Source organism: Quercus lobata, chromosome 4 (genome assembly GCF_001633185.2).
Source record: "Quercus lobata isolate SW786 chromosome 4, ValleyOak3.0 Primary Assembly, whole genome shotgun sequence".
Classification (NCBI taxonomy): domain Eukaryota; kingdom Viridiplantae; phylum Streptophyta; class Magnoliopsida; order Fagales; family Fagaceae; genus Quercus; species Quercus lobata.
In genome coordinates, this window is record NC_044907.1 from 71,209,698 (window position 1) to 71,277,352 (window position 67,655).

General features: G+C 33.8%; 3 protein-coding genes across 4 annotated transcripts; 1 reads left to right on the forward strand and 2 right to left on the reverse strand.

The window, feature by feature from the left end:
* Positions 1 to 4,653: 4,653 nt before the first annotated feature.
* On the forward strand, positions 4,654 to 9,112 carry LOC115984072 (probable glutathione S-transferase parC). Its single transcript, XM_031106952.1, has 2 exons — positions 4,654 to 5,172; positions 8,540 to 9,112. The coding sequence occupies exons 1-2, from the start codon at positions 4,858 to 4,860 to the stop codon at positions 8,882 to 8,884; spliced, it is 660 nt and encodes a 219-aa protein (XP_030962812.1). The 5' UTR covers positions 4,654 to 4,857; the 3' UTR covers positions 8,885 to 9,112.
* Positions 9,113 to 25,672: 16,560 nt separating this feature from the next.
* On the reverse strand, positions 25,673 to 42,308 carry LOC115984261 (ubiquitin carboxyl-terminal hydrolase 25). Its single transcript, XM_031107225.1, has 9 exons — positions 41,701 to 42,308; positions 41,093 to 41,600; positions 40,929 to 41,004; positions 40,757 to 40,849; positions 35,531 to 35,617; positions 34,665 to 35,434; positions 32,747 to 32,896; positions 26,363 to 26,500; positions 25,673 to 26,263 (listed from the first exon to the last, which is right to left on the reverse strand). Exons 1-8 carry the CDS (start codon positions 41,879 to 41,881, stop codon positions 26,368 to 26,370), a joined length of 1,998 nt encoding a protein of 665 aa, XP_030963085.1. The 5' UTR covers positions 41,882 to 42,308; the 3' UTR covers positions 25,673 to 26,263; positions 26,363 to 26,367.
* A 6,588-nt stretch (positions 42,309 to 48,896) lies between these two features.
* On the reverse strand, positions 48,897 to 59,357 carry LOC115987597 (probable sugar phosphate/phosphate translocator At3g14410). Of its 2 annotated transcripts, none has more exons than XM_031111185.1 (8): positions 58,999 to 59,357; positions 56,451 to 56,558; positions 56,336 to 56,370; positions 51,215 to 51,327; positions 50,568 to 50,829; positions 50,191 to 50,459; positions 49,465 to 49,626; positions 48,897 to 49,190 (listed from the first exon to the last, which is right to left on the reverse strand). In XM_031111185.1, exons 1-7 carry the CDS (start codon positions 59,098 to 59,100, stop codon positions 49,481 to 49,483), a joined length of 1,035 nt encoding a protein of 344 aa, XP_030967045.1. In that variant the 5' UTR covers positions 59,101 to 59,357; the 3' UTR covers positions 48,897 to 49,190; positions 49,465 to 49,480. The 2 variants fall into 2 exon arrangements, with proteins under 2 accessions (XP_030967045.1, XP_030967044.1); XM_031111184.1 differs by having other exon boundaries at positions 49,443 to 49,626.
* Positions 59,358 to 67,655: the final 8,298 nt, after the last annotated feature.

Consider the following 67,655-nt stretch of genomic DNA (forward strand, 5'->3'; position numbering starts at 1 on the left):
GGTGTTATAAGGTGGTATAAATTAATATTGGGAGTGTTTGATTATGCAATGTATCTTTGTTTAAGTACTAATATAGACTTGAGCATTCATGAATGAGATAAAACTTTATCTAAGTAGTTTATAGACTTAGATGTTAGAACACATTATGCATGAGTTGTCTAAAGGAAAATTCTTAACTTTTTGAGAAGCAAGGGCTATGATGACACTCTTACCTATGGGGGTTGGCTCATTTTCAAGTTAAAACACTTATTGGTTAGTACTTTATTTTAGCAATTGATCCACACTACATGGTGTGACTACTTTTTTTAATGCATTATTTGAAACTAATTGTATTATATTACACTTGAAAATCTATATTTGTTTTCTACAATTTTACATTAAGAGTTGTGATTTTAATTCATTGGCACGGCTACTCTTAATGCATTATTAGACATGTTTCTTATAACATAGTTAATGTTTTTACTTTATGATTTTAATGTAGTATTGTTTTTATATTTGTGTAGATTTCTTATTGGTAGCTTTTAGGGCATTTACTTTTGGCATTACTTGAAGACATTTGAGGACATCTTCTGTTGGTTCTAATTATATTATGCTACACTTTTTGTATTGTTATAAAACATATTGTGTTATTGTATGTGTTGCAAACAATTATTGCATGGAAGGAGTTTAAATTGGATACTTGTTTTATTTTTTATTTGTGGAATGTATGAATCGTTTTTCTATAAATGTGTTGTTGAAATAAATGTGTTATTAAAATGTGAGGTTTTAATAATGTAATGACAGGTTACAGGTTAATATCAAAGCCATGAAAAAAATAAAAACAGAAAATAAGTTTTTGTGACGAATTTTTTTTTTTTTTTTTTTTTTTTTTGAGAAAGAGTTTCAACCTATGACGTCCGCTCCTGATGATAGCTCTTTATCATCAGACCAAGACACCAATCAGTTTTTGGTATAGGCAGAGATTGAACCCCAAATCTCTTATTCAACCATCAGAGATTTTACCAGTTTAGCTAACTGGAACCCACTAGTGACAAATTTTTTCGTCACCAAATATAGCAACAAAAAATTTTGTTAGTGACGAAAAATTTCGTCGCTAAATGTAGTAGAATTTTGTAAAAAATAGTTTTAGTGACGAAAATTTTCATCGCTATATGTGTTTGGATTTTGTTAAAAATAGTTTTAGTGACGAACTTTTTCATCAATATATGTACCCGAATATAGTTTTAGTGACGAAATTGTTCATCACTAAATATGATGTAATAAACTAAAGTGTTTTGGCAATGAAATATTTTCGTCGCTAAAAGTTTTTTTTTTCTAAACAAATCGGACTTTTGGTGATGAAATTTTTTGTCGCCAAGACTTTTAGCTACGGGGTTTTAGCGACGAAATGAGTTTTGTCGCTAATTAGTAGATTTCGTCACTAAAGGTCCTTAGCGACAAAAAACTGGACTTTTAGTGACGAAATACATTTTGTCATTTCTTAGGTTGAAATCGATGTTTAGAACTCCTCTTTGTTGATTATTGGCTGGAGCCTTCCTTCCTTTCGAGGTCAAACTTACGACTCACCATTTTTGCATTTTCAAGCTACAACAAAACTATTTACAAATATTATATAAATCAAGAGATGTAGGATAATTCATCCATAAGAATGATTACTAAAAAATAATATAGATGAGTGGAAGAAAAATTTTCCCTTGAATAAGAAAGTTGATTCTCCCTCCATCCTTTACTTCTTGGATGGCTTCCATAAGTTGGAACGATTTTGTCACATGATTTGGAGCATCTCCAGCAGCTCAATGAGCTAAGGATAGACACTTTTTTTTTTCCAGTTCAACTTCACAATGCTCTTCTTGCGCAGCAAAGCATCATACAATTTCTCTTGGGAACAGCAAGTTAAGGTGAGAAACACCATCTCTTTGTTGGTTGCATCTTTGGAGGAACCATTTCTCTTGTTTCAACTACTTGACTCCCTAGTGGAGTCACTAAAATGTCATGGTCGTTTTGCTACAAGGGCCAAAAATGCATGATTAGCCCAAATTTCCCCTTGGATTCTTTAGAAGTGATTATTTGTGGAGAATCAAGTCAAAAATTTCAAATGTATAATGAACAAAAGGCTAATGGTGCTTTAACAATAGAGAAATCAGAATGCCATAACCGAAATACAAGAAAATGCAAAAAAAAAGTACACAGGTCCAAAACTTTGACCCACAATTAGCGAGAAGAGAAAATTGAGAGAGGTTGTGAGGAAGACAGGGAAGGTTCCCCTATACCCATATTTACACTCCTAAACTTCAGAATTGTGAGAATGTTTGCAAGCTAAATAGGCTTTTGGTCTTAAGTTTCAGCTCTGTGGGGGAAAATGTAGTTGGTTCATTTTGAATCAGATTGGGGCCTTTTGTATTGAGTTTGAGGTGTTCTAAGTGATTAGTTTTTGGTCAATAGAAGAGACTTTGAACCCCAAGGTCTCAATCAAAGAGGTTATGGTCAGATTTGTTTTAATTGGGTAAGAGAGTTGGTTTGCTTTTTGCATAATTTGGGAAATGGACTGGCATAAATTCATGGGCTAATGTTTCTTAGACATGGTAGGCCCTTCAAGTCTGCATTTGGTTGTTGCAACAGACAAGATTAGCCACTTAGGGTAAGCTATATGTTTTAGGCCAAAAAATGGTAGAGCAAAAAAGTTAGGACGCAGTCAACCAGAGCGTAAAGGTTCTTTTAAGGTGGAAATTTTGGATACAAGACCTCTTTCATGAGCCAGAGGTGCTACTAGTGTCCCTTGTCCACTTGGTAGCTCGCATGGGCTGTAGCACGAATAGGCTGGGCTCATGCAAAAGGTCCGAAAGGAACCGACCCATACCCTCCAAACCGCACTCCTTCAATTTCCCCAAATATGTAGCATGGCCTTGGGCCTTGCTTAAAAGAATAAAACAATATAATACATGAATTGGGCATAAGGAAGTTGGGCTCTGTTGATCATTTTTGTAGAATATGTGTCGCAAAAATGGGTATCAACAATAGCAAATCCCAAAGGTAACAAAACCAATCTAATTTCATCAAAATTCTTTTATATGCACATGAGCTTTAGGAAAGTGTTGATATTGATATCAACCATATACAATTGAGTGATAACTTGGTCTATCTATTCACTAAATCATTAACAATTGCAATATTTAAAAGGATAAGATACAACATTAGCATGCATTTTTCTCAAAAACACATCACATCAGTCCATCTAAAACACTGTAAATTTACATTTTTGCTACAGTAACCGTTTACTGTAGCTTTATATCCTAATATTTAATTAATTGCCTATTTTTTGATCTCTCTCTTTCTTTCTTCTTCCTCTCTTCTTCTTTTCACCGTCTCTCTCAAATAAACTCAATCACCACCACCACAAGTCACAACTCAAGTCATCCATCACAAAACCTAATTGAAGTTGCCGCTAGAACACCGGAATTGACAACTCCATCAAGATTGTCCTCTGATGAAGTTGCCGCTTCCTCTCCAGATTTTCAAACTAAAAGAAAGCACGAGGTTGACGTGAAATTTCTCCAAAGAAGCTTCAAGATTATTTTTGGATAGCAATGCTGTGATTTTTTTTTTTTTTTTTCTTTTTGGTGGATCTATGATGTTTGGTTGGTGAGAAAGTGTGGGAAATTGAAATAGTGTTTTTTTATTTGTTTTGTGATTATTTTCTAATTGGTTGGTTGGTGAGAAAGTGTTGTTAATTTGGTTGGCAAGAAAGTGGAAGAAAGTGAAGTATTTTTTTTTTTTTTTGTGGATATTTAGTAGATTTTTTATTAATAAATAAAATTTGTTTAGTTATTTCCCATGGATATTTGTATAAATTCATTAGTTACATTTTTGGAACGTGATGGAATGTAATTAATGAACCAAAAATGGTAATGTTACATTACAATAATGTGATTCAATGAATCTAAGATTGCATTAATCTAACATTACAATGCAATGTCACTTCAGGCTAAGCAAATGCCGTCTTAAAGATTCTGTATATTATCTCAATTATCTTACTTCAATTGATATTCCTATTCTTCTCAAAAAAATAAAAAATGTCAATCCTATAATTTTATAATAAATAGAAAATTTTAATTTAACTTAGGTCATATGAGATAACTAATGTTATGTGGTACCATATTTGTCATGTCACCATGCTAAATATTCTGATGTAACTTACTATGTCACCAAAAATAATAGGTTAGGTGTAGGTTCTAGTTAGTTCATTTAGTCACATTCGGATCCTTTATTCCTGTAGGCCTGAGCCTAGCTGGTAGGGTGTCACTATGATCACGTTCGGGTGGAAAATGCCAACTCAAGTCGCCCTCTACCTACTTTTTTATTCATAAAAAAATAAAATATTTTATTGTAGAATAAGAAATTTGTGGTTCAAACTTTACCAAAGCCAAAAATCAATTGGTACATTAATATCATGATAAAGAAAATCAATTGGTACATTAGTACCATGATAAAGAGTGATTATAATGTAAGATATATTATATGCTCAAAGCTCAAAATCCTATTTTATATATAATCTTAAAGAAACGGCCTATCTCTGTCTCTTATCATCTTATGAATTATGATCTTATCAACTAGGACAAAAGAGAAGTCTTCCACTCTCTTTCCTTTTTTCCTTTTTAAATATATTTTTCCCTTTATTTAGGTGATTTTCAATAATTAATATATTGCAGGTGTTGGGGAAGGATCGTCTGACTGCCTACAACGAAACTCCACTATTATATATATATATATATATATATATATAGACACACATAATCACACCATTTGATTCATTATTCCACTTATCTATTCCCCCATTAGCTAGCTTCAGTCTTTCTGACAATGGCGCACGAGGTAGTTCTACTGGATTTCTGGCCAAGCATGTTTGGAATGAGGGTGAGGGTTGCACTGGCTGAGAAGGGTATCAAGTATGAGTACAAGGAGGAGGACTTGAGGAACAAGAGCCCTCTACTTCTGAAGATGAACCCCATTCACAAGAAGATCCCAGTTCTCATCCACAATGGCAAACCAGTATGTGAGTCTCTGGTCATCGTTCAGTACATTGACGAGGTGTGGAAAGACAAGAATCCATTTTTGCCCTCTGATCCTTACCACAAAGCTCGTTCCAGATTCTGGGCTGATTTTATTGAGCAGAAGGTCCGTTTACCTTACCTATAGTGTAGGCTATATGCAATTTCTTTCTTTTTTTTGTTCTTTTCTGTTCTTTTTCACTGAGAAAAAATTTCCCACAAATTTTATTATATATATATATATATTGATGAAATTGTTATTATATATATATATATATATATATATATATATAAAATAACAATTACCTACTATTACCTAAAATATTCATGTTAATGCTCTAATGATAAGTTTATTTATTATTACCTACTATTACCTAAAATATTCATATTAATGCTTTAATGATAAGTTTATTTATTAGAATTACCTACTATTACCTAAAATATTCATGTTAATGCTTTAATGATAAGTTTATTTATTATTACCTACTATTACCTAAAATATTCATGTTAATGCTCTAATGATAAGTTTATTTATTAGAACTGAATAGTTTATGGGTCTTGTGATGTCAAAAGACATGTGAAAGTTTCCATTGGAATTGATGAGTCCAACATATTTTTTTACCAAACTTTATCATCTTTTTTTTTTAATTCGAAACTTTATCATCTTTATTAGTATAATATTGATGCGATTTAGCTAACAATAGTATATAAATTAAAATATTTTAATAATATCAGTAAAGTTAAATAATAGGATAAATTTCAGAAAAATATGAGCTTTGAACTAATACTAATTAGATCCAAAATTTCTCAAAATTAACCAATTTAGTCCTCAAAAGACAATTTTGTCCCTAAGTACCTAATCGTTGTTAGTTTCTGTTCTCTCCCTTCTCATTGGCCTTATCTATTTTCTCTTTTTCTCTCTCACCCAGCTAATCCCCATCTATTCTCTCTGATCCCTTTCTCTCTCACTAAACTCTGGTCATCAGTGAAACCCATAATCCTCTCTCCCTCTACCTACTATTACCTAAAATATTCATGTTAATGCTCTAATGATAAGTTTATTTATTAGAACTGAATAGTTTATGGTCTTGTGATGTCAAAAGACATGTGAAAGTTTCCATTGGAATTGATGAGTCCAACATATTTTTTTACCAAACTTTATCATCTTTTTTTTTTAATTCGAAACTTTATCATCTTTATTAGTATAATATTGATGCGATTTAGCTAACAATAGTATATAGATTAAAATATTTTAATAATATCAGTAAAGTTAAATAATAGGATAAATTTCAGAAAAATATGAGCTTTGAACTAATACCAATTAGATCCAAAATTTCTCAAAATTAACCAATTTAGTCCTCAAAAGACAATTTTGTCCCTAAGTATCTAATCGCTGTTAGTTTCTGTTCTCTCCCTTCTCATTGGCCTCATCTCTTTTCTCTTTTTCTCTCTCTCACCCAGCTAATCCCCATCTATTCTCTCTGATCCTTTTCTCTCTCACTAAACTCTGGTCATCAGTGAAACCCATAATCCTCTCTCCCTCTAATTTTCCTTTTGTTGTTAGGTTTAGATGATTTGGGTGTAGGTTTGAAAATTTGGATTTTGGGTATACTATTTGTAGATATATGGATTTGCTATTTTGATTTGGGTTTTGGGGTTTGGTTGAATGGATGTCTTCAAATCTGGTGCATGTAGTTTGGATTTAAATTTTGGTGGGTGACCTTTCAGATTTGTGGTGGCCATGTGGCTCAGGTTGGAGGTGGTGGCAACCATGGGTTGTTGCTGCACAAGGTCGGAGGTTGTGGCAGCCGTGGGTTGTTACTGCACTGGGTCAGAGGTGGTGGCAGCCGTGCTTGGTTGCTGCACAATTTTTTTTTTTTTTTTTTTTTTCCTTTTGTTGCTGCACTGGGCTAGAGATGGTGGCAGCCATGGATTGTAGCTGATGTTACTGTTTTTAGGTGGTAGAAAATAGGGAAGAGAGAATGAGAGTTGATGCTAAACTATCCTTTAGTAGTGATGGTTGTTCAATGGAGTTGCTGATGCTGGTGAGGACTTATGGGTTTTGCAGGTGGCTAGGTTTGTTGAGAGAGAAAGGGACGACAGAGAAGAGATAAATGGCATTTAGCTATTTAGGGACAAAGTTGTCTTTCAGGGACTAGGATGATTAGTTCTAAGAAGTTTTGCATCTAGTTGTTATTAGTCCAAACTTCAAGATATCTAGAATTTACCATAAATAATAAAAAGTAATTTAAGTTACATTACTAATGGACGTTGTGTAAGACAAAGTTTGTATTTAAAAATATCCAAGATTATATTATAAAATAAATAATAAAAACATTTTAAATTTTTTTTTTAAATTTGAATGATTGAGTTTTAATCAAAGATATTTAGGATCCGATCTGTTTATTTTGTTGAAACTGAAAACTTTTTATTGAAAGTATTGTAAATAAATGTAAAAGTTAGCTGAAACAGTATAATGAGATCCATAAATAATACTAAAAATAAACTGAATAGTAAAATAAGTTAACAAAAATAATTTTTACCAAACGAACACTTAATCTCTTATATTTAGTAAAAAAAAGTTTGTTAAAAATCTTGTAACTCCATAATACAGTAAATTCTTTTTATGTGAATTTGAATTCAAATTTTCCTCCATTACTATTTTTTTTTTTTTTTAAATTCTTGAAATAGACTATACTAATGATTTTAATATATTTTTATTGAGTCAAATGGCAAAATTATGTCATACAGTTGTAATACATTGAGTCAAATATATAGTGCAAAATACTAGTATGATCCAAATTTATTATTAAAAAACAAATATTTGGATAAATTATTAAACAATATACAATAAATAGTGAAACTTCTTTGAATTCCTTACAACAATTTTAATTGGAGTTATATTTTTTAAACTTAGCAATATTGTTCAATTTAGAGCGGCTAAATATTGTTATTTTACTATACTTATGTTACACCACATGACATAAGCCGAAAAAGCAAAAGAAAAAAATTAAAAAAATTGGAGAGGATGTCCACTTGATATAACCACAACATATATCAGATTATTTTTATAATAGGGTTTTAACATTAAATTTTTTTTAATGATTTGAGTCCATTTTTCATTAGCAAACAAGAAAAAATATAAATAAAGGGAAGATAAAAAAAAAACTTCATAGTTGAAACCTATTCTAACAACCGAGATTAACTAATATTCTATTGATAATATTTTCCTACAAACCAATTTAGAAGAATCCCATCTAATTCACTATGTAGCGATTATACGACTATCATGTATTATTTAAACAAGTCACATAACTTATTAAAAAATTAGGCAACTAAAAATACATGTCAACAATCTTTCAACCTATACGTAGCAAATTTTTGGAAAATTCCTCCAAATTGGTTTAATTCTAGAGGTAATGACAATACAAACCATTCGTATTCTACATCCCTGTTTTACGAAAGTGCTATTACAATGTGAGTGCAAGATGCAGGTGTATGACACTGCAAGGAAGATATGGGCCACCAAAGGAGAGGAGCAAGAGGTAGCGAAGAAGGAATTCATTGAAACTTTCAAGATATTAGAGGGAGAGCTTGGTGAAAAGCCTTTCTTTGGGGGTGAAACATTTGGCTTTGTTGACATTGCTCTAATCACTTTCTACAGTTGGTTTTACACATATGAGACCTTCGGCAATTTTAGCATAGAGGCTGAGTGCCCCAAGATTATTGCATGGGCTAAGAGGTGCATGCAGAAGGAGAGTGTTGCGAATTCTCTTCCTGACCAAAAGAAGATTTATGAGTTTACTGTTTGGATGAAGAAATATTTTGGCATGGACTAGAATAGGTTTGGCCAAGTGCAATAGTGGTAGCAATATTAGCATAGTTTTGGAATTGTGTTGGTTTACAGTTTCCAGTATTTGAATTGGGGCTTGTGTCATCAATGTACGTGAACTGCTTGTTAGAGACACTTTGGTGTGACTACTACTGAACTTCAGATTAAAATGGCATGCATTGTATCACATTTATGGTAATAAAATAAGACAAGACACTTTGATGTGCCCGCTAAATGTTGGAATTTTCTAGATCATAGGTCATGTCAAAGAAATGATATTTGATAGATTTAATTAGACAAGATGTCCACGGGTTGAGTCGGATCGGGTTTAAAGCTGACCCATACTCAATCTAATTGAGTATGGGTGATTGAGAATTAGATCCGTACGACCGAAAATATGAGTCAAACCCGATGTCTAGGGTCATAGGTTGGGCGGGTCGTAATCATTGGTTTGGCGAGTTTGGGCTATAGATTAGGCAACAAAATGAATCAAACAAGTGATCAATAGAACACAAATCAGATAAATAAAATAAAAATGTGTTAGGGTTTCATTTTTTAAAGTTTGGGTTTTAATTTTTTAAGTTCGAGATTGATGAGTGATAAATCAAATCTATGATCAAACAAATTAAACCAATAACTATAAATCTTTGAGTTTTAAGTGATTTGAACAAATGATAAAGTCATATCTAAAAATAGAGAAAAAGAAATATGAAAAAGAAAGAAAATATACTGAAACTCAACTCAATTTGACCGTGGTGTAAAGAAAGTGAGGTAGCGATATGGTAATGACAGAGGCTACTGGAGAGGAGTCTGGAGACTAGAGAGAGCTTGAAAAGAGAAAAGTAAAGAGAGGAAGAGAGAGAGAGAGATTCAGATTTTCTATATTTAGTTTGAATTGATGTTTTTATTTTGTGTGCAAGTCTCATACTAATTGCAAGACAATTGTATACAACTTGCCTAGAAACTTATGAGAGAGAGAGAGAGAGAGAGAGAGATATATATATATTTTTTTTTTTTTTTCGGAAGATAGGTGGTAGATTTTCTGCCAATGAGAAGAAGACATATGAGGGGATAGAGAAATTTAAAACACATTTCAATATACTTCGGTCTAGTCAATTTATGCTGGTCCCTAATCCTTTAACCCACCACCTAAACCCTAGTTTCAATTTTCAAAGAAATAAGATTCGTATCCAACCAACTTGGCCAATTGGATCTGCCCACCGGGCTTCGATTCGATCAAATTCGACCAGTTTGGTCGGGTCTCAGGCCCACTGGACAACCCTAACCCTAGTAAATATTTGACCAACTCTTAATAGAATTTTCGAATCCTAAAAAAACCATAAAAAAATGTTGAGATTAAAAAAAAAATCCTATTTGATGAGTAATCTATGGTATACCGAGTCTTCTTGCAAAAAAAAATACATTAGTGGTTACATGACCAAAATCCTATTTTACATAACCCCATACTTTAAGGGTGTGCTTGCACTTTATCAAAAAAAATTGAAAAAAATAAAAGACTTTACTTTTGTCCTATTTTTTAGGAAGTACATGACCAAACTTTGCCCACTTAAATGAAAAAAACACAACTTATGCAACTATTATGTAAAATGCATTTTTTTTTTATCTTATTTGGGCAAAAATGTATTAGTGTTGTTGATGTGCATTTCAGTTTATATATATATATATATATATATAGTATTTTCAAGTGGATAGTGGTTGTTGTTTGTGAAAAAAGAGAAATATTTTTAAAAATTGATATTTTAATGAAATAAATTTTAGAATAAATAATCTTAATATGATGTGGGTATTTTGAAAAGTAATTAAGTAAAATTAAAAAAAAAAAGTTTTTATACTAAAATAAATAATAATTTTTGTATGAGTGGATTGATAATAGCTTAATTTTGCATATTTATATCATTATTAGAAAGTATTATCATACTTATTTTGTTGGTTTTTGAATAATGTTGAATAATTAATTTTGTATTTAATTGAATTTTAATACGTGAAATTGTTTTTTTTAAGAGAATGGAATTAAATAAGTGGATTTGTGCAAAAAAGAAGGCTAATAGACTTTATATTTACAAGGGCCATAATAAAAGTCAAAATAAGCTAACCCAATGAAATTTGAGTCCAATTGGAGCAAGGAATCAAAGGAAATTTACACCAAATCCAAGTCCAATTCGGATTAGGATTCCAGCTTGTGCAGCAATTAGTATTTTAGGCATAACTTTTGGCTTAAATGTCCAATCGAGATGATTCAAGTTGGACTGTAAATTTAACTTAAAGGGCTACAACTCTATAGTTTGCCAAAATTCAGAATTCTAACTTTAAATAAGCCAAAAAACGTCAGTTAAGTGAAGCCTGAAAACTTGGGATTTTCTCCAAACGGGAATTCAACTTTAATAGGATTCCTTGACCTATTTAAAGCCTCTTTAGGGCAAAATTCAAAGGGGAGCTACCATAGAATGTAATTTAGGTTTTCTTAAAATTTCTTTACAGCTTTTAAAATTTTATTTGTATTATGGCTTGCTAAGGTAAGAGTGAAAAGTAGGCCTGTCCACGGGTCGATTCGGGTCGGGTTTGTGCCCAACCTGAAATTGACCCAATCACTTCAGGTCTTTGATACTTGGACCCGCTGCCGACCCGCCAAAGGCAGCGGTTTGGGTGGTCAGATGTCATCAATTTCTGGTCAGGTCTCAATCGGCGTCAGAATGTGCGAATCGTCGCCAGAATTTGCAAAAATCAGTCGAATTTTGCCAAAATCTGCCTGTTTTTGTTGGATCTGACCGGATCTCGAAGAGACCTTGGTGGATCTTAACGAGATTAGGCCGGATCTTGAAGAGATCTGGGTAGATCTCAACGAGATCAAGCTAGATCTCAAAGAGATTAGGCCAGATCTCGCTGGATCTCGACAGATTGGACAAAATCAGACCGGCGAACCCTCTAATTGATGGAGAACAACAAATTCTGGTGTATTTTCAGGTCAGGTCGGTTGAAAATTGGGTTTTCATGCTCAAACCTGTCAACTGACCTGCCGGTTTTGGGTTTTGGGGGTGGAGATCCGCCATCGAGCATCGCCAGCATCGGGTCGGACAGTTCTAAGGCCGGATCGGCCAGGTTAGGCAGGTTGATCGGGTTCTGGGTCTGGTTAGACACTCCTAGGTGAAACCCAACCGTTTATTGGTATATTCTTCACAATTATTTATTGGTTTTAATGCTTATATTATTATGTTTTTGATTGATTTATTCATCTAGAAAAGTGTTTAGTTCTGTATAATTCTTTGATTTATTGTAGTGGATAAGAATGATCAAAACAATAAATGAGGGACCATTTTATTATATTAAGAGCATTTCCAATGATGTAGCCAAAACCAAAATACTCTTTACAATAAAGAGTGAAACCAAAAATCAATGCTCCAATAGTCTCTCTAAACCTTAAAAAGTTTTTTGCTAATGAACAATACATCTCCAAACCTGATGGGTTACTATTCATTAGCAATAGAATTTTTCTCATTAAAAAAATTCTAGAACTAATTATTATATTAGTTTTTTTTTCCCCTCTTTCTTCTTCATTTCTTTTTGCTCTCTCTCAAACGTCTCCAAACTCAAGGAGACACAATCAAAACAAAGAGAAAAATACAATCTTTCATATAAAATAAAACTAATCAAACTAAAACCACTTTTAGAAAAGTTTTGACACCACTTTTATAGGAAATGGAAAAAGCTGTCAAAATATTAATTGTTTTTTTTTTCTTTTTCCATGAAAACTTTATTTAAATCGATTATTAACTATTACCCTAAGGGCATTCATTAACATTTCTCTCTCTCTCTCTCTCTCTCTCTCTCTCTCTCTCTCTCTCTCTCTCTCTCTCTCTATATATATATATATATATATATAGATTTGTTCCACATATCTATTGAACCCAAACTCATTTCAAGCTCATCTATTTATTTATTTTATTTTACTTAAAAAGAAAACTTAACATTATTTAGAGAACATCAAGATTTCTATATAATTTTAAAAAAAAAAAGTTTTTTTTTTTTGAGAAAGAAAAAAAAAAAGTTATTTTATCTATTTTAACACATCATTTTACAATACACCCAACATTAGATCTTCTATTCTTTTACCACTTTATTTAAATATTCATTTTAATTCTTTCTTTTTTGTTCAAAGAGAGAGAGAGAGTGTGTATTTGAGTAATGTAATAGTGCAACCTGATAGAAGAGAGAGAAACGTATGAATAAAAAATTGCTAAAATAAAAATTGCACATTTGGCCTTACAGTGCTATTTTTAGAATTGTACAATAGCAAATGTCAAATTTATTTGGTATTTGACACATTTCATGAGGTATGGTTTTTGGTTTTTTGTGTGCCAAATGCTAAAACTTTGGCATTTGGTTTAAATAATACTAATGCTATAAGTACTTTTACGTCACATTCAAACCTTAGAGCCACCTTAGAGCCACTGTATTTAGTCCTTAGGCATGGCAAATATCGAGTAATATTAATCTATAAATATTTGTCGAACATTCTATGATTATGTCTACCATTTATATTACCATTTGTAATATTTAGACCATCTAATAATAATATGGCAAAAATGAAAAATTCACTCCCTAAGTTTCACCGGAATTTATTTTAGGTTTCTAACTTTACTTTTATTCAATTAAGTCCTCTAAGTTTGAAATCTATTCAATTTATGTCTTCCATCAGTTGTTGTTGGATAATTGCCGATAGTGAACATTTTTTTTTCTTTTTTTGGTTTTTTTAATTAAAAAATATGATAAAATGATAAAAATATTTTTCTAAAAATCCAAAACACATATAAGAAAAAATTAAAATAAAAATTGCCTTTAGCTATTACACATATTCAAGAACATTGGTTCACAATTTTCAATTCAATTCAATGGGCTCCAACATCACTGTTTTAAGGTTAGTTTGAGTCAAGCCCAACTGCTGAAGGATTAATCCAAGGCTCAAACCCCTACCCCAACACAAATACTTCAAGCTTAAACATCTTAGCCCAATCTAGCAATCTGGTTAGATCTCAATTACCCCCGCAAACAATTGAGTCAACAAACCAATATTCTAACCATTTGTTTACCTAGAGACATCCCTAGCTAGATCATCATCAAGCCCACCATTTAACTTGACACATAGCCAATTCCCTCATCCTCGCAACAGTTTGGATCCAAACCCATATCCTAGTCCACCATATAATCCATACCCATATACATGAGATATCCACTCTTAAAGTCTACCAAGCATGAACCCATGATCGAACTGCCTTATGGAAACTATAGTTACCATCCAAATCCAACTGAGGAAGACATCCATTTCATAATCCAACCTCCCAACAACAAAGACCCACAAATCATGGTTATTGCTCTCATGCTATTTCTGAAAAGCATGAGGAGGAAGTCAACCCTATTCCTTGCCAATCTCTATATGACATTGAAAAGATGCTAATAGAAAGAATGGAGAATATGGAACAAATGGTGAGAAGGCCCAAAGATTTAATAAGGATTTAGACCAACAAAGTCTATTCCTATTCTCAAATGCTCGTGTGCTCCAAACTCCAATGTTCAAAATACATTTTCTGTATAAGTTTGACAGTAGGGATTGTCAAACAACCCATTTGAAGATGTTTGTGAGAGCTCTTCAGCCACTAGGGGCCAATGAAGAGTTGCTAGGCAATATCACCATACTACTGAGTTTAATATTACTCGAAGGGCCTAGAGACTACTAAACCACATACAAAGGAGACCTTTTCAGCTTTCATTAGTAGATGGAGAGCAAAGGCTACCAAATGACTATAAGACCTAATGAAGAAGAACAAATTCTGATGATTGTAAATAATCTTCTACCCAATTATCAAGCATATATTTGCCCATTACTTTGCCTCACTCTAAAGCATTACTCGCAGTTAGCACACAAGTGGAGGATGTCATCAGCAGTGATATACTAAATAATGAAGAAGCTCTTAAATTCTAAAGGTTCCAGGAAGAAGTCTCCTGAAGTATTCAACATCAATAAATTACCACAACCATACAAGATCATTTTATCTAGTTCACCGAGGATTTCCATGAGCTTTATATGCCTCAAAGAAAGGTCTTTCAGAAACTTAAGGATTAAGACTTGAAAATGTGGATTGAATTGACCGAAGTAAATTGAATGGACAAAATGAGATATAATTGGGTTGATTTGGATCGAATGGATCAAAGTAGACTATAATGGACCGAATGGACCAAATTGGACCTAAATAGACCGAAATGCTACTTTGATATGACTCAACAAGAGCATAACAATAATAAATGTCACATTTCATCTTTTAAATATTATATATAGATAACTCTAAAAAGTCTGCCTCTCAGTTGTATGAAGTCTAGTATAACAAGCCTTTATATGCGATCCAAATAGTGTTTAGTAAAACACAACCAACTTCAAATAAAACACTCAAGAAAAATCTAATTTCCCAATCGATCAAGAGTCAATCAAGATTATAGAATCTTCTTCTATCTTATTATTTTGAGATGCTATTCTCAATCAATCGAGAGTGTATCAAGCCTTGATCAAAGGTTAGTTGAGATTAGAAAAATTGCCGTCTCTTAAGCTGAATCTTGAACACTTAATCTTGTACTTGTTATTCAACATGACAACGCAAACAGTATTCTCACATCATGGAATTTTCCACTACTAAAACCTAACATTAACTTTGGAAGATATGAGGACAAGAAATTAGGAATACATCTACGTAGAGCTTGCTAAGCAATATTGGTACAATACTATGGTTACAATATTACTCAAAGGGACCTAGAGACTACCGAACAAGATACACATGAGACATTTTTAGCTTTCATTGGTAGATGGAGGGCAGACTACCCAAATGATTGTAAGAACTAGTGAAAAAGAACAAATTCAAATGATTATAAAGAACCTTCTGCCCAGTTATCACAATCATCTATTTTCCCATTATTGCCCAAAAATTAAAATTAAAATTGAACTGGACCGCTGTGAGATTTATTATTTTACTAATGACTATCAAATGAATAATAAATCTCACGACTTCTATTTACATCAACTCTCAATCCTGAGAGAATAATGAACTTGATCATGAAATATGGGTTGCTTTGATATATCAGGAGTGGGATCTAAAGTCACGATCAAAACCTCAGTATGTTGGGCAACGACATTTAATGTTGAGGGAATATATATTCTCAAGATGGACTTCATAATCTTTTAATGGGGATATAAAATATTCTCTTAAGATAAGTTTAATGAGTTTGGTTATTCAGAGTGTTAAGTCTAACCACTTTAATAAGAAGTTACTAAAGTGTATATTTATGAAATTGGATTTCATAAATATATGATGAATAACTTAAAAGATTAAACCGGATACTCAAGAATTAAGATGTAGTGATTTCAAAGTGGTAATAAATATTCATGACTTTATATTATTACGAATATTTTAATGAAGGGGTTGAATGTATAATAAAGTCTTGGGATATAATTTATTAATAAAGCCTAGAGTGCAATTATATTTATATAGTGGTATATATTAAATATAATTAATAGTAATTTTGGGCTTGTCAAGAGTTGTTAGAAAAGCCCAAAACCCATTGGAGATAGTGTCTTATTTATCCCTTTTGGTCCCACTCCAAGCCACATACTAAAGCCCAATTGGAATGACCCAAAAGGCTAGCCCAATTAGATAATCAATTAAATATAAAGAAAGAAACATACAGAATTTAGTACATGGTTTTATGAATGTATGAATGATGTGTATGTGAGTGTAAGCCACTCTCTTATTCTCCCTTAAACACATACATATAAACTGATTGAGAGATCACACTTCTTGGGCACAAGTGAAATTGAAGTGAATATTAAAAATGTTCCCAAGTACTTCTAATCTTTAGTTTTGAATTTCACCGCACCAAGGTACACTCTCTTATTCTTAAATTCTGAAATTTACATAATACATGTTATCAATTACAAATGAAGTAGATCTGTTAATTTTCTGCTGCGTATGTTTTGTATATGATACAAACTATGTTTTTCCAACACTTTATATGCCTCAAAGAAGGTCTTTTAGAAACTTAAGGATTAAAAATTGAAAATGTTGACAGAATTGACTAAAGTGGATTGAATGGACAAAATGAGATATAATTGGGTTGATTTGGACCGAATGGATCAAAATAGACTATAGCGGATTGAATGAACCAAATTAGACCTAAATGGACCGAAATGCTACCTTGATATGGCTCAATAAGAGCATAACAACAATAAATGTCACATTTCAACTTTTAGATATTATATATAGATCTCTAAAAAGTCTACCTCTCAGTTGTATGCTCTCAGTTGTATGAAGTCTAGTATAACAAGTCTTTATATGTGACCCAAATAGTGTATAGTAAAACACAACCAACATCAAATAAAATGCTCAAGAAAAATTTAATTTTCCAATCAATCAAGATTATAGAATCTTCTTCTATCTTATTATTTTGAGATGCTATTCTCGATCAATCAAGAGTGTGTCGAGCCTCAATCAAAGGTTAGTTGAGATTATAAAAATTGCCTTCTCTTAAGCTGAATCTTGAACACTTAATCTTGTACTTGTTATTCAACATGACAACGCAAACAATATTTTCACATCATGGAATTTTCCACTACTAAAACCTAACATTAACTTTGGAAGATTTGAGGACAAGAAATTAGGAATACATCTACATAGAGCTTGCTAAGCAATATTGGTACAATACTATGGTTACAATATTACTCAAAGGGACCTAAAGACTACCGAACAAGATACACATGAGACATTTTTAGCTTTCATTGGTAGATGGAGGGCAGACTACCTAAATGAATGTAAGAACTAGTGAAAAAAAAAATTTAGATGATTATAAAGAACCTTCTGCCCAGTTATCACAATCATCTATTTTCCCATTATTGTCCAAAAATCAAATAATAATAATAATATTAATAGCAGTGGGTGGGCATGCAAGTGAAGGATTCCATCAACAGTGGTATGCTTAAAAATAAAGAATGATGATGCCGAAAAATCGTCAGTGAGCTACACGACACTCACGTGCTCGAAACAATGCCTGCACAACACAAAAAGAGAAGACCTCGCAGAGAGCACCGGTGTGGTGCCGACCAAATACCCTCCGAAGGTCAAGTTAGAACTTCTCACAACTCTAAAGTGTTAGAGAGGGTAAATTCTGCGTACCTTAGCTAGTGAGGATATTGGGGCTTTTATAGTAGTAGAGGATTGACCTCTTTTTCTTGCTATAGAAGTCTTTTCCTTATAGGAGTCTTTATGAGCGTATTTTACGGAATCCTTTCCTTGTAGGAGTTTAACACTGAGCGTGATGTGCAAGGTATTTCCTTATATACCCATGCGTGGAAGCCAAGTCAAGGTTATGTCGGGACCGTCAGCTTTGTGCATCCCCTTCAGCTTACTCTCTTCAGCTTCTAGTCTTCAGCTTACTGCCTTCAGCTTACTATCTTCAGCTTACTCTCTTCAGCCTACTCTCTTCAGCTTACTGCCTTCAGTTTACTGCCTTCAGCTTACTGCCTTCAGCTTACTGCCTTCAGCTTACGGTCTTCAGCTTACTATCTTCAGCTTACTCTCTTCAGCCTACTCTCTTCAGCTTACTGCCTTCAGCTTACTGCCTTCAGCTTCGCCTACTCCCTCGTCGAGATCGTCAGCCTCGTTAGGGTCGTCAGCTTCGCCTACTCCCTTGCCAGGGTCGTCAGCCTCGTTAAGGTCGTCAGCTTTGCCTACTCCCTCATCGGAGTCGTCGGCCTCGTTAGGGTCGTCAGTTTCGTCTACTCCCTTGTTAGGGTCGTCAACTTCGTCAGGGTCGTCAGCTTCGCCTACCCCCTCGTCGGGGTCGTCAGCTTCGCCTACTCCCTCGTCGAGGTCGTCAGCCTCGTCAGGGTCGTCAGCTTCGCCTTCCCCCTCGTTGGGGTCGTCAGCTTCGCCTACTCCCTCGTCGAGGTCATTAGCTTCGTCAGGGTCGTCAGCTTCGCCTACCCCCTCGTCGGGGTCGTCAGCTTCGCCTACTCCCTTGTCGAGGTCGTCAGCCTCGTCAGGGTCGTCAGCTTCGCCTACCCCCTCGTCGGGGTCGTCAGCTTCGCCAACTCCCTTGTCGAGGTCGTCAGCCTCGTTAGGGTCGTCAGCTTCGCCTACTCCCTCGTCGAGGTCGTCAGCCTCGTCAGGGTCGTCAGCTTCGCCTACCCCCTCGTCGGGGTCGTCAGCTTCGCCAACTCCCTCGTCGAGGTCGTCAGTTTCGCCTACTCCCTTCAGCTTAGTAGTGTCAGCTTTCCATTTATGACAAGTGAGGCCGACGGGTCTATTTTGAACGTCGCTTCATGATACTATATTCATGAATATTCACATTCACAATTTTACCCTTATCAAAGAAAATCCTAAATCCAAAAGGATGCAAACTAGTGGTTCCAATAGCAAGTTCCTTGAAGTTTCCAATATCAACAAACTACCGCCATATAAGAGCACTTATAATCTAGTTCACGGAGAAGATCCTAGTTTTCTGTGTCTCTCTCTTTAGCTTTTTGAGTATCATGTACATATTAAAGTTGTCTGAATTCATAAGTTGGGTTGGTAGGTTTGTGTTCTTTTGATGCAGGACCATGGTTTTGTATGATATATTTCCTAGTTTTGAAAAATGCCCAAGAGCTTTCCTGCTCCATGCGACTCAATTCTTGGTTTTGTACATTTTGATCTTCAGTCAATCAGTTAACTTCAAATTAACTTTTTGGCAGCCATTTAGATCTTCGTTTTGGGCATTGTTGGTACTGTTGGAATTTTACTGAAGACTTCTTTCCAATGAAATCAAGTTTGCATGATTTGAACTTCTGTGCAGATGACTTTTAGAAGCAGGCAATCTTACCACTTTCAGCCATTTGGATCGTGACCTTCTCAATTCCGATTTTGCTCAAATTAGGTGTCTATGGAAAGCTTGCAATGTTAATTTTTTTGACCTTATCTATTTTGTTTCTTTTGGCTTCCTATTTGATTAGTTACAAGCATATGGAAGTGGTACCTTAAACCATTTTCAAGAAAAAATCCCACTTTCAACTTCTTTGTGAGTTCAAGCATATATTGTGAAATTTCATAACCGACCCCTCAAATCAAAGCTTGTGCAATACTCTTCCCAACATCTTCTCATTTGCCCAAATCCAAGGACTTTTGACCCTAATTTGACCATGGTCATACTAAGGTCGAATTTATCTAACACTAGCTTAAAATGATGAAGTATTAGCTAAATTAACCACTTGTTTTTAAGATATCTTGCTAGATTTAAAGCTAATTTTGATGTATGAATAATCAAAATAAATGGAATTTCACCCTTTGCAAGATAAACTCATATTTACTTTGATCAGATGGTCTAGTGCTTAAATAAACCAGATCAAAGTTAATATTTTTTAGTACTTTGATGAAATTTTGTGATTTCATATGTATCCAATGTGAAATTTTTTGGCTAACTTGATCTCAAGAGTCTTATAATTTAATTGATGCTTCCAAATATTTCAAATAAGATGTCTAGGTTTCAAATCCTTATCAAAGTGTTTGTCCAACTTGATTTGTACCAACTTTGAGTGCCACCAAAGGTAAAACAATAATTTTTGAGGTACTAATGTTGCATTTGAATCAATAATTAAAGGAATAATTAAAGGACAAAATATATTGTCGAGTCTGTCTACTCAAAATTACATTCATTTTGACTAGCATTGGCTTTTCTCTTAAAGGTACTATTGGCCAATTGCCGCATAAGACTATTAAGGGAAAAAAAATAAAAAAAATAAAAGGATTTTATGAGGGATTATGCCCATATATGTATATGCTGATGTACTTGACTTCTCAAATTTCCCTTAAATACTGTTGACAAAATGATGCTTCACCCTGCTCTCCATCACATGTTTAATTTGATTGATAGTGAAGCAGCTGAGATAAAGCATACAATCAACGGCAATAATTATTACCACAACTAAAACTGTGTTTTCGTGTCAAATATAGACTAGGCTTGTGTAACTCTCCCCTCACTAAGACACTGTCCTTTTGTTGTCTTGAAACCCATGTCACTTGGACGCTTCTCTGTTCCTCTCGATTGAGACTCTCACTCTCTGTTTTTTTTTTCTTTTTTTTTGTCTAAATTCCGACATCAGTACTATAATCCATACCCCTTGATCAGACATGAATGTTTTCCTTCCTCGTGGTTCAAAATATGAATTTCATTGTATCTTTTCTCATCATACTTCTAGTCTCCCTTCCTCATTCAGACTTTGCCATGAGAAAACTTGAAGGTAATCTCTCTCTCTCTCTCTCTCTCTCTCTCTCTTATTGCGTCTCCTTGTATTTTTCTCTGGTTACTAACTGTGTATCATCTTTAGATGCTGAACTTAACAAAGTGAGAGAATCGGTAAGCATCAATGGTCTTTCTTTTCTTTTTTCTTTTTTTTTCTTTTTATATTCTAATTTGTTTTCTATATGATCAATGTCTCTATCTTATTCTCTTCTTCCTTTTATTTTTTTCAGTCAATATTTCTTGAAGATGATCATGTCGAAAGGAAAGTGTTGCATGAAGTGCACTCAGGAACCAATCCTATCAGTAATTCCCTTCCACAGCAAAGGTGGAAACCGAAGTTAAGAGGCAGTCCACAACTCTTACGTAGTCCATAAATCTCTCTCTCTCTTATAATTCCTTATATATAAAAAAGCTTGATAGCTGGAATTATAGGATTACAAATGATTAGTTGTTTGCCAATAAAATGCTATGTCAGTGTGATGATTATTGTACTCCCCTTTATTCTTGAATGGTCAGAATTATCCTCATCATTTTTTCCATTATAATCATTAATAACTATTTACATGCACAAAAATAGTGAATGTAATCATTTTATAGCTTTTTCTTTTCTTTTTTGAGAATCCTTTCTGGCTATACAAGTCAACAATTGACCTTGGTTGGTTTAATTTAATTTGAATTTTAGGAGATTGCAAATAGTTTTTGGTGTTCTTCGTTTGGTATGAAATTATTACAATTTGACCTTGGTTGATTTAAATATTGGTGGTTTTTCCATTATCTTTTCAGGCTATACAAGTCAATAATTGACTTCGAGGTAGCATTTGGATGGCCGAATTTCTTAGTATCTCATATTGTATCTATCTTATACATTAAAATTTTTTATTAATTTTAATTTTCTTTTTTAAAATTAAACGTTGTATAAAATTACTATAATTCAGAATATAAGAATAAGAACGACTTCATCTGGATATGTAAATAAAGTGATTAAACTCATGAAATGTCATTTATCTAGATGCATATGACTCATTTAGTATGAAAAGTGGTACTCCTTTTCTATTTATATTCAATAAATTATAAAGTGGTACTCCTTTTATCAAAAACAAAAATCATATTCAATAAAAAGCTTGGAGAAATTTTGATATAAATGATACTATAAGGATTTTTTTTTTTTTTTTTTTTTTTTGAGAAGAATATAAGGATCATTTTGTTTGTGAGATAATTGGGAAAAAAAATAATATCCTTGACAGCTTGAACCAATTACAGAAAAGGAAATAATAAAATTATAGGGATATAGACCATTCGTTGTATACCATCTAGAACACATCCCATCCAATGATCTTATCATTTCTTTTTCTTTTTTTGAGAATCATGATCTTATCATTTCAGCAAGTGTACGTTCATTCACACACATAACAATTTGCATGTTCACTCCTCACGGTAAAATGTATCACGCTTCATTTGACAATGCTTTTAATAATACTTTTTCAAAGCAACATTTTACTTTCTTCTTTTCATAACTTTAAACTATTTATCAGAAAATCTTTTCTATAATTTCTCCTATAAGCAATTACTGCAAATGCCGCGTAGCTAGAGATGATGATGGTGCAATCAATCTGGTTATAGTAGTGGAGATGATAGGCATGCATTAATCCACAGCAATTAAAAGCAAGTTGTAATAAGTAAAAGGGAAAATGAAGAATGGGTAGAAGCAGTGTTGTTGGAGAGAGAGTTGTTGATTAGGTTGGGGAAATGTTAGCAGCAATGGTCACAATATTGTTGCTAAGAAGATTGAGAATGATGAGCATAATCATTAGAGGATTGTTTGTGGTAGGCAATGGTGCTAGTAGAGATGGTAATGGTTAAGTGTAGAAGTACAAAATAGTAATGTTGCATTAGCTTAATTTTGTTTCCATTAGTTCATGATTAATGATGATTAAATAATAATCATTATTATTATTATTAGTTAAATAAATAAAAAGTTAAAATTCCACATGTTGGGTCATACTTATCAAAACTGATACATGAGAGAGTATTTAAATATTAGTTAAATAATTAATTTCACCAACTAAGAAGCATGAACACTTCAAAATCTCCAATATGTCCGTGTTAGATAAAGATCTAACACGTCAAGAACATTGTGCATGTCCTCAATGTTCTAGGAGGAAAAATATAATTTATTTAAAAAATTCTTTTGATTGTTTATATTTTTAAAGATTTTAATAGCTGTTATTTGTTTAGAAAACTTAAACATACCCCATACCACATACCACATACCTAAAAATACAAATTTATTGCTTTATCTACACCGTATCATATTCTAAACTTTTAAGAACTGTTAGATTGATATGTCTCATTTCGGCTCTATATTTCTTAGCTTACCAGAATGCAATTACATTGTTGTCCACTTGCATTTTTGTTTTGAAATAATTATCAAGCAAAAAGATTAATTCTAGCTGAGGTGGAACACATGGTACAAACCACAGAGGAATATATAAAAAATAAAATAAAATAAAATAAAACCTTGATCTTGGTGAAGCAAAAGAAGGACAAAATGAAAATGTTAAAAAGAAAGGAAGATATCTAGACTTGACTTCAGTACAGATGCACTCTTTAATTGAGCATCTTTGAAGTAAGATGACATCTCACTTATCATGCAACTATTTTAAAGAGTCCATGAAGTGTTGCCACGATATATAGAGATTGTTCTAGGTCCAATTTTACATATTAATTAATAGGAACAAGGTATAAAAAGGACCAATTATCAAAAGCATAATTGTACGATTCTGGAAATAAAAAAGAAAAAGTAAATCTCTCTTTTTATTACTGTTGGCTTTTGGAAAAGTTTATGTCATTCAAAGATGCTTTTATTTGTGTTAAAGATAGGAATAGTCAGATTTCATCCCCAAAAAAAAAAAAAAAAAAAAGATAGGAATAGTCAGAGAGAGTCAAAACTTTTTGGGGATTGGTAATGGTTTCTATCAAATGAATAATGATAGAAACCATCGAGTAATTTATGAAGCCATACCATTTGTCATACTTTAAAAGAGAGGGAGACTCGAGAGAAACTAATTCATGGCTTCAAATCATACCAGTTCATCAAGGCAAGAGGGGAAAAAATTCGCGTCGGCCAACCTTTTCATGAACGTAGAATTTAAAGCATAAATCATTGTGGTCAAGTCATACAAATAGTATAAAATAATGGGGACATCGGTCAAGTGACATGTTTAATCATGGCCTTTTCGATAATAAATATTTTTAAAAATATTATAATAAATAAGATATGTAAGTTTTTTTTTTTAATGAGAAAATTTAAATTCTAAATACCGTCATTAAAAACACAATAAAAATTGTCAATTGAGCTATGACGATAATGATAATTGGATAGTTAAAATGCCGATTGAGATACAAGATTGCTAATTTTTTTCCCCTATATTTTAGCAACGGATGAGGATTGACAATTTTACATTTTCACAAACATGTAGGAATATAAGTTAGTTCTGTCAGCTTATAAAATGACTTAATTTTTGAGATCTTTGGGTCAAATGGTGTATCACACGTGTTGCGATTTTAAATTTGATCTTAGGTCTAGTCTTTATCATCCACTTCTAGAAGCACATTGATTTAAACTGGCTTTTATAGGTCTAGCATTTACGTGCTACTTGATATCCCAAACTGAGAGCTTGGAGGTGGTATCTCATGTATTAGCTATATGCAACATCTCTTACATTGTGGGTCCCATACAATATGAAAGAGATGATGTATGTAACCAAAACAGAACATACATCGGTTCAATTTCTATGTATAGGATAAGATTATCACAAGCCAAAAGACCCAATTATAATGCCATGGATAGGATCCATAAACAACTGGATCGTGTGGTTGCCGGGTCAAGCTTCCGAAGCAAAACATGTGCATTGACATCTATAAATTGCTTCAAACGCCGTCATCTGTTTCTCAAACTCTTATCTTTGTGCATTGCATCCTTTAATGCCATACTCCTTGTACAGCTTGTTGGAGTTAGCATAAAGGCGCCCCACAAAATCTGTGGTCTGCACTAGGTAAGATGAGTTCAAACACTCAACAATATTCCGTACTAAGTATTAAATAACATACAAAAGTTAAATACAGTGTTTATATTTATATGAAAGATCATTCAGAGGTAAAACATTTAAGTGAGAATTACCTTCTGCTGATAAGAGACAAATGTCCATTTCCCCCATCTAGCAAGCATGTCAAAAACCATATCCAAGAATCTTTAAGCTCCTGCTCAACAACTGCATAGACTTAGATCTGCAACTACTAAGTCTCACTTGCAACCAGGCTTAAAAGGAACAATGACACATTTTAACCGATCACCACATAGCATAGTTGGAAAAGTATCTATGCATATCTGTATACACGTACATTATCCAGCAGTTACCCACTTACCAGACCACAAATACATGCAAAAATACAGTACACATCCATATTAAGATAGACTCTTCGTCTTTGTGATAAACAGCCTACAAATAAACTCCATCAAATTTTCAGGGAGAAAGGCAAGGTGCAAGACGGTTGTCTTTTCCCTTTTGGGGTGTGAGGGAAATCAATAGGTGGGAAACCATTTCATAGTAAATGGACAGAGTGTATATAACATATATCCATAACTAAACTATATTGCCACTTAATGGAAAAATTGTAATGCATCCATATAGAACGTAGATTAAATGCTGGAGATAGAGCCAAAAAGGATATTGTACAATACGAGTAAAATTTTTGTTTCTCTCTCTACCATAATCAACTGCACAGCCTCAAGGGACAAACAAAACTTTCGGCAAGATCTGAAATGAGAAATCAGCCCTTTCTTCCTAATTCGACTGATAGCACACCCACAGAATGTCACCATTGGCAAAGGAATGAATGAATGAAAAGATAACAACCTCCTGCTCTAGCGAGAACTTGCTCAGAGAGACTGTACAACATACCCTCTTTTGTTGTCTAGAGGATATCCCCGTCATTAATACCTCAATTAGTAATACAGATTAATACACCAAGCTCCATTTGTGGCTACGTCATAAGTCTGCAAATATTATCAAAGATATAATTATCATGCCATCAACCAAATTTTGATATATGCCTCTGAAATTTTCTAAGATAAAAGGTAAAGTTCCTTGCATACCATGTTCAGTTTATCAAGGTCCGAGAAAATGCTTTTTTTCCTTCGCAAATTGATCTCAATTGTTCAATTAAGTCCTCTTTTAATGACTCCGGTATCTGTGAAGTAAAGGTTGGTCTGGCATCCGCAATTAACAACTTCCTGTTAAACGAACATCCAGATGAGTCATGAACTTTTAACAAAGGAAAAATAACTTCAGAAAAAATAAATAAATAAAAGAGAGAGAGAGAGAACAGACAGACGATGCTGAAAGTATCTTATGCAATGGGTGTATGCAACACTCTCACATGTATCTAGCAAACCATAGAAATGGATCCTACATGCATGTGAAAGTGATGTTGAATACACCCAATACATAAAATGCCACCTGTTTAATGGGACGTAATAATCCTTATTAGCCAAATAGCATTAAAATTGTAAAAGTAATCACTTTTAAATAGCATATCTAGAACATAAACCAAACTCTCTTTTCTTGCGTTTTAAGTGGTGAAAGTGCTGATGTGAACTTCAAGAGATGTTGAGCACAAAAGGTATAAAATATATAGAGAAGAGAAAGGAAAACAACAAGAGGTAAAACCCCTCAAGCATAAGCGAACCTAACAAAAAAAAAAAACCCAAATCAAGCAAAACTGTGGCCAATGACCTGAAAGCACCTAATGATTTCTAGTACTTTAACAAAACATTTTTTGAGCCTTAAAAAAACTAAAATTCACTAAATGAAAAGAAAAATAATAAAATTCAGATGGTCCAAAAAGTCTAAGAAATCTGTCAATGTAGTTGAGCTTGAGATATTGCCCCAATCATGTAAGTGACACAGGACAAAACCAAAACAATGTAACAAGAAAATTAAAGAAAGAAAATAAAAGATAGGCAACCTAGGAGCCTGCACCAAGCAATAAAGAATAAACTTCTAACAGCCAGCACATAGGGTTGACTGGAGTAAGCATTAAACCATTGGAAAATTACACAGAAATTTTATTGATTATCAAACTTTTTATACTGGTCTCCACAGAAGTACAATACTATGATTATATAGACTACTAAAAACCAAACTCTAATTTTAGTTGACATAGGAAACCCTAGTTCTAATTGACTTGGGAAATCCCAATTATTGAAAAAAAAACCTAGACTCTCCAGGAAATTAAATAAAAAATCATAATAACCTAATAAAAATATAATTGGCCAATAAAAAAAATACAATTGACTTCCAAAATTAATAAAACCAAATTAAAGTAAATATTTATTCGCACTTCACGCATCATTCTCCCCTAGTTGGAGAAAAATCAACCTCGAGCTTTGAAATGCTGAAGGATAAAAATCCTAAGACTGGAAACATGCTTTAATACTGGAATCACCTTTGAGAGCACTAAGAATAAAAAACCCTTATGTTCGATCACATCATAAAATTCGTTTGAAACTCAAGGTTCTACCCATTAGCTTCATATTTGCAAATCCGACTTTCTTGTTATCTAATAACCCTACTTGTTCAAAGAATTAGTCCATCTCATTTAACACAAATGTTGAAAATCCAAGGTTCTTGATGACCATAGTTCACTAGAATAATAAATTTCAATAAGAATTGAAACAAAAAATGGACTTGGGCAGTAGACTTGCACTGACCCAGCTAAACCAGATGGGCCTTGTACTGTGTTAACACCAAAGGGTAGACCACAGTAGTAACTTTGTGGGCCAGGCCACATGATATGAAATAGACCTCTACTATGCAGGCCAAGATGCCTTGAATTTATCACTTACTGCCCCTTCAAATCTCCAAATCCATTTTTGAGTCTTCCACAAAACAATGCCTCCTGAAATTCGAATCACCACCCCCAAATTTTCCACTCAGTCAAACAGTATCATTTATTAATGGAAGTCAATTTAAAAAGGGTCTTTCATAGCAATTTTTGACCAGGGAAGAGGCTCGACAGCTCAACCTAGCAATGGCCAGCGTGAGCTATTCCGGCAAAGTATCCTGCAACAAGCAGAACAAAGTGGCAGTATCCAAAGTTATTAGAAATCTAGTCCTACAGGCGGCAAGAGACCATGAGACTCAGGTCATGCACGAGGTAATTGGATGGTTTATGGCGACTCAGGTCACGCAACTGTCCACCCAAAGAAGGTATCTCATGGTGGAAGTTTGACTCATCACATACTTCATGGAAATTTTGTCACCCCCATTTTACTTATCAAAAAAAAAAAATTGTCACCCCCATTTCACAAAGCCTTAAAATAATCCTTCACTTCTGACATTTGGTAAATAATAAAGATGGAATATTTTAATACATTTTTTCTATGATTTTGGCAACATGGAGGGGCAGTAAGGTGAGGGACTGCAAATCCTTTTTTCCTAAGTTCAAATCTGGGTGTCACCTAATCAAAAAAAAAAAAAAAAAGCATACCTTTCTTTTTTTTTTTTTATTGGTAATAGATATTTTCATCAAAAGAAGTACATCATGTTCACAATGATGAACAGATTGGAAATAGAAACAACTACAAACAAACCAAAAAAACAGCATACCTTCCAGAGTTGCATTTTTTGTTTGGACTGCAACTTTAGGAACGATCTTGACTATTGATAATTTACGTAAGAAGAAGGTGTTAATTCTAGATTGGTGTTATATGTGCAAAAGCACTGGAGAATCGGTAGACCATCTATTACTACATTGTCCTATTGTTTATGAGTTGTGGTCTATGGTGTTCACCTTGTTTGGTATCCACTGGGCGATGCCAAAGACTGTAGTTGAGCTCCTTGCTTGTTGGCAAGGAAATTTTGGTCATCATCGTAATGGTGTTATTTGGATGGCTGTCCCTCATTGTTTGATATGGTGCATTTGGCGGGAGAGAAACAACCGGTGTTTTGAAGATTCTCAAAGGACTATAGCTGATTTAAAACTTTTCTTCTTTAAAACTCTATCGGACTGGATGTCTATCATAGGAAGTCATTCTATTTCTTCAGTCTATGAGTTGATGGATGCTTGTAATTTATGTATTTGATTATTGGTCCCCAGCTGTATACTTCCTGTATATTTGGGTGACTCATTATTAAGTTCTTGAATAAAATTTCCTTTACTTATCAAAACAAAACAAAAAAAAAAAAAAAAAACAGCATACCTTATCATGTTTTGCTGATAAGAGAATCTAAAAAAGCCCCTAGGTCAAAAAACCAAAAGGGTAGTCTCGGCAAAGTTTAGGGCACGGCAAAGAAAAAAAAAAAGGAATTTTTTTTAGGCTGAAAATTCAAAAGAACGGTCTATTTGAAAGTTAGAGGACACAAAAAAAGAAGAGAAGAATCTGTCTAGCTGAAAGTCCAAAGAAGTTGCCTATGCAGACTTCAAGGCAAACAAGTATAGGAGAATATCGACAAAGGATAATGTGCAAGTTAATGAAAAGATAAGTGAAAAGAAGACAAGTATGACAAGGGTACTAAGACAGGAAACAATTTTAACAAATTTTTCCCCTAGCGGTAAGCAGGGAGAGTACTCTTAACTTGATATAATAAGCATATGGTAGTTCTGTTCACTACATGTTATATATCCTTGCATCTAGTTTTAATTGACTAAAACAAGAACAAAAGACATTGGGAAAAAACATATGGAAGCATGGAAACCCTTGGGAAAAAAATGAAGAAAAGATTGGATTGAGCATATGCCATGAAGAAAATGAAGGAGAAATAAGTACTAGCTGTCCCTTTTTTTTTCTTTTTTTCTTTTTTTGATAGGTAAGAAAAATTGTATTAAGAGAAGATTACTTCATTAGAAAAATGAAGTAGCCAAAAAAAAAAAAATGTACAAAAAATCTAACTTTATTATACATACGACTACCCAAAAAAACAAGCCAAATTAAATTAAATAAATATTCTAATCTAAAATTAATTCTAAAAAGGAACACACGTGACCAACACCCCTCCCCCACCCAAAAAAAAATAAAGAAGTAAATACCATCCTTATGACAAAAAGAAATTAACCAAAAAAACACTCTACTGACTAGCAAATAACAATTTTCGTGTTTTTTTTGTAGGGAACAAAGGTACAGTGAACACACCATATCTCAAACAAATATTGCAGTCATACATAACATAGAAGATTTTGCCACTAGAAAACATAATCAGTTCAAGAGTTTATTATCGGATTGCAGTATATATAGTTTTTTATAAGAATTGAGGTATATATGGTACATCAGTTGAAGCAAAATCCCTTGCTGTAAGTCTAAACTTCCAAAGTACAGAACTTCAAAGGACCATCCCATCCCATGATTCTACTGGTATTCGTATTTCTCACCTATTATTTGCTGATGATACCATTCTTTTTTGTGATGCTTCTAGAGAGTAGATCTTCTCCATTAGGCTGGTTTTGACTTGTTTTCAAGCTTTTACTGGTTTGAAGGTGAATGTGGAGAAAAGTGAAATTGTCCCTATTGGGGAGGTGAGCAACATTCAAACTTTGGCTAATATTCTTCAGTGCAGGGTGGGCAATTTGCCTATGATTTACTTGGGCATGCCACTCGATACTTTGTATAAAACAGCCTCTATTTGGAATCCGATTCTTGAGAGGTTGGAAAGGAAGCTTTCTGGCTGGAAGCGGCTTTACTTGTCAAAGGGTGGTAGACTCACTTTGTTGAAAAGTACCCTTTCAAGTCTTCCGACTTATTACCTTTCCCTTTTTACTATCCCTAAAGCTGTGGTGACTAGATTGGAATGTATTCAGAGGAACTTTTTGTGGGATTCTTCAGTTGAGTATTTCAAATATCCACTAGTGGCTTGGGAAAAGGTTTGTTTACCGCGTGAGTTAGGTGGTTTGGGAATTCGGAATTTGGCGTCTTTTAATCAAGCCCTATTAGGGAAATGGCTTTAGAGGTATGGCCATGAAATCACTCATCTATGGCGGAGGGTCATAGCCATGAAATATAGGGAGGGGAAAGGGGGTTGGTGCACTAGAGTTTGTAGAAGGGCTCATGGTTGTGGTTTATGGCAGAGTATTAGTGAAGGGTGGGAAAGTTTTGCGAAGCATTTGTCTTTTGTGGTGGGGGATGGTTCTCGTATTCTTTTTTGGCATGATAAATGGACTGGGGATGTCCCTCCTAAAATTCTTTATCCCCAATTATTTTTGTGTTCTACCAATAAAGAGGCTTATGTTTCTGAAGTGTTAAGCCCTCCAGTGGGTGATAATAACAGAGTGTGGAGTTTAAGCTTTTTTAGGGATTTCAATGATTGGGAGTTAGCGGCTTCATACTCCCTACTTCATTTCATCCAAACCCGAATTCCTAGGAGTGAGGGGTGTGACAGGCTTCGTTGGGGTCTTAATGGTAGTAGGAAGTTTGACATTCAGTCTTTTTATCATAAGATTCGAAATGCAGCTCATTCCACTTTCCCTTGGAAGGGCATTTGAAAAGTCAAGGTTCCTAAAAGGGTGGCATTTTTCATGTGGACAGCAGCTCATGGTCAGATTCTAACCTTGGATAACCTTATACTTCGTGGTCGCCCTTTGGCAAATCGTTGTTGTATGTGCTTTTGTAATGCGAAATTTGTGGATCACCTGTTACTTTTTTGTCCGATAGCTCATTCTTTGTAGACGTATATGATTCGGCTGTTTGGGATCAATTGGGTAATGTTAGGTTCAGTAGCGGAATTATTATTTTGTTGGTACCATTGGCTTGGGAAGCATAGCTCCGATATTTGGAATTTGGTTCCAGGCTGTTTAATGTGGACTATTTGGACTGAACGGAATCGGCGTTCTTTTGAGGATAAGGGGAAAAACTGTGGTTCAATTATTAGATTTATGCCATCGGACCCTCTTTGATTGGTCTCGGTGTTGGGGTCTCTCTGATTGTTTTACTCTTATGAAATTCCTTTTGTCTATTAGTCTTTCTTAGTGGCTGCTTGTGTTTTTTTTTTCTTTTTTTCTTTTTTTTTTTTTTTTTTTTGTTCACTACTGTGAACACTTTGGTATTCTCATGTTTTTCCCTTATTAATAATATTATCTTCTTACTTATCAAAAAAAAAAAAAAAACATTTTTTGCAAAAGATAGTGCATTTGAAAAGATAAAATATACAAGTTCAACAAGATCACATTGACAATCCAGAAGACTTATTTCATCGTATACGCATCATATAGAAGCAGAACCCATAAGCTTAACACCAAAATTTTTTATAAAGGTCCATAAACTGTAGTATGTACGCATAATTTAATATGCTCAGAACTTCTAAGTGTCAGAACTGTTACAACCTTGCGAAGCTTTCCTACTAATGAAATGTATTGCACTTCACAAAATAAAAAGGACCACACAGGAATTCAGATACGTTTTTACAAGTAATGCAAGTATTTGAAGTTTGACTCTAGAATAAAAGTTCCTAAATATGCATTATACGTGTAAAAGTTGTAGGATACTTACTTGAATTCACTAGTACTTGATGGACCATTTCCAGCTTCTTCACGTAACCTCTTCTTTGAACTCATGAAACTAAAAACCTTATCTGACCAACCACATGATCGCAAAACTGAAAAAGCTTCTTTCTCGAGACTAAAAGCTTCTTTCTTGAGACTAAGAGAGAATAATATTAAAAAAATTAAAAAAAAAAAAAGGGTAAATGAATTAAATAATAAAAAATAAAAATAAAAGACACTGTTAGACAACAAAAAACATTCAACAGTCAAACATGATCAACCTAACAGAAGAAAAAGAATGAAATTGAGCCTGGAATATAAAAATAAAAAAGGAAGACAACATTTTACTAAACATTGTACTATACATTTTAAAAATCAGAGGAAATTCTGGTATTGTGCGCACAAGATTTTCCAAGCAGGATTAAAGGACAGAAATAACAATTAGAGATAATCTGAAACGATAAAACAAAAGGAAAAAATGTCAATGGCCCTAACCATATGGCATCTCTGTCCCCCAAAAAAAAGAGGTGCATAGTCAGGTCATGGACCCAATTCCATGAGACGAGTATTTACCTATGCAAGTGTGAATCATCCACAAATATCACAAAATTAGATATGAAATCATCTGACCTGAAAATTTTGTCAGAACTTATCTAGGTAATTGACCTAGGAGGTCCAAACTCCAAAGATACAATTTGGACTACAACTAATTTATAAACTGGTTCATCAGTAACTTCATTCTAACTAACACTTCTTATACATTTCTTGCATTAATACGTTGACTAAATGCTCCAACATAATTCAAGTTCATAATTCTCAACCCAACTCTAAAGCTCTCAATACTTTCTACTAACGGAACTGGATGAACGATAGGTGTGAAACGTCTGACAATATAGGAACTTTGGATTAATATGGATGCAAACTGATGTGGTCCATGCAGATAAGAAAGAGTTCAAGGAAGAACAAGATTAAACACCAAAAGAATCAAAATCTGTGGTCTAGATTTGATGTGGGACTTTCTTGACACCTTTCATAGGTTATTTTAGTTATTATTGAGTCTTAGTATTCAGTTTTTAAAGTTAGAAAGTTGCAGGTTAGTTTTAATTAAGAATTACTAGAATAAGGGAAATTTAGTAATTTCAAGAAATCTGGAATGGGCTTTCCTTATCTGCATCAAAGACCCATGAGTCTTGTTTTATGTTTTGAGTCATTTTCCTTCTTTTTTATTTTTCTTTTTTTTTTTTTTTATCAGTAGGAACACACTTTATTTAAATAAAAAAAATAAAATAAAAAAAGGCCAAGGCCTAAGTACACAAGGAGAATATTAAGGACACTCAAAAAAGGAGAAAAAAGGGGGGGGGGGGGGGGAACCATAAAAAATTTATTCATGGTGATTTAGAAGCTACTAAGTCCTTTTAGTTTGTTATTAATAATCCTAGTCATTCTAGGAATAGGCTATTTAGAGTCCTAGTACTTCAAGGAAAGGATTTAACAATAGCCTATATAAAGGCTTCATTGTAGTCAATAATATTCATAGTGAAATTGATTCTAACAAAAATCCAGCAGCTTATTTTAAGCTTTGAGGGTGGATTGCCTTCTCCTACATGATTGCTTAGGAAGTCCTAGGTGTGATTGCCTAGTGTTTATTTATCTTTTTCAGTCCTATCCCATGTTTCAGAACCAAACAGCCATCAAAATTCATTCTTTTCTAACCTAAAACCCTTAACAACAATTCATATACAAAAGCCCTTCAAGAACTTATCAAGAAATCTATTGAAGTGCTGAATTCTTAAAGATCCTACTTCATAAACTAACCAAGAGAATATGAAATACATATTTAGCAAAGTAATTCTTGACCAGACTCTGATGAACAGAAGTTATTAGCAATAAGTAATTTACAAAGGAATAAGAAGGGCATAACATACACTTCTTTCAGTTCTTCAAATTTTTCCTGGAATAGAGAATCCTGTGCTAACAAAATGCAAGAGCCCTCATCCTTTGACTTTCTTTGAGACCCTGAGATCTCAGCATGCCCATTGACAGCAAAAGTTCCCAATTCATGGTGGTCAGGTCCTCTCACTGTCACCCTGCTCATTGTGCCATTAACTTCACCAACATCTGGTTTCACTAAATTAATATCTCCCCTCTGACTAATTCCATTTTCAACGGTTAAAGTGAATGCTTTGTTGTTCTTACTGTCAGCAACATCAACATTTTTGGTTTTGTTAAAACCGTTCATATTTGCCACATTTTTTTCACTTTTCTCTGTAGAATTTGAAGCTTTCACATCCCCATTTGCTTCCATTGATAGAATCTTATGAGCATCAAGTTTTCCATTACCATTTGCAAGAGGTCTTTTGGAATTAGAGTTTGATAGGTTAAATCTCATCCGTGGGCTAGAAGGTACTTTAACACCTTTAGGTATGGTTGAGACATCCTTCTGAAAAGATTGATCGAAAGATGCTTTTGGATGCACTGATTTCATTGGGAGAGCAGCCTTTGGGCTTTTAAATGCCTCACTGCCATTGCAATCACGAGACCTTATTCCATTTGAAGCAAGAGCAGTGCTGGCAGATGCCGGCCTCTGATTTGTACGAGAGAAGAAAAGAATATAAACCTTTTCCGACAAGACCTCCTGCAGCGTTGAAACTGAGACAAACGAATCATTGCAGCAGTACCACCGACCCATTGCATCCTGCACACACAGAAGAATATAGATCAGCAAAGACTTATTTAGCTGCTTTCTCATAACTTATTTAATGTTTAAGAGAGCAAAGTAGGCATATAAGACCTTTATATATGCATAATAGTGTCCAGATTCTTGCGAGTAGCCGGAATGCACAATAGTACCAAAGAGCTTATATTCTGGTCGTGGATCCTGTATTAGACCCAAAAAGAAGTAAACAATACCGTAGAGGAAACTCAGGAATGCATCACATGCATATGGAACGGAACAAGTATATACAAAAAGCAGTCTTGTAGGACTCAATTTTTCTAAGTAAATGCAATTTTATAAATTAAAATTTGCACAAAGGTACAAAGGGAACAGAAGGTGTCTATCGGTTATATAACCAAGAGTTTGCCTACAGAGATATTGAAAAAAATATGCATATGAAATCATACATATTGGAGGGTCTACTCCCATCCAATGACATTCAATAGAATCAAGACCCAACAAATTGAGATTTTAATCTCTGTAGATGGGCCTTGCCCCTCAAAAGTCTCCTAGTCCTTTCCCTCCCAATTTGCCACACCAAACACGATGGGGCTATATTCCACAAATAAAGTTTTTGGGCTCCATTGTCAACATTGAGCAGTCCTGTGGGACTATATTGCAGAGGATGCATCAGCACAAGAAACCAGAAAAATTTCTTCCAATCTATAGACAACAGTATGCAAAGCAATAACTCTGATTTTTATTATGAACTTGACAGAGTTGACTAATACAAAAAATAATAATAATAATAATTCATATAAACTACTAACTACAGAAACCAGAATAACACTATCAAAGGACATAACCACCCTACAATCCCACTTGTGTTGATCACTTAACAAGACACAATAAAGTCCAAGAATGAACTCCATTGTGCCTTCCCATACAAAATTTATATTAGGATTCAGCAATATTTGTGCAGGCCAAGCTCAAAAGGGGCAGTCAATGGATCTTGAACCCATGACCTCATAATAAATTAAGGAACTGTCAATAAAGCTATAGCTTATTGGCTGTCATGTAGCTTTTTTTTTTTTTTATGGGTCATGTAGCTGACTATTATTTAGGCTATTTGTGTCTTTTTAGCTACTTTTGATTAGGGCCAGCATTGATTTAATCATAGTGCTGGAGCTTTTTTCTTTTAAGTTTTTGTTCAGCATTATAAAAAGGATTGTAATTCTAAGATTTGAAAGGATGGAAAATTCTTTTTTTTTTTTTTTTTTGGATAAGTTTGTTATCCTTTCAAGTTATCAAGAATTAACAAGTTAAAGCTTTTTTATTTCCTTTGATCTCTCTAATTTTTCTGCTTCCTTCTCATTCAATTTCTAATTGCCCCCATTAATCTCTTTTTTTCTCTCTACCATGTCAATCAATCTAAAGATTAAATAAACCATATCTAAACATCCCTACAAGCATATCAAACCCTAAATTTTATTCCTGGTAATCTCCACCATGAAACCCTAATTGACCCTACCCCTTTCTACGCCCTAATGCCCCAATGCCCCAATATAGAGATAGAAATTGCAGGATTCAGCTGCCGTCCTGCATCACTACCTCATGAAATCCAAAAAGGTTTCATCTACTTCGTCAATTCTTAAATCAAAAATAATAGGATCTCTTTGTTTACACGTACTCTTTTTGATTGGTCCCAAGTTTGGGGTTTTACACACTGTTCATCCATTTTAGAGTTACAAGCTTCTCTTAGATTTTCCATTTGATACTTTTGTAATCTTTATGATGCATTGTGTTCATCATCATGAACATGGAGTATTATTCATTCCTCTTGGGAAGATCAAAGAAATAAACTCCTCTTCCTCGGTAAATAATTCTTGAAAGAATTCCGAACCCATTCTTTTTTAAAAAGCGCGTGCAGTACTTTTGTGTTTACAAACCAAAGTTTTAACACAAGAAAGCCGAAGTACTAATAAAACTGCATTACTTATCAAAAAATAGTGCCAAACCCTGCAGAAGCATTGTCCTAAAGATAGACCAGAGCGCACATGACCATGTATTCGTAGTATTCCCGAGCCTTCATAATTTTTTGATAAGTAATATAACTACATTGAAAAAAGAAAAAAAAATACAAAAAAACAAAGCACACAGGCAGCATGCTAAGGAACAGAAAAAAAAAAGTGAAAACTATCAAAATAAGAAAGAACAACTATCTAACAAATCTGTCAAAGAATTAAAAGTAAAAACACCTGAAGAATTTTTCCACTCTAGCAAAGTTTGAAGAAAAAACTTCATATCATGAGTTGATATCTCACATCCTTTAAAAGTACGAGCATTCCTCTCCCACCAAATACCCCACATAATACAATGAGGAATCTTACTCCAAATCACCAAGGACTTACATCTGCTACATTTATATGACCAGCTTGCTGGAAGATCCACAACATGGCATGGCCAAACCCAATGAACCCCAAATAAAGAAAATGCCATATTCCACAACTCTAGCTACATGACAATGTAACAATAAATGATCAATGGAATCCTCATCCTTCTTGCACATGCAACACCAATCCAACACAACTACTCTGCGTTTGCACATATTATCTGTAGTTAAAATATGCCCCAAAACTGCTGTCCACATGAAGAAACTAACCTTTGTTGGCACCTTTATCCTCCATAAAGGTTTCCTAGGGAAAAAAGAATGGGTGGTAGAACACAAAACCTTATAAAAAGATTTAACATCAAAAACCCCACTGGCAGAAGGTTTCCAGCATAATTGATCCACTCCATTCCCTCTCACCAAGCCAGAATAAATGAAATCCAAAAAGGTGACCACCACTCCAATTCCCAGTCTTGTACCGGACGAACAAAATTAACATTCCAATGGAAACCCTCCCCTGAGGAAGATAAAAGCTCAGCCACAGAAGATTCCTTATTACTGGCAATACCAAATAATATTCTAGCATCATGAAATCCAAAAAGCTTCCATCTACTTTATCAATTCTTAAATTCAAATATAATAGGATCTCTTTGTTTACACGTACTCTTTTTGATTGGTCACAAGTTTGGGGTTTTCACACTGTTCTTCCATTTTAGAGTTACAAGCTTCTCTTAGATTTTCCATTTGATACTTTTGTATTTTTTTTATGATGCATTGTGTTCATCATCATGAACATGAAGTATTATTCATTCCTCTTGGGAAGATCAAAGAAATAAATTCCTCTTAATCGGTAAATAATTCTTGGAAGAATTCCGAACCAATTTTTTTAAAAAGTGCATGCAGTACTTCTCTGTTTACAGGCACAAGAAAGCCAAAGTATTAATAAAACTGCATTACTTATCAAAAAATGGGGATTTGCCAAACCCTGCAGAAGCATTGTCCTAAAAATAGACCAGAGCTCAAGTGACCATGTATTCGTAGTATGCAATTCCCGAGCCTTCATATTTTATTGATAAGTAATATAACTTCATTGAAAAAGAAAACAATAACAAAAACCAAAGCACACAGGCAGTGTACTAAGGAACAGGAAAAACAGTGAAAACTATAAAAACAAAGAAAGAACAACTATCTAACAAATCTGTCAAAGAATTAAAAGTATAAACACCCAAAGCATTTTTCCACTCTAGCAAAGTTCAAAGAAAAAACAACTTCATATCATGAGTTGATCTCTCACATCCTTCAAAAGTACAAGCATTCCTCTCCCACCAAGTTCCCCACATAATACAATGAGGAATCTTACTCCAAATCACCAAGGACTTGCATCTGCTACATTTATACGACCAGCTTGCTAGAAGATCCACAACATGGTATGGAATAACCCAATGAACCCCAAATAAAGAAAATACCATATTCCACAACTCTAGCTACATGACAAAGTAGCAATAAATGATCAATGGACTCCCCATCCTTCTTGCACGTGCAACACCAATCCAATGCAACTACTCTGCGTTTCCACAAATTATCTGTAGTTAAAATATGCCCCAAAGCTGCTGTCCACATGAAGAAACTAACCTTTGTTGGCACCTTTAGCCTCCATCAAGGTTTCCAAGGGAAAAAAGAATGGGTGGAAGAACACAAAACCTTATAAAAAGATTTAACATCAAAAACCCCACTGGCAGAAGGTTTCCAGCATAATTGATCCACTCCGTTCCCTCTCACCAAGCCAGAATAAATCAAATCCAAAAAGGTGACCACCAACTCCATCCCCCAGTCTTGTACCAGACAAACAAAATTAACACTCCAATGGAAACCATCCCCTGAGGAGATAAAAGCTCAGCCACAGAAGAATCCTTTTACTGGCAATACCGAATAATTCTGGAAAGACATCTTTTAAAGGAGTCCCCCACACCAAGTATCAAACCAGAATTTGATATTGGCACCATCCCCCACCTTAAAAGCAACAAGACTATGAAAACTGTCCAATCCCTTCCGGATATTCTTCCAAAGGCAAACGCTGTAGGTCCCCTGCACACCATTAGAACACCAACCACCCCCCCCCCCCAAAAACATACTACCATATTTAGCATCCACAACTCTTCTCCATAAAGCATCTCTCTCCATAGCAAAACCTCTCTCCTTTGGCACTACTTTTGAGAAGTTCTATAGAACAATAAGATGCCACTCATGTCATGTATCCTATCGCTCACCAATTCTCATAACTAAAAGTTTAGAAGGATTAGTTACACTTCTAAAAGTCATACTAAGATATAAAAGCACACTTGCCTTATCATCATGTCCTACATTATCTTAACTAACTACGGAGCTATCAAAAGTAAATTGCTGATATATTGTCAAAAATCGTTCCCCTAAATAAATTCACCAGTAACCTTGGCTAATTTCCTTTTCGATTTCAGTTAATCTAGCAGTTATATAAAAGCCAAAGTCTCACATTTCTAGGACAAAGTAGGAGAAGCAAGGGGTAACTTATGCCAATGAGCTCCGTCTCACATGGCACTCCCCTCCTCCCATAAGAATAGGCAGAGGAAAAGATCAAAGGTTTAAAACCCACTAAATGTGTGTGCATCTTACCAATAAAACAAAGAGTAATTCATGGATGTCAATCATTTCAGCCAGATATGAAACGATGCCATAGAAATTAGGTTTATAATGGTTTTCTTTTATGAGCAATAAGCATTTATAATTATAATCAGAAAGAAAGAGTACAACTGCTCTATCGAACATCGAGGTAGACTAAGAGATTGGATTTCTAAGCATGTTTCTCTATCTTATTATTGTAACTAGTGAAGAAGCGACCGTCAAGTAAAACGAGGCATTTTCCCTACCCTACCTTTACATCTAATTATTAAGCATGTATATTTTGTATGTCCTGCATAGTTTTATTAGGTATATACCTGACTTGCTTTACACATGAAACTCGAAAGCACCAAAACTTCCTCAAATGCAATCGCCTTATCAATCTTCCCGCCGAATACACTCTCAAATCTCTGCCAACAATAACACTTAAATTAGAAACCAACGACACCAAAACTACAAACTTAAACAACAATTACAAAATAATAACACCTTGAGCTGGATTACAAGGACATTGGGCGCTTGACGTATTGACATTTGCTTCCTTGCCGCCACCAATTTCTTACAACTAAAACAACCATAATTTCCTCAATTAAAAACACGACAATAACCACTTGAATAACAAGGAATTCAACAAAATAACAACAAGAACTTACTTATCACACTTGTATTTATTGTTTCCATCCAAAACTTCGGACTGAAAGAACTTTTGAAACGCGTCTTTAAGCGAATTACTAAGCAAAACATCAAGACTAATATCCATTATCTCGTCCACCTTATTCGACTCATTACCACAAGAAAGACACTTCACCTGGCTCTGCAGCGCACCTCCAAAAATCTCCTTCACCACCGAACTACCACCACTACTGCTATTACTACAACCATTACTACTACCATTACTAACATTCTCACCTCCCTTGCAGCCATTATTGTACCGCCTTTGCTGCTGCAACTTCTTGAGCCGAAGGCAAGTGTTGTGGCAAGCATCAATCACGTAACGAAGGAACTCGTGCGCGTCCTCCTGGCGCCCGCACTTGAAGTGCTCGGCGAAAATCCTCAAACAATTCTGCAGCTTCGAAGGCGCGTCCAGCGCGAGATCCACGCTCAACGACCGCCTTATCCGTTTCTCCAGTATGCAGAACGGACACTCTCCGCCGCGCTCGCCTGCAACACGGAAAACCAAAACCAATTAGCTAAAAGAAAAAAAAAAAAAACACAGAAAATTGAATTGTGAAAAATTCGAGTGGCGATTGAATTTATGTACAGAGAGAGGAGTGTTGGAGTTTGAGGCAGAAATTGGCGAGAGGAGGAGTGTAAGTGAGGCACTGAAGAACGCTGTTGAGGTAGCAAGAATTGCCGAGGTTTTTGAGCCCTAACGGAGGACCGGTACGCCGCTTCTGACTGAGCAAACTCGGCTGCCAATTCATCTGCAATTGCAAGGCCATCAAAGACCTCGTCGTCCTCGTCTTGATTCCGATTCCGCTTCCGGTGAAGAAGCATCGGACGGCGGCGTCGTTTTGGCAACACAACTCTCCCGCTGCCAAAACCACCAACACAATCGCATCGCTCTGCTCTCTATCTATGATGATATGATATGATAATTTGGTTTTTGTTGTGAAAATAAATAAGAAGAGAAATGGGGGAAGGAGTATTGAGAGAAGTGGTGGGTGAAATAGGAAGAAAGAAAAACCCCCAAATCTCTTTTTTGTGGTGGTGTTGTTGTTGTTGTTGTTGTTGTTGTGAGAGTTTTATGAAGACTCTTCCACAGATTTGTGAGGGTTCATAATTGTTGTTTTTTCCCCTCCTCCCTCTCTCTCTCTCTCTTTCTGACACTTCTTCCCTCCTCTCACCCCTTGCCTTTTTTGGCTTTGTCAAGGCAATTTTTTTTTTTTTTACTTTATAGTCCCAATTATGTGGGGAAAATTTTATTTTGGTTTTGGACACACAAATCTACAAGTGTGGAATGTTGTCCATTGGGCTATGCCATATGTGGCCATGTATTCTTGCCTTCTATTATAATTTGTTCCCCAAACATCACAAATTCTTTTCTTTTCTTTTTTCCAAATTTGTTTTTGTAGTTTTTTAATGTATAAAGAACACTTCCTACATATAAAACATTCAAACACCCAAAATTGTTATAAAAAAAAATGCAACAACAACCAAAATTGATAGCATGGTGGATAAAATTTGAAATTTATGAGTTTATGATATGTCGTTTAAGGCCATTAAGCCGTCACTCAAGTGTTTCTAAGAATTGAAAAAAATCTATAAGTTTATTTTTAAAAGATGTTCTGATTTTTACTTGAAATTCAAAAGAAAGACGGTTATGAAAGAATCGTTTTTCCCGTTTTCTATTGTTTCAAGAATTGGTCTTTTATAACAACCTCTGAAAATGTGTTCACTACAACTTTTTGTGCTATTATATTATTTGTTTTTTTTTTTTTTTTTTGGTTAACTTCAAAATAGAAGTTTTTTTTTTCTCTTTTATATTTATTTTTTTAGATGAATTTTTTTTCTTTTTTAAGTTTGGCTTATACTTTTTTTAACTGGACACCTTCTTTTGTTTTAAATAATAATGAAAAGTGGTAGTGAATTTTAATCTCCATATTTAATTTAATTACCAGATAACGTGACGGTTTCTTATTAGAGCAAAAGGAAATTTCAATTAAAAAAGTACTCAATGTAAGCCAATTTTTTTTTTCTCTTGAAAACCAAAGCATCTTCGGACTTTTTTAAATCGTCTCAATACAACAACTAAGTTAATACTCATTCTCAAAAAAATAAATAAAAAAGCTACTTTTGATTCTAAAAACAAAAAACAAAAAAGTTAACTTAGTACTTCCATAGATATATAGCGATTCTTTTACGATACTTGTAAGATATGGTATGGTATTCACTATAATCATAATTACTCTCTCTATATATATAAGTAATGTTTTTTTTTTATGTTGACTTCTTCTAAAGTTATAACATAATTTTTTGAAAACATAAACTTTTTTAAATTATCTTTTTATATATATTGAAGAGATAGAAGTTATCATTGACATGAAGTTTATTTATGGTGATTCTGACTATATGACATTCCACAAAACATTGTCCATTAACTTGTATTTTTTGCCATACTATATACTAAAAATCACCAAAAATGTTTTCAAAAAAATACTTTTCATGTAACAAATGAATTATAGAGTGCGTTTTGGGATACCACTGAACAACCTTTGTGCATTGGTCACTCTATAAGTAAGTGTTTGTGGGGTGTAAAAGGTAAGAGCTGGAATTTAAGTCTTCAAGAGAGAGTTTCACACACATATACACTTAGATTAGGTTAGAGCATAATTTCTATCTTGTATAAAAAAAAATAAATAAAAAAAAAAATGCATTTCAGGATAGCTTATTCAATTTATTTATGGAAAATGCTAGAATCACAACTTTTACTATAACTTTTGCACCACAATTTGCCTACAATGCAAGTTATGAGTGATAGAGTAAAAATGGTGGGTCTATGTGGGTCCACAACTCCACCACTCACACACCACGTAAATAATTTGTAGCAAAAATTATAATCCTAGCATTACTCACTACTTATTTTGCAATTTACTATGTCCCATGTGGGATTTTTTTATGACACCCAAATCTTCAAGTGGACTATTGTCTATTGTGCTACTATATGTGGCCATGCATTCTTGCCTTTTATAAAGTTGTTTCAAACCGATACAAATTAATTTTCAAATGTGCTTCTCATAAAAAATTTAAAAAATTTCAAATGTCACATGGTTTTAGAAATCGGATCGGACCATAATTTGATTTGGTAAAAATCACAAAAATCAACATTTTACCTGTAAAAGCTATTGGTTTAACCGGTAAAAATTGGGAACCGAGCAAATTTTTGGTTTCTTTACTTGTCCAATTTTTAAAATCATGTACACACACATATATAGCATGGTGGATGGAACTTGGGACCTCTAGATTTACGTCCTTCAAATCTAGTAGACCCATCACCTTAATGGACTCTCAAATTTTCCTTTTAAATACTATTGAAAAAAAGTTGTAAATTTTATATTATTATAAAATAGTTCTAATTTGTACTTGGAATTCAAAAGAAGTTGAAAATGAAAGAGTTTTTTTCTTTTTACTGGATATCTCTATTAAAAACATCTGTAGGTGTCAACTAGTTGAGTTACAAGACTCTTAAATGTCATTTTAATGTTTTCTAAAAAACATTATTTCAAGAATTGGCTTCTTAAGATTGAGATCATATGCAATTACTCCATTTCCTTTACAATTTTTTTTTATACATTTTTTTACTTTTAACTTTAACTTTTTACCTCTTTTTAATATTTTTTTTTTTTATTTAATGGTTGAGATTGAAAGTTGTTTTTATAACTTTCAATCTCATCTATTTATTGCTATTGCACCTAATCTCAATTTGACTTCTCATAACAATTAGTTTGTAACCACATACATATGCATTAAATACATTTACAAATAAGCATAATCAAATGCATATTACAATTTTACCAAGTTCATATATAATGTTTGTATATTTGAAAATATAAAATAGCTATTAATATAATAAATATAAGTTTATTTGAACAAATAAAAAAATCATTTAAATTGTTATCCATGAAATTCTCAATTTTAGTTTGTCCATTAGAACTTTTTGTGCTATTATTTGATTTTTTTTTTTTTTTTAAAGTTTGAAATTGAAGTGTTTTTTTCTTCTTTTAAAACCAAAGCTTGTTGGGATATTCTAACTCGTTTTAGTACAAAAACTAAGCAAAATTAATACTTCCATATATACACACAGATTCTTTTATGATACCTCTAGTTCATAAATCTTCTTTTTCTCAAAAAAAAAAAAAAATCATAAATCATATACTATATAATAAAAGTTGGCTTAGAAGTCATGGTTGTGCCAAGTGGCTACACCAAATTGCAAAAATTTTTTTAAAAATAAATATATATATTTTTTCTTATCTTCTTCTCCTATAATTTTTAAGTTGATAAAAATATTAATTTAATTACAATCTAAACTCTTCATCTAAGCTTTTTTTTTATTTAAATTATATTATCACGTGTAAGAAAAAACAACATAGTACATGTAAAAATAAAAAATCTGCTACAATTTTCATCTAATTCTTTATTTTTATTTGAATTATATTACTATATGTAAAAAAAAACATAGTACACAATTTTTTTTTTTTTTAAAGCAACGTATTCAAACTACATATTCAACGTATTCAATCTATATGACATTTTTTTTTTTTTGAGATGATAACTTCTAATTTTTTTCATTCAATCTATATGAAAAAAAAAATTGTATAAACATACATCCTAAGTTAATTCTTCTTCTCCTATAATTTCTAGAATGATTAGAAATCTAATTTCCTCATAATTGAAAATTCTCTCTCTCTCTCTCTCTCTCTCCACCCAATTGTAGAAATTTTGTTAGATTAAAAAAAAAATAAACATATTTTTTTTTTGTTCTTATCTTCTTCTCCTATAATTTCTAAGTTATTAATTTAATTACAATCCAAATTCTTCATCTAATCAATTTCTTATTATAATTTATAAGTTGATAAATAATATCAATTTGATTACAATCCAAAATCTTCAACTAATCCTTATTTTTTAATTTAAATTATATTACTACACATAATAAATAAATAAATATATATATATATATATATAAAGCATCGTTGTACACTTTAAAAAAAACAACAAGGTAGTACATGTAAAAAAAATAGCAACTACTCTTAGTATTTAAATAAAACATTAAATTCTTTGAATTTTTTCTTGCTACTTTTTTTAAGATTTAGACTTCAGTTTTATACTTCTACAAATAAGACTAACATTAAACTTTTTGTTCATATCAATTTCTTCAATGTGGAATGTATATATATTAAATAATTCATAATGAATATGTACCATACGGTTCTTTTTCTTTATTTTTCGTTTCTTCTACCTACAACTTTCAAGTATGTATTTGTTTACTCTAAATTTTTTTTTCATTAAATTGAATAGGTTTTGTGTATTTTTTGTTTTTTGTTCAACCTAATTTGCTTATGCTTTATACAATTTATATGATTATGATTTGAGAATTAATCATTAAATATGGTTCGGCATGATTTTTTAAATTATTTTTTGTTTTATGACATGGGTTCTGATGGTGATATGTTGCTTTCATTCTCTCAATTTTGATTATAAATTTTTCATAACAATTTAATATATTTTTTTCCTGATTGAAATAGCTTTGGCTAGCTATTAGAGTTGTACACTTTGATCTATAAAAGAAGTCAATCTATCCATTTAGTAATAAAGAACAATGACAAACAAGAACAAGGATACACTAAAAATATAGTGTACAAAGAGGTATTCAAAAATCTCCCAAAAATACAAAATTCTCATTAGATGCAATTGGTAGGTTACAAAATAATAATTTTTTATTAGGTGTTATCATTTATATTTAATATTTATTATACCAAAACATTTTTTTTGTTATTATAATAATTATTTGAGAGATTATTGTTTATCAAATAAAATGTATATTCTATAAATTTATGATAAAACCGTGCAACACACGCCCTTTACTAGTATTCTCATATATTTGACCTTTTGATAACTCAACAAGCCATTTTTTTTTTATTTTTTTGAGAATCAAACAACTCAACAAGCTAATATGTGTGGGTGAAGCAATTTGGTCAAGCCAAAGCATAAACAAAAAATTGGTGTTATTAGCTTTCCAACTACACTTTCGAGGTATAGCAAAAATAGACTCGTTTTGCTCGATTTTTAAGAAATGACACTTCACCCTTAAACGATCAAAACAATGGACAATGTGCCTATTTTATTTTTTTTTCCTCTAATTATTTTGATTATTTGAGGTGCAGTGTCATTTTTTGAAAATTCAAGTATAATAAGTCTAGTTTCACTATACCTCAAGAGTGTCAATCTAATTTACCCAATATTTTATACCATATGATAACCCTATCACAATTTAGTATACAAATTTTCAATTACTAAATTTGACCATTTAGGGTTTGAACTAAAATGAAATTGTTAGGATTCCATCTAAGAGCTTTCACGTGGGCTAAGCCAAAATTTTTTATATTTTGAATTTTAACTAACAACTTTTTGCAACCCTACAACTACATTTGACTCTCTAATCTAAACTATTAATCATTTAAATATTCATTCTTCATTCATTTTATTTTATTTTATTTTATCCGACAATCACTATTGTAAGGACCCGTTTCACCCTTAACCCTACAACTATTATTTCCAACCAACTCGCTTTTGTATTTCTTTAGTTTTCCCCACTTTTCTCAATAAACAAACAAAGGCATAGGACCACCACTACCCAAATCCACAACCAAATCAAACCGTTATTATTTCCACCCAATTCCCTTTTTGTATTTTCTTTAGTTTTCCCTTGTTTCTTTAGCAAACAAACAAATGCATAACCAAATCAAACCTTTATTATTTCCACCCAATTCTCTTTTGTATTTTCTTTAGTTTTCCCTTGTTTTCTTAGCAAACAAACAAAGGCATTAGCAAACAAACAAAGGTGTAACACCGCCACAACTCAAACCACAACCAAATTTTAACCAACAGCCCAAATGAAATCCACATTGCCAAAAGAAAGCCACAAGTCAACCCACAACCTAAATGAAACCGACTAGTACATCCAAACAATATCCAGAACCAAATCAAACACACAAATAGGCTGCAAAACAAGATCTGTTCTCTGAAGATATGGCCAAGTTGTACTTTAGCCATCAACCAACCACGACTCTTCTTTATCTAGGCTTGAAATTGACTAGGTACGAAGAACTACGATACATGGCATGGCATGGCATGGGATGAGTTAGGTCTTTTCCAAAGTGCTTTGATTGTTTCACATTCTTAAATGTGAAATATTTCATAATGTCTACACTTTCACATTAAATATCCACATTTTACACATAATATGAAAGAGTATAAACATGAAGTAAAAAAGTGTGGACATGGTTGCATATGAAACAACCAAAGCCCATGGTCATGTTTTGTGATTTTACATTTGAGCCAAGCCTTTAAGTTCTGGCCAGTAGGCCACCACATATTTGATCTCCATAAAATACTCTACCGGTTATTGCACTAGTGACACTATGCCAATAAATTGCATGTGTAACGGATTGAAATAGCTACAATACGTAAGTATTGCACCTGATGTAATTATTTTTAATGGATGAGATGGATAGTTGGAAAAAACAATTTTCAATTTCAATTATTGATTAAAAAAAAGTTATGAAAAACTTTATAAGAAGTAAAAAGTAAAAAGTGAAAAACTTTTGTGAGACAAATATGGTGAATTGTACCCGGTGCAATTTTATGCCTTTATGGGATCCAATTTATATTCCTTAGGCGTAGCAATCCAAAATTATACTACATTCTTGGGCTTTGATATTGACACTAACAAGATTTAGTACAAAAAAAGAGCATTATTTTTACTATTGAAGACTAGCATTTCAGCAATATCTTTACAAAGAAATCATCAACTTACATTTTTGCAATTGCATTACAAACAAATAATGGGCTTAAATTCCAGGTATTGTTTACACAATGATCATCAATGTCACTGATTAGAAGTACCTCAATTTTGACCCTCCATTAAATGCCTCTTTATCCGATGGTACAATTATCAGATTCCACATCTTTTCACATCATTGGAAATTCTGCTCCGTACATCACAAAAAATACCCAATGTTGGAGCAGCTGCAACAGTCAATAAAACAAAGGTGGAACATCTTATACACTGATTTCTTCATCAAACAAATTCCAAATTATGCATGTGTCCCATTCACAATGTGAAATGAGCAACATATGCTAGTCAGACATAATCTTATAAATGGTGGTGGTGGGGATGGGGATTGGATTATTGGAAACAAGAAAAAGAATCGACCCTAATTTCTGATTAGAATCAACAACTATGGAGCACATCTTTTGATAAAATATAAAAGTACAAACCTTAGAAAGGAACTTGACTCACTGTTGTTACTATATTTCTACTTGCTGGAAGCTGAGGATGCAACCAATGGTTCAGATTCAGCCAGTTCGGATTCATTGATGTTGGCTATGGAATCATCGACGCTGGCTCGGGAAGCTTCTTTTTTCAACTTGTGATTATTATATGCTGCCACACCCGCAATAGCTGCATCGGAAATAATGATGATATTAGTATTAAATCTTGTATCCACCCATAGTTTGCTAGAAATTTCTTCACCCAAATTCAGTGCTCAACTACAGAGAACAGAGACCAATACATTTAAAAGAAAAATAAAATAAATAAATCAAGGATCTGCTATCTGAGTGGATTAACATCATACTATTAGGTGAATTCAAACTGTTAAGTCTAATTCTAATTTGGGTGGTGGGGAGCGGGGGGAGAGGACAAAAATATCTAGAGAAAGCAACTATAAGGGAAATTTATGAGAATAACTTTAAGAATAGCAGAGTGACCCAGAATTAAAAAACAAAAATAAAAAGTAAATAACCAAAGAGAAAAAGGAAAAAGGGGAGTGGGGTTATAAGGGTATTAATGGCAAAGTGCAGTTTGCAGAATTCGCCCTCAAGTTGGCCTAACATTTATGCAAATTAGCCTATAGATGAGCAAGTTTTTATGTTCAAGACATTCAACTCAAACTAATCATGAGCTACAGAAAACATCTAGGTTCCAAGAAAAAGTCGAAAAAAGTGAATATGATGAGATACTGACCAACGCCATAACCAAACAGATTTATTACTGTCAGCTTTGTATCCGCAAACAGAAGAGCAGATAGTAAGACAACCACCCAATCCTTAACAACTCCAGCAACACGAATGGTTAATGCACTTGTATGCGTAATTACAAGGAAAACTGATAAATTGAGGGCAAAAGTACAGAGACAGTTGAGTAATAGCACAAAGGGTGGAAAGTTCCAAGATCCATGTGCTTCCATCTTTGGCTTCTCTAGAAAGATCCACGGAATTAATAGGCAAAGAGCACTACATATAATTAATATTTTGTTCAGATAGGCATAAATCTTCCCTTTAGGAATTAGAAAGAAATTATTTCAAAAAGATGATGGATACAAGATAACAGAATCAGTATACCTGCAAGGACTAACATAATACATAACGGATATAGGGTTCAGTTTGAGACCCTTCCGCTTAACAAAGATCTCCATGAAAATAAGTCTTAAAGCTTCTCCAACAACACCACCCATTTGATAAACAACTCCAACCCAGTTGATATCTATTTCTCCATAAGAAGCCACCAGAACACCAAAACTTATAACTGACATGATTAACAGCATTCTGCAGCTCATTATTTCAAGTCCTGCAGCTACTCCAAGAACAAAAACAGCTACCGGCACTGAAAAAGTCATTTAAGAGATAGACATTATAATTTGTAATCATGATAAATAGTAATATATATAGAAGACCTAGGACTTGCTAACCAACCATCTTACTAGTCAGCACATATAAGCCATTACTAAGACTTGTTTGTTTCGTTGTTTTTTGTTCTTTTCTTTCTTCTTCTTCTTTTTTTGTTTTTTTTGGGGGGGGGGGGGGGGGGGGGGGGTGGGGGGTGTTTAAAGGCTCACTTTTTCTAGGTACAAGTATACTTTACCCGGCTTACTATACTTTAAGCAAAATAAGCCAATGAAATAGACTTTGCAGTTGTAGAGACCCATAGAATTTCTCTACAGGCTTTAGATATATAGCTGAAATGGGATACAGGGTTATTAAGGACTTACTAATTGCCTTTAACATTTGTGCAAATGCAACTGAAATATACAGGTAGGCAGTGTTCCCCAGCCAAAGAGTCATTGCAAACATTGCACCAATTGGCACAACTGATGTTGCATATCTGAAAAATTGGAACTTTGTTAGACTTATGCGGAAAATTACTGAACAAGTATCCAGGCAAGGAAGAAATTTCTGCAAAATTTAAGTAACAAGGTGAATGAAAGTAGTACACTGAAATGTTTTATAAACATTTTCATCTTAATAATATGGACAAGGTGACTCAAGAGTATATTTCAAGGAGGTCCACTGGGTACATTAGGGTTATTTCTAATACCAATATGATTACATTCTTAGATTGCAAAACATTTGGCTAATTAAACATACATTAGATAACGTGTATTACTAGTTATTTGTGAAGTAGGTTAAGCTTATGGAGTGAAGTTCCATTAGGTATATGCTGATATGCAAATTAAGGAAAATAACATACAGTGGAAATATACATAACTCAGCTGCATCACTTGAACAAAACCCAGTTGCTATGCTACCGCTGCTTCTCTTATGTGAATACTCAATTATTAACAGTGGAGAAAACAAACCCTCTTATGTGACTCAACTAGAATGCTACAACTCCTTCATTTCTATATTCTCTAGCATTTTGAAGACCTATGTATGTTGCTGCATCTTTCTCACTAATTTTGTTCCCCCAATATAAATCCCCTTTAAGTTGGGCTCTTTGTCCTTTACAATCCACTTCAACCTAGAGTCCATTTTTAACCCAGTACACTTGATTTTTAATACCTTCCTAGCAAGGATGGGCTAAGCCAAAAAAATTACTCAAGGGGCCACACCAAATAAAACAAAAAAATTTTAAGTCAACAAATAAGAACCAATATATAAAATTTATAGATCATATATGTCTTATACAACAAGATTCCAAATTATGTTACTTATTAAAAAAACAAAGAATCTTCCATATGTTATTGTTTCATGTATAGTCAACTTCACACCAAATTAATCTTTTCATTTCTCAAGATATATATTTCCCTTTAAAAATTAGCTTAACTTAACAAAATTGTGTTCAATGTTCCCCATAATCTACTTATACTTCGAAACTTGAACAATAAACTTTATAAATAACTATATAGCCAACTTATACAATTTTGTGAAGAGTAAGATAATTTTAATTTATTATCATAATTAATGTTCTTCTAATATCTCAAATCAAGGCTTTTTGACAAAGGTATATCCCAATTTGCCAATATATTTCCTGTTCTTGTTAGTGTCACTACAAGGATTGAAAAGTTGTAGCGGTGTGGCAGAGGCAAAGCCACATATACTTGCACCACTCAAACATTAATGAGATTTGGAGCTTTTTTACAATTGCACCTACTGAAAAAAATTTGTGGGTCAATTATGAGAACCTTTTGGTAAGATAAGATCCTACTGTAATTTTAAAAACATATACATATACTAAAATATAAAAAGAATTATTAAATATGCATTTTTTAGATGTAGAGTCCCAATTCCTAAAACTAAACAAAGTTAGATTTTTTTATTTTTTTTCATAAAATGATCCCAAAAGATAAAACTTATCACCAAACTTTTCTCCTTCCTCACACTGTACCATATATCAAATAGTCAATCACCAAATTTTGTCAATCTAGTTGAACAAGAGTGTGTGTGTGTGTGTGAGAGAGAGAGAGAGAGAGAGAAAATTAGAAAGAGAAGAAAGTAAAGGGAAAAGAAGGAAGAAGAAAAAATTGTGGAGGTAACTAACAAATTATTTAAACCCTAAAATTTATATTGAATTGTACTTATTTGATTGTTAGATTGTTTAGATTGAAATAATTATTTAATTGTTCAATTGTTTAAATTGAAATTGATTACACTAGGTTTTTTTTTTTTTTTTTTTTTTTCTTTTATAATGAAAATTTTGAATTAATATCATATTGGCAAGTTTAGGTAAACTACTTATCAAAAAGTTTAGTTAAATTATTTTTTTGTTCATATGAACTTCTTGTTAGCTTGTTAAATACAAGAAAATGAAAATTTATTCATAAAAGTGCTGAAATGAGATTAAATTATTATTTTGGAATAATTTGTGAATAAATTTCTTAAGACAAATCCAATAACATAACAAACACCACTTGGTCAAAAAACTTGTAATCACGGTACTAAAGTTCAAAGTAAAACTGCGTTGGAGTTGACTTGAAAACTCTTCCAGCATGCTCTGAGCTATGGACTAAAAACTTACATTGCCATCCCAATGATGGGGCTAAAGTTAGAAGCATATATCTACAAGAGTCCTTGTCAACCTCTTAACCACAACTTTTCACAAAGAAAAACTGGTATATTTTCACGTAAATTCAATAGGGAGTTGTTTATAGTATGGTATTCAACCATTGCCTTTTCTTTTTTCTTTTCTTTTTCCTCTTTGAAAATATAGAACAATATGAAATCCATGTATTTATTTAGTTCTTAGTTATAGTTTACACCCACTGGAGAAAAATCATGGCTCCACCACTGTGTAGTGGGACTTCCTATGGGTTGTTTGGGTGATGAGTTCAAATTTCATCTATTTAGTTCATCTAAAACCTATGGACCCATGCAGATGGTGGTTTAGGCATCAAGAATTTGTCAACTTTTAATCAGGCAGTATTGAGAAAGTATTTGGGCCATTATGCAGTAGAAAGAGAGGCTTTTTGGGGAGTGGCAGTTTGTGTGGAGATGGTGTTCTAATATGATTAATGGACCATATGGGGTAACCTTATTGGAATATATTAGAAAGGGTTGGGGAATGTTTTCTTGCTTTATTAGATTTGAAGTGAGTGATGGCACAAGAATTTCTTTTTGGAATATGGTGCAGTGAGCAACCTTTGAAGGTGAATTTTCCGGAATTGTTCGATAAAGCTCGTCATAAGGAGTATCTGGAGGCAGATCATACGAACTTATTTAACGGTCACTTGCAATGGGACATTAAGGTTCATGAGGACTGTGCAGGATTGTGACCTTAAAGTTGTATCTTCTTTCTTAATCTTCTCTACTCTAGTAAAGTTAAGGGGAGAACAAATTATATTGGATTCCTTCCAGAGATCGTACGTTTGAGGTTAAAACATATTAATAATGGAACTTCTTTCCCTTGGAAGAGCATATGGAAGACTGAGGCCCCTTTGAGAGTAGCATTCTTTTCTTGGATGGCAACATTAGGTAAAATCCTAACGATGGATAATTTGAGAAAGAGATGACTTGTTCTGATGGATTGGTGATTCCATGCATCTCTTACTCCTCCATTCTCAAGTGTTAAGGAACTTTGGAATGTGATTTTATACCTAATTGGAATACAGTGAGTCATGACAAGATGGGTGGTGGACACTTCATTTAGGGTGCCATACCCATGTCATACCCGTGTCATACCAGCCATTTTATGTTATAATTTTTTAGAAATTGTTTGTGTCGCCGTGTCATATCCGTAACCATGTCTGTGTCCGTGCTTCCTAAACACTATATGATTGGATAGCTTCTGCTATAACTACTTTTCTTTTTCTAACTTGTTCGGTTGTTGTCAGCAGGCTTGGGAATAGCTATTTGAACAGCAACAGGAGCTGAATTTGGAGGTTTTGGGTTGACAGGAACTTTTTTTAATGGCGGAGGAGGTTGGGCTTGGTGAAATATGTAGAAGAGGTAGAATCTGGGGTCTGGTTGTAGCATTTCAAGAACAACAAAAATGCTGGAACTAAAGATAGAAGGAATAGGAGAAACAAAGGATGAGTTTATACACTACCAAACATTAAACAAAGCAGGCTGCAAAACTCAACTAAATAGGCATGACTTTAATTCAAGAGAGTTACAAGTCTTTTGCTTTATATACAAGAAGTCCTTATAAAAACTACTCTTAGCCTTTAGATTAAGTAAGTCACAATCATATTCTCAGAAAAAGGCAGCTTTGGTCGTCATCGAAATGGTTATATTTGGTCCATCATTCCTCATTGCTTAATGTGGTGTCTTTGGAGGGAGAGAAATAGTAAATGTTTTGAAGATATTGAGAGATCTATTCCGGACCTCAAGCTACTCTTTTTTAGAACTTTAAGGGATTGGTTGTTTGCTTTGCAAAAACAATCATTCCCTTCTTTTATTGATTTCCTAGACTCTTGCATTTTTTGTATTTGATTTCTTATCCCTTCTTCACTCCCTGTGTACTAGGGTGTTCCTTTTTTTATATCGATATAATCTTATTACTTATCAAAAAATATATATATATTCTCAAAAAAAGTAAGTCATAATCATACTTATATAACTATTTATTTTTTCTGATAAGTAATATATTATACAAAAAGTGGCAGAAGGGGTGCAACCTTAGTACACGGGAGGTATACAAGAGAAACATATGGAACATTATTTTTAAGGCTTTTATTAATAACTAGTAAGGCACAAACAACTACCATGGACACTTCAACCCACACCACAAAGGTTTTCAACAGGCACAGGCCTTTTAATTGACAGATGGCCCAAAGAACTAATCTTGAGCTCCCAAATGGAATGGTTCCTGTCCAGCCATGCTACAACTGCTGCACTGGAAAATATATATCGTATGATTGTAATGATGAGATCCTATCAGTCAAAGACAATGAACTTTAGGCCTTGGTCCCTTAAGACAAATATTAACAATTTGCTAACACATGCCACAATTTAAACCTATGAGGCTATACTTCAACTTTGTTTCTTTTCCAGAAGAAAATGAGAGACCCTTAGATCTCTTAAAATCTCTTCTTTTTGCTACTTTGTTTCAGTGGGCTCCTATTTGGGGTTTTACGCAATGCATTTCCATTTCTGATTTCCTACAATATGTTCGCTTTAGTTCTTAAACTATATGTATTTGACCATGTTCAAAGTGCATGAACACGATGTTCATTTCTTTTAATAAAAGTCTTATTACCTATTGGTCCTATCCAAAAAAAAAAAAAAAAAAATTATATTCAAGTAATAGAGGCCTCAAATTAGTGATTCTTATCATCTTATCTATAATAATCACATCAAACATTGCAACTTTTTAAAGATTCTAATGAGTTGACAAGTAACAACTTTGAAGATTTAAATAAATCAGATAGGAGTGTATCCATTTCTTTACTTACATGTCTGCAGTCATTCCTTCCTCAACTTTCATAATCTATAAGAAGAACAAAATACAGTAAAAACATTAGAGAAAAGGATATGATTGTCTCTCATAATATGTAGTAAATTAAATACCTTGAGAACTTTGGTGAGCATAAAACATAAGACTGATGAGAAGACCATGTGAAGTAGAGTCAATCCAAGAGGATAAGGGAAGTTTATTTCCTTAGATGACAAAACCCACTGCATTTCACAATTTCAATAAAATTTATATGTCAGCCATGTAGAGAAACCCTAGTAGAATCTTTGTGCAATATTAAATAGCCGTAATCCTGTAACAATAATACAAATCCCAACACACACACACACTCATTAATGACCATAAAGATAGCAATGGAACAGAATACATCAGAGGAAAATTTATCACATGCTTCTGTTCATTCTTTTATGCTTAAAGTTGATTTATTATATATTTGTCCAGTCATTTTCTAATAATAAAACAAACTAATAACTTCTACACATATTAAAAGTCACCTATTGCTTGGCATTAATGTATCATATAATGCATGTACAACTAACAATCGTCCACCTAGGCTACATGACCAAAAGGCAAGCCTCTCATACTACACAACACAGGATAAGGGTGTCTCATCTTGTCAAAATAGACAAGGCTCTAAATAGATAAGGCCAAAATCTATTAAAATCAAGAGGCCTCTGTTGCTTTATCCTTGACCAGGCCAAGGGAAGGGGAAAGGAGGACGTGGGTTGTGATGTTCATCTGGGGTGTAAATGTTTTGGAGGTGAGTTCTACGGATGATTTTTTGCTTTTTCTAGCGAATATTATCCCTTTAAATGAAAATGATGATCGATTGAGGTGGACTTTGAAGAACAATGGGAATTTTGACATTCACTCGTATTATAATGTTCTACAAAGCTCCTCCTCTATCACTTTTCCTTGGAAAAGTATTTGGGGAGCAAAGGCTCGTAGTTTCCTATTTTGTTTGGATTGCAACTTGGAATAAGACACTCAATGGGGATAATATGACGAATAAGAAGTTTGATTTTGTTGATTGGTGCTGCATGTGTCAATATTGTGGGGAGACTATGGACCATTTGTTAATCCATTGTGAGAAGGCTCAACAGTTATAGTGTTTCGTCTTTCGATCTTTTGGGGTTTCTTGGGTCTTACCAAGAACGGTGTTCGATCTTATGTTAGGATGGAGGAATTGGCTGGGGAAACACTCGTCAAATATTTGGAATTTAGTACCTTTGTGTTTATTGTGGTGCATTTGGAGGGAATGTAATCGCCACACGTTTGAGGATGTGGAAAGTTCTGATGAACAGTTGCTTGCTTCTTTTAGTGGTTATTGGTTTGATTGTTCTCGGGCTTGGGGACTCACCTATTGCGACTCCATCCCATTGTTCATTAGCTCTCTTCTTTTCTGTAATTAGTTTTCTGTTTCCTGTTTTTATTTCCTCTGCGTACTTATCTACTACTTTGTGCTTTTCACCGGAATCTTTAGAAATTAGTAATCTAACTACTAATACACACCCCAAATCAAACATCTATAGCTCCTTTCCATCTCTATCTATATCTTGTGCTCCATTCTAGGGCTTTTTCCTTTCTTTTCAATCACAAGACCCTTCGAAGCTAAGAAATAAGCATCCAAAGGTCTCTTATTGTCTAAATTCGAAAACAACAAAGGTTTCAATAAGAGTGTCATCATTATAAAAGACAAGAAATGCTCTCAATTCATCAAAATCTTTATCTATCAATTCAATAATTTACGCAAAGCATAAAACATAAGACTTATGAGAAGGCCATGCAAAGTAGATTCAAATTCAAGAGGATAAGGGAACTTTATTTCCTTAGATAACAAACTCACTGCATTTCACAATTTCAATATAATTATATTTCAGCCATGTAGAGCAACCCTAGTAAAATCTCTGTGCAATAAATATGTTCAAAACCCACTTCACATTTCACAAGCCCCATTGAAGAGCTAAGAAATAAGGATCCAAAAGTCTCTAATATTGTCTAAATTCTAAAACAACAAAGGCTTCGAACACGGATTATATAAAAGTGGTGTCATTATGGAACGCAAGAAATGCTCTCAATTCCTCAACATCTTTATCTATCGATTCAACAATTTACGCAAACACATAAATCACAACACTGAACTGAACAACTTAATTCAGTCCAATAGGGAATAAACATAAATTGTGTAAGCATTTCCATTTCTTTCTCTCTAATTAACCTCATCCAATCCAAAAACACAAACAAAATTGCAGTTCCTTCAGTGACTAAAACTAGGTTAATAATCAAAATTCGATCACACAAAACTAGTAAAGAGCACTTTAAAAATAAAAACAAAAGTTGTATTATATAAGAGTGGTATCATTATGGAAGACGAGAAATGCACTCAATTCACCAACATATTTATCTATAAATCCAACAATCCACACAAAAACACATAAATCACAACGCTGAACTAAACACCTTCATTCCAATCCAATAGTGAAGAAACATAAATTTTGTAACCATAATTCCTTTTCTTTCTCTCTAATTAATGTCACCAAATCCAAAAACACAAAAACAAAATTGCAGTTCCTTTTCAGTGACAAAAACTTGGTTAATAATCAAAAGCGCAATTACGCAAAAAACAAGAAGTAAGAGTAGTACCTTGTTGAAGAAAATCTGGCCGCTGGAGAGAGCGATGTAGAGAAGAAGATAAGCGTAAGTTAAAATCTCGTCTTTGCAAAATGCTCTAAACCGATCCGCCATTGCAGAGAAAGAAGAAAAATCAACTGAAAGAAATCTCCAATTCTTTGTGGAGGTATTTCTATAATACTAATGTATTTTATATTATGTGCTAGCTATGTAGACTTGATTTTTTTTTGGGGTTGAAAAAACTAAAGTTGGTTCTGTGCTGTAACGTGAGTGAAGGGCGCGGAAGTCAGCAAATGGAGTAAGGAGTGTGGAAATGAAAGGTTTGAAGCAAAGAGAGAAAAGTACTAATTGAAATGGTACCACAAAACACGCATCAAGTTTTGGTTTTGCTTCTCAAAAATAAAAAAAGTTTCGGTTTTGTTTTGTTTTGTTTTGTTTTGTTTTTTTTTTTTTTTTTTTGAGAGTTTCAACATGTGGCGTTTCTTCTGATAATAGTTTTTTATTATCAGATCAAGACACCAATTGATTTTTGGTGTTGGTAGGGACTACATATTCCTTTTTCAAGTATCAGAAATTTTATCAGTTAAGTTAGTTGAAATCCACAAGTTTTGGTTTGGTTTGGTTTGGTTTCTGCCTTTAAACACTTTTTTTTTTTTAAGGTATTAAGGGTTGAAGTTTTTTTTTTAGTAACTCTATATATTTATATATTTATAGCTATAATAATTTTTTTTAATAATGTAAAAGATAGACAATAAAGTAGTGTTACTTAAAATAAAGGTGAGAGCTAATAAGTAATAATAACTTCATAACTTAACAATTATGAAAAAATTTTGTAAAAAAAAATTGTCAACATAATATTATTTATGTTATCTAAATAGCTTGAAAAAAAAAATACAGTAATAACAATAATAATTATAATTATAATTATAACTTCAGGACAAAATTCATAAATTCCTTACCATTTATGGATGATAGCATGTCCATTATCATAATTTTTAAGATATGTAAAATTTAAAGGGTATCCATTAGGAATTAATTTGGTCAGTGTAGCTATTAAAACATTTTAAAGAGGTGTAAAATTTAAAGGGTATCCATTAGGATTTTATTTGGTAAGTGTATCCATTAAAACTTTCAAGCACACAATATATTTTGGGAATACAATAAAGGTTTTAGTGGTGTTGATACCCATTTTTGCAAATCCATATCCAAAAACCCATGAGCAAGAAAGCCCAATGAAAAGCAAGGCCTAAAGGCCCACCAAGAAGACCAAAGAGCAAGAGAGGTCCAAAGAAAGAAATGCAAGGGAAAGCGATTTGCAGCAGAATACAAATCTGTCGCAGAATACAGTTTTGCCACAGAATACAGTTTTGCCGCAGAATACAGTTCTCTGGCAGAATGGATCCGGCAGATAAAGACAAATTGAGCCCAAGACCCTTTTAATCCCGTCAACATTATTTGGCCCACAAAGGCCCAAATCCTTTTGTATAAAAGATAGACGTGAAAACTAATATAAAAAAAGCACGGTGAAAGAAACAAGGAACAGCAGGAAGTGTTAGCAACAGAAACGCGTGAAGGAAGAGTCAAACCAAAGGAAATGACAAAACACAGCATGAAATGCGTGAAGAAATAATACAGCCACGCAGCAAAATAAAACAAAACTAATCTACTACGGCAGAAACGGCGTGGGAGACAAACACAGAAGGGCCGGGACATCACTAACCTGTACCCAGCCAATACAAGGGAGGTGGGCTCATGGTCAAAGGGATTCAGAGGGTGTGGTTTGGTGGTAGGGGGAAAAGGGGGTCTATATTTGGTTTCCTGCCATGACTTCTTTTGGAAATATATCGTGCTGGGATAATATCTTACCCAAAAGAAGTAATAAATGGTTGGGACCATCTGATGCATGCCATAGAACTAGGTAGTAAAGTAGCCTAATCCTTATTGGTTAGTCACCTAGAGGTAGAGGTATACAGCAAGAACAAACAAAATAAAATTTTGTCTTGAAATGAGTAGTGGTGCAGCAAACATGTACTGAGCAATGGCAGGGGCAACCAATGGGTGGGTAGGTAATTTTGAAGGGATGCCCACAACAAACCAAAAACAGTTGGTGAAGCCCTAAGGGTAAAAGGGAGAAATCCCACTGAATCAGTTTGCTATAAAAGGAAAAGGTAACCATGGTAGAAAAGGGAAGGAAAAACAGGGGAAGAGAGAAAAACACTGAAAGAGGGAGACCCAATAGAAGGAAGCACTTAAGGGGGGAAAACCCATGGTAAGAGAGTGGTAAGCACCCAGAGAGAGATACCCAGGAAAAGGAAAGACCAAAAAGGGGGAACAACTCACGGCAGGAGAGTAATAAGAAACTAAAAGTAAAAAAAAAGAACGGAGAGAAAGAAAAAAAGTAGTAAAACAAAGAGAGAAAATACGGCAGGAATAGGGGCATGCATCAATAGACCATATTTTCCCTCCCTCTTAGCAAACCCACTCTTTGATGTCCCCAAAAGTAATAGCTAGTAGCCATTTTGGCCTATTCTCCAAAATGCATAACTTTGATAGCAAAAGCCTATGACAAGTTTGTTCAAGTTGGGGTTTGGGTTTTTTCTTGGTTTACTTATCCTATGGGAAGATTCAATACTTGATTTTGATTGCAAATATATTTGATTTCTCTCATTATAAATTATATCTGCTGTATTTAGTCATTCTGCCGTAACACGTTTTTATCACGTTTGCTGCATCAGTTGTCCTGCTGTGGTATCTTTACTTTTTGTACTAGTTATTCTGCTGTAGCACATTTTCATTATATTTACTGTGTTAGCTATTGTACTAGCTAAACCTTTTCTGCGAAAGCTTTCTTCTTTATTTGTTATTACGTATTTTACTTTTGACACAAACTAATCGTTATCCTGCCATAAGTATATATATACATATATCTTGTTTCTCATGTTCTGCAAAATATATTTTATATGTATATGTGAATACGTATAAGTATATATACTCATATATGTATGTATATATTTGAGAATATGCTAACCCATTTAAGCTAACATTTGTTTGATGAGTATTTTCTTTGGGTTTTAGATTTGTTTATGTGTAGGAAGTAAAAAAGTATTTTCGCAGTAAAAAACGAAGAGTAGTCATTCACATTGCAAAAGGTTTTAAAACACAGCAGACAGCTTTAATGCTCAGCAGACAACTTTATTACACAGCAGAAGGCTTTACGGTAGAAAGCTTTAATGCACAGCATACAACTTCAATGCACATCAGAAAGTTTTACTACACAGTAGGAAGCTTTATTGCACAACAGAAAGTTTTGCTACATAGTAGAAAAGTCAGTTCCTTGGCAGAAACAGGAGAAAAGTTCCTTTTGCGGCAGAAACAGAAGAAAAGTTCCTTTTGCAGCAGAAACTGGAGAAAAGTTCCTTCTGTGGCAGAAACGGAGGATAAGCACTACGTTCTGCTCGCCGTAAGTGTGCTCCTAGCAAATGAGGCATAGTTTGCGCACAAGTTGGACCAAATTGAGTTGCAGTTAGACCGGTCTCAACTCCCTTACTCAGAATATTTGGGCCCAATACTGCAGGAGACAGCCTAGCCTGATACAACCAAAAAGGCCCTCTACAAGTGGTGATTGGGTATTTAGTAATAGATTATTTTAAGAAGGTTTTGATACCACTTTTTTTTTTAGAGATATAAAAAGCTATCAAAAAATCAGTTTTTCTTTTTCTTTTTTCATAAAAATTTTTTAAAAATATTTCATAAACCAATATTTTTAGGACATCCATTAACTTTTCCCTACAATAAGTATATACCCTCCTCTCACATTGTTAAGAGTGACAAAATCCAACACAATACGATACACACAACTGACTCATTCAATAAACATGTTGTGTTTGTGTCTAACTCACGTAACCAATCTAACCCATTTAAATTAATATTATTTTACCAATATACCCTTCAAAATTGTAGGGATATAAACATATTTTCTTTCCAAGTTGCATTCTCCCAAGTCACAACTGACTCATTCAATAAACATGTTGTGTTTGTGTCTAACTCACGTAAACTATCTAACCCATTTAACTTAATATTATTTTACCAATATACCCTTCAAAACTGTAGGGATATAAACTTATTTTCTTTCCAAGTTGCATTCTCCCAAGCCCTATGGCCGCCTCTCATTCTTAAACCTCAATCTCACCTTATTTTCTAAGCCATCGTCACCCTTTTGTCACTGTGGTGCCAAGCCACTGTCACCCTCTTCCTTCACTTCTCTCTATCACTCAAAGCCCTAGTTGCAATCGTCCTTTACTTTCATCTTTAAACTCTCTGCCACCATCGCGTCATCATCATTGTCTTTTAATTTTACTTTTACCTTTATTTCTTTTCCTTAAATTAATTACTCAGATCTAACATTAATTATTGTGGTTTATTTTGTTTGACATATTGTAATTGATTATTTGTGATATTAAGATATACTTTAATTTTGAATGATTATTTGTAATTGCAGTTACACTGTTAGTTTTGAATTTTATATATTTAAAAAAAAAATTATTTGTTTGGTTTTTCATAATTCAGATCAATTGAATTAATACTAAAATTTGTATTTTTTTTTTCTTTTTGATAAAATTTGATAAACAGGTTGATATGACTAACCCATTTAATAAACAAGTCATGTTAGGATTAAGGAATCCTAACCTGTTTAATAAACATGTTGAGTCAATGTCAATTCGTATAGTCGAATACTTATGAGTTGACATGATGAATTGTCACCCTTACACATAATAATTTGTGCCATTAATAATAGGGGTAATTACACTAAACCCACCTGTGATTTGGGCAAAAATCACTTTGCCTATCCGTGGTTTGAAAAGTATCACTTAACACACCTGAGGTATATTCTGTTTGTTTTCCGTAACCCACCTCTGTTAAAATCAGGGGTAATTATGTATTTTTACTCAAATTTTATGTCTCTCTCCTCCCAAAACAAAAAATAGCACAAAAATGCAAGAGAAACAAGATCAAAAAGTGGTATTGGTTTCTCTCTCAATTCACATAAATCTTGAACATGAAGAACATACCCAAAAAAATAAAACCTAGATCAACCTACACAAACCAAGATTGGCCAAGGTTATCCTCTCATCTCCATTGAGTAGACCCCTGATGGAGGCCTTGTGGGCCACCTTGTTGTCATCAAGAACAACAATGGCTACGGCCCTGATATGCCTCACTTGCAACTCTTTGTCAAGTATGTTATCCCCTACTTCTCTTCCTCTGGTTCTCTTATTTTTGAAAATGCACCTCTCAGCCGTTTGATGTTTCTTGATTTTTGTACAAGCATGAGACGCAAGATCGATTAAGGGTCCATATTACTGATGTAGAGAAGCAGAGGTGGGAGGTACCGTACAGTATATTGCCTAGGGAGCAACCACTGCCATTAAAGCAGACGATTGGGAGGTCAAGGAAGAGCCCAATAACAGTGTCTGAGTACTCAAGCTCTGAGCTCATTTTTACCTACACCTCAAGACCCATTTGGTTTCGCTGTGAAGAGAAAATCAAATGGGCAAACCCTCTTCAATTCAAGCTCAGATAAATCAAACCCATTTGGCAGTTTGGTTTAAAGACAAAAATTCAAGAACAGTTTCAAAAAAAGAACGAAGAAATTGAGAGAATCTAAAATGGTAATGTGTAGAGAGAGAAGTGGAACTAACTAGATCTGACATCTTGATGAGGCCTTCGAAGCGAGAGTCGTTCTTGATGTTGAGGTGGTGGAACTGGATGCGATCAAACCAAGGGTGAGCGCCCGCAGGCTCAAGAAGGTGCTTGATCTTGTCGCTATATACATCGAGAGCCAACACCTTGTGCGGTGTCTCCGCCATGAGCTTTTTGCAGAGGTGGGAGCCAATGAAACCACCAAATATTAATTTTCCCAAAACCCTCCCTTTTGATCTTGTTTCTCTTGCATTTTTGTACTATTTTTTGTTTTGGGAGGAGAGAGACATAAAATTTGAACAAAAATACCTATTTACCCCTGATTTTAACAGAGATAGGTTATTGAAAACAAACAGACCATACCTCAGGTGGGTTAAGTGATAATTTTCAAATCATGGGTGGGTAAAGTGATTTTTGCCCAAATTACAGGTGGTTTATGTGTAATTACCCCTTAATAATATTATATAATTTTCTTAGTATAATACATGAAAGAAAACAGGTACATTATCAAGGATTTTAATAAGTTCTCATAAAATCTCACCAAGAATTTTATATGTGTAATTATTATGATACTCATATATAGATTTTTGACCCGTTCGGTTTTTTAATGATATGGATATGCTAATGGTCATACGGTCTAGTGACATTTATTCCCCTTAAGAAAACAAAAGTGACCTTTATTCCGATTGTAGGATTTAAATATGTAATGAAATCCTCTTATTTACACTTGAAATAAAATAAAATAAAATAATTGCCTAGACAAAATAGATAATTATTCTCTGAATCGATTACATCATCATCACCTAATTCGGATTCCATTATACATTATAAAATCAATTTGCTTTTAGTGTTACATGTTTTGACGGTTGAACTGGACTTAAGATCTCCAATTATTTTAATTACTAGTTATTAACCTACACAATACAAAAGGAAGTCTATTAATAAATATTTGTACATATGTATTCATAAATAAAAAAGTTGAATCACAAGATTTATAGAAAGATGCAAATAACTGTAAAGTGGTGGGCTGTGCTAGTGGTGTTGGGCTGCTTTCTGCTGCACTAGGCCCAAGTTTTTCTGGATAAGGGAGTTGGGACCGGTCCAGCTGCAACTCAATTTGGTCTGGCTTGTGTACAAACTATGCATGGTTTGCTAGAAACGTGCTTGCGGCAGGCAGAGCTATTTCAGACAAGTTGTGGCAGACAGACATAATAATAAAAATAAAATATCTGGCTACTTAGTAAGAAATGACCAAATGATCCCCAAACATAATCACAGTAATAATAATCACTTTTACAGAAAGAAAAGAACAGAACAAAAGAGAGTAAATAGTAATATGTATGGGTTAATCAGAAGATGAAGAAATCAACTTAAATCTAGTCCGCGGGAGCAAAACCAAAGAGGAAAGAACGTTCCTTCTCAATGCAATTAATCTCTCAAGAGCAGTCCTACTGTGGAGATTAACTACCCTGAGGGAAACGGACCTGAATGGTTGATGCACAAAGGCCTCTTTTGGTTATAACAGAGAGCAGGATTTCATGAGGGAGAGAGGGAATCAATCTACCGGTACATGCCTGCCATTTTAATTCTCACTTTATTTTCTTTCTGGTTGTTTTCTTTCTTCCCCTCCCACTCGTTTCTTTTCTATTTTCTGGTCTCTCTTTTCGAATTCCTATTTCTTAGTTATGATTCCCGTTGTTACTCCGTTTTTTGTTCACGGCAAGATCCTCTTTTTATAGTGCCTGCCGTGACCAGATTTTACTATTTTAGCCCTTAACCTCCTTTGTCTGGTCTGGGTGTACTAGCCAACCACCACTGATTCGTCTGTGTGCCACCCTCCATCACTAGAAAAAGGAGGGTATTTTGTTTGTTTGTCTGTTGTGATACTCTTTCCTGCTACGGTCTGAGTTCTTTCTCTCTCTCTATCTCTCATGGCATGCACCTAGTGGTTCTAACTTAGCTTACTTCTTTTGGGTAGTAAGTCATCCCAATAGGACACTTCCCAGAAAGAATCTGAGCCGGAACCTCAAAAATAGATTTTTCCCCTCTCCCCACCACCAAACCATGCCATCTGAATCTCTAACCCTTGACCTCATCATGCCTTGTATTGGCTAGGTACAGGCTGGTGGTGCCTGGGCCTTGTGCGTGCCTTCCTTCCATATGTGTCCAAAATCTGCCTGCTGTTCATTTGTCTGCCGTGGTCTGGAGGCTTGCCTGCATAGCCTGCCGTCCGTTTTCTTTGACCTTTTATGTGAGCTGCTTTTCGATTTCCCGCTCCCCTGAGGAGCTGGGCTTTATTTGATACTGGGTTTTACATTTCTTTCGACCCATTTCTTGATTACCCTCATTTCCTGCCGTATTACTCTGTCACTCCTGCTACAATGACTCAATCTTACTAGGCCTTTTTGGGCCAGCCGTTTACTCTTTCCCCCAGCGGTTTGGTATGACCATTGGTTTTCTTACTTATGGGCTCCTGTGTCCTTTTGGGCATCCTTGGCCCACTTGCTTTCTTTAGGCTTCCTTGACCCTTTTACTAACTCTGCATTCCCATGGGCTTTTACTAACTTCATTGGGCTTCTCTGGCCCCATTACCTTATTCTTATCCTGGGGGTTCATGGGCCTGTCATTAACCCTTTACTTTCTTTGTTTGCATTACTTTAGCCTGTGGTGGCTCTTTCTCACTTTTCTACATCATATACTGCCCATGGGTATGCTATTTCTCTTTTCGGGCTTCTTTAAGCCCACTTGCCTCTTCAAGGCCCATTTGTTTATTTCATGGGTCTGTGATCCATTATTCCTACCGCTTGGACCTAATGGTTTTGCCATCTGTTTGCCAATTCTTTGCTACCCTTGTTGTTGGGCTTTCTTCTTCCTACTTGGATTCTCACAAATGACCCTCAACATTTAGCCCCCTGAACATATGAAGCATTCTTGCGGTTCATATGTGAATAAAAGACATTTCTGTCCTT

Excerpts from the sequence above, each read along its gene's own strand:
- LOC115984072 (XM_031106952.1), top strand. The coding sequence starts at position 4,858 with ATGGCGCACGAGGTAGTTCTACTGGATTTCTGGCCAAGCATGTTTGGA. Across the intron at positions 5,173-8,539 it reads CTGATTTTATTGAGCAGAAG|GTGTATGACACTGCAAGGAA; the intron begins GTCCGTTTACCT and ends TGCAAGATGCAG.
- LOC115984261 (XM_031107225.1), bottom strand. The coding sequence starts at position 41,881 with ATGGCCTTGCAATTGCAGATGAATTGGCAGCCGAGTTTGCTCAGTCAG. Across the intron at positions 41,601-41,700 it reads ACTCCAACACTCCTCTCTCT|GCGAGCGCGGCGGAGAGTGT; the intron begins GTACATAAATTC and ends TCCGTGTTGCAG. Across the intron at positions 40,850-40,928 it reads TCCTTGTAATCCAGCTCAAG|AGATTTGAGAGTGTATTCGG; the intron begins GTGTTATTATTT and ends TATTGTTGGCAG.
- LOC115987597 (XM_031111185.1), bottom strand. The coding sequence starts at position 59,100 with ATGGCGGATCGGTTTAGAGCATTTTGCAAAGACGAGATTTTAACTTAC. Across the intron at positions 50,460-50,567 it reads TATTATGTTAGTCCTTGCAG|TGCTCTTTGCCTATTAATTC; the intron begins GTATACTGATTC and ends AATTATATGTAG. Across the intron at positions 49,627-50,190 it reads TCTGTTTGGTTATGGCGTTG|CTATTGCGGGTGTGGCAGCA; the intron begins GTCAGTATCTCA and ends TTTCCGATGCAG.